Source organism: Pan paniscus, chromosome 12, assembly GCF_029289425.2.
Source record: "Pan paniscus chromosome 12, NHGRI_mPanPan1-v2.0_pri, whole genome shotgun sequence".
Lineage (NCBI taxonomy): Eukaryota > Metazoa > Chordata > Mammalia > Primates > Hominidae > Pan > Pan paniscus.
The window spans coordinates 89,079,240-89,151,328 of record NC_073261.2 but is presented as its reverse complement, the minus strand read 5'-3'; the positions used below and the strand labels follow the sequence as shown (position 1 = coordinate 89,151,328).

Sequence of the window (72,089 nt, the reverse complement as noted above, 5' to 3'; positions counted from 1 at the left end):
TCGTTTTTAATGTAACTTTCTGTATTCCATATAACTCCTCTCTTTCCTTTATTTGCACTTATATTTAGCTTTATATAATTTTACACTCGGTTATATTACTATGTTCATATATCTGCATATATATTTCCTATATTTCCAGTCTTAGTGCATAGTGCCACCATCTAGTCATTCAAGACAGAAACTACTTGGTCAGCCTAAACTCCTTTCCCTTGTTCTCCAAATCTAATTGGTGATCAAGTCCCATCAATTTCATACCATCATGTTTCTTGCATGGTATCTGTAAATATATGTCTGTATATATATTTACAACATAGTATGTAATCAAAGAGAGGTGTGATAAGGATGGCTTGACTAAAAAGATTAGGAAAATCTGGTAACTAAAGGGAGTGGTTACTGCATATGTTTCACCTAGGATTTTATATGCAGTTCTTAAAAGTTTATATTCAGGCAAGGTGTGGTGGCTTATGCCTATAATTCCAGCACTTTGGGAGGCCAAGGTGGGCAGATCACTTGAGGTCAGGAGTTCAAGAGCAGCCTGGCCAACATGGCAAACCCTGTCTCTACTAAAAATACAAAAAAAAAAAAAAAAAAAAAAATTAGCTGGACGTTGTGGCACGCGCCTGTAATCCCAGCTACTCCGGAGTCTGAGGTGGGAGGATCAGGAGGATTGCTTGAACCCGGGAGGCAGAGGTTGCAATGAGCTAAGATTGTGCCACTAGGCGACAGAGCGAGACCCTGTTGCAAAAACAAAAATGAATATTCAGATAATTTGTGGTAAAAAACCAATTACCTTAACCACTTCCAATAATGTATGTTTATCTTTGTGACTGCAAAATAAGTTTCTCCAGGAAAGAGTAGGTAATACATAAATGTGCTCATCGATTTTAAAATGGAATTAACATTAATTTCCCTTGAGTTATGGATTATTGCTTTTATTCCAGATTTTATTCAACTGAGTATTAATTTTAAAGGTCTCTTTTATACAAAAATTAGTTGGATGCGGGCTGGGCGCGGTGGCTGACGCCTGTAATCCCAGCACTTTGGGAGGCCAAGGCGGGTGGACCACCTGAGGTCAGGATTTCGAGACCAGCCTGTTCAACATGGCGAAACCCTGTCTCTACTAAAAATACAAAAAACCAGCCGGGCGTGGTGGCGAGCGCCTGTAATTCCAGCTACTCGGAAGGCTGAGGCAGGAGAATCGCTTGAACCCTGGAGGCGGAGGTTGCAGTCAGCAGAGATCGCGCCATTGCACTCCAGCCTGGGCAACAAGAGTGAGACACCGTCTCAAAAAAATAATAAAAATAAAAATAAAACATTAGCTGGATGCGGTAGCACGCTCCTGTAGTCCCAGCTACTGAGGAGGCTGAGATAGAAGAATCGCTTGAATCCGGGAGGCGGAGGTTGCAGTGAGCCGAGATCATGCCACTGCACTCCAGCCTGGGCAACAGAGCAAGACTCTTTCTCAAACAACAACAACAACAACAAAAACAAACAAACAAACTCTTAAAATACTGTAAATTGGTTATAACATTTTTAAAAAGCCAACAGAGGAAGAGAACAAAGATGCTACAGACCTGAATAGGAAGCCAGTATTAAAGTTAATTATCCAGCCAGGCGTGGCGACTCACGCCTGGAATCCCAGCACTTTGGGAGACTGAGGTGGGCGCATCCCTTGAGCCCAGGGGTCTTGAGCCTAAGAGTTCGAGACCAGCCTGGCCAACGTGGTGAAACCCTGTATCTACTAGAAATACAAAAATTAGCCGGGCATGGTGGCCCGCGCCTGTAATCTCAGCTACTCAGGAGGCTGAGGCAGGAGAATTGCTTGAATTTGGGAGGCGGAGGTTGCAGTAAGCTGGGATCGCGTCTCTACACTCCAGCCTGGGCGACAGAGGGAGACCCTGTCTCAAAACAAACAAACAAATAAACAAACAAAAAAACTCTTACCAGGACTGACCAAAACAGAGGAGTTGGGACTCCCTTCCTGGAGCGTGCAAACTACACCAGCCCAGAGGAATCAGTTAGAAGAAAAGGGTTGGGATGTGATTTCAAAGACAGAGTACAATCTGGGCTCTACCATTTAGTAGTTTCGAGCTACTTAATCTCACTAAAAATTCATTCCCTTACATGTAAAATGAGGGGGGAATAATTACCTCACAGTGCTGTTGTGAGAAATAAATAAATGAATAAATAAATAAATGTAATGTTATTATGCACATAATATCATCTGCCTGGTTATACACCAGGATTCCACCATTTAACAAGCTGTGTGACCAGGGGCAAATTAGCCTCTATGTGCTTCAGTCTCTTTGTCGTCAGTTAACTACGATGATAATAATTCTTCTTCCATGAATTATTATAAGGATTAAATGAGATAATACATGAAAAACACTTTTTAAAAAGCCTGGCATACAGAGAATGGTCAATAAGGGTTAACTATTAATATTGTTATTCATGCTAAAGAATTAGAGCTTTTCACATCTCTGTATCTCCTCCTGTCCTTTGGCAGCACAGAGAAAGAAAAGTTGCTAAGCTTGATTCTATGGAGGGAAATTTAGAAAGATAATAAAGAACTGAAAAGGAACAGGAATTTCTATGGTCATAGAATGAGTTCCTCTTTACATCATCAAAGGAAGATCTTACTGCACAGGTCCTCAAGTGACCAGAAGCTGTCACTATGGCATTTTCTGTACTAACAGCTTGAAGTATTCTATAGTAAGGGTAAAATCACTAAATAGATTTATATTTGTTTATTTTTAATATAGTTAGTCAGAATATAATGACCTGAACATTTTACTATTATTTGTACTCTTATCATGACACCTCAAATTTCAAAACCTTAAGTATTTCCAGAAAGAATTCTGACCATATTCCCCTAGATTTTAAACTGTTTCCTTTAATGTTCTTTAAATGATGATGGCTAATTTAGCTAAAGGTGAATTGATTTTAATTAGGTTGCTTGGTTTTTTTCCTAGACTCCCCTCGAGATTTTATAGTCCTTGATGCATTGATTCACTAAACATTTTTGAGAGGCTACCATGTACAAGACATTTGATAGGATCTATAGGTAAAACACCTCCTGTTCTCAGGAATCTGAAATTTATTAGCTAAGCTATGTGAAAATCTATAATACGGAGAAGAGAGTTAAAAAAGAAAAAAAAGCAGGAAACAAAATAAAGGGTTAGAAGATGTCAGGGAAGTACAAGATAAATCCCTGACCTGGGGAAGACTGAATGAACGGAAAAGGAGGACTTTTGCTGGGCCTGGAAGAAAGAATAGGATTAGGAAACATGGGGGAGAGGAGTGGGAGAAAAGAGAAATTCGAAACTCTAAGCGGAAGCAATAGAGCAAGCAAAGGCACACAGATGTGAAGACATTGGGCATACTTGTGGACCAAATACTTCAGTTGGGCTGAGCCATAGCGTATGTATTTTTTCTCACACAATTGTTACAAATGGAGACATAAATAAAAAACTATACAATTCACCTTTTATTTATTATTTATTATTTTATTTTTTATAATTTTAATATGGAACACTTCACAAATTTGCATGTCATCCTTGCACAGGGGCCAGGCTAGTCTTCTCTATATCATTCCAATTGTAATATATGTGCTGTCGAAGTAAGCACTAAAATTCACCTTCTAAAAGTGTAGAATTGGCTGGGTTTTTAGTGTATTCACAAAGTTGTGCCACATCTCCACTATGTAATTTCAGAACATCTTCATCACCTCCAAAAAGAAATCTATTAGCAGACACTCCCTGTTAACACCATTAGTCTCGGAGTTGGCAGGCCCACCCAGTGGGTTCTGCCGGGAGCCCTCAGGCAAAGACTCCCAGATGCTTGCTGTTGGAAGCCCCTGAAAGGGCATGCATGGGAATGGTGAGTATGGAGGGATACTGGCAGGGCACCTAATGCATCTGCTACATAGGGCTTCGATGTCTGTCTTACAGATCTGCATCTCTATCCTTGATCTTTCTATAAGCACCTGAGTGTCCCACAGAAAGACCACAAATTCCAAGTATCCCTAATTGAACTCATCTTTTCCTTGTAACCTCTTCCTCTTCCTATATTTCCAATCTTAGTGCATGGTACCACCGTCTATTTATCCAAGACAGAACCTACTAAGTCAGCCTAAACTCTTTTCCCTTGTTCTCTAGATCTAACTGGTGACCAAGTCCCATCAATTTCATACCATTATGTTTCTTGTATGGTATCTCTTTTCTTCTTTTCCACTGTCTCCTAGTTCAGGCCTTAACTAGCCCTCACCTGGTCCACTGAAATGATGTTCTAAGGTTTCCTACCTCAAATATTCTCTTCTGTTAATTTTAAGAATTGATACATGTGGTGATAACTGTCTCCCCTCTGCTACCTGCTAAGTACTTCCAATATTCATTCACTTCAAGTTTCTCCTCTGTAAGACCTTCCCTGTCCACTCCAGGTCATATGGGAATCATTATTCCTTTCTTTGTGCTCCTGGCATGTTCCTTCATCGCACCTGTGACACTGTATTGCGCAACTATTTATCTTACTAAACCACATGCTTCTGGAGCGCCGAAGCCATAGTTAATTTATCCATATATCCATTGCAGAGTGCCTTGAACAGTATTAATGCTCCACTGACATGGTTGAGTGTTAGAGGTTTGGGAATCATTGCATAGGGTAGAGAATGAAACTATGGGAAGGGATGAAATTTCCCTTAGGGAAGTCCAGGAGCAGGAATTACATTTGTTGAGATCCTACTCCGCTGAAGGAAGCGGGACTTTAGGTTTGGCCCCAGAGACTCTGCACTTTCCACTAATTACATACAGACTGAAGAAGGTCCGTTCTATTTGGCAATTACAAGTTAGTTTGTTAATTCTGATGAGAGAAGTCAGGAGAAGATTGAGGGCCAAAGCCAGACTGCAGTGAATTTATGGGGTAATTTTTAGATGAGAAGAGGACATAGAGAGTACGCTGGTGATTTTCAGATTTTCAGATATCAATAACCTATAAATTTGTTTAAAAATGGAGACTAAGCAAGTTGCCAACTTCTTGTTTTACCAATTAAGAACACTGAAGCAAAGCAACACTTCAGCATCACTAATCATTAGGGAAATGCAAATCAAAACCATAGTGAGATATCTCCTCACATTCATAAGGATAGCTACTGTGAAAAAAAGACAGAAAACAACAGGTGTTAGCAAAGATGTAGGGAGATTGAAACTCTTAGGCACTGTTGGTGGGAATGTGAAATGGTGCAGCTGCTATGGTGATTCCTCAAAAAATTCAAAGTAAGGTTACCATATGATTCGGCAATTCTACTTCTGGGTGTATATCTAAAAGAATCGAAGGCAGGGTCTTGAAGAGATATTTATACACAAATCTCCATAGAAGCATTATTAGGAATAGCCAAAAGGTGGAAGCAACCCAAGTGTCCATCAACAGATGGGTGGATAAGCAAAATGTGGTATACACATAAAACAGAATATTATTCAGCCTTAAAAAGGAAGGAAATTCTGAGACATGCTATACCATGGGTGAACCTTCAAGACATTATGTTAAGTGAAATAAGACAGTTTCAGAAAGACAAATACTGTATAATTCCACTTATGTGAGGTATGTCCTTAGAATAGTCAAATTCACAGAGACAGAAAGAAGAATGGTGGTTGCTAGAGGCTGGGGGGAAGAGAGAATGTAGAGGTATTGTTTAATGGGTGCAGTTTCAGTTTTGCAACATGAAAATAATTCTAGAGGTGGATTGTAGTGATGGTTGCAGAAAAATGTAAATGTGTTTAATGAACTGAATGTATTTAATGTTAAGATGGCAAATTTCATGTTGTATGTATTTTACCACAATGAAACAACAAGAGAGCAAGACAATAAAAGACAAACCCAAGAACCTACAACTGATTATTCCCAAATATGGAGGAAGAATGTAAGATCAAAGATCAGACTTTGATTAAATATAATTGCCTTATTAACAACATTTTAAAAAATGTTCTCCTTTTGCAACAAACTGAGCAAGCATAATCATGGACAGGCATTAATATGGAACTGGCATTTGGGAACTAATGGTGTAGATTACATTAAAAAATGGAAGTGAAGGGAAAGAGTAATAATTAAAGGAGATATCAGGGTCAAGGGAAGATCATTGTCTGCTTGTCGTTAGCCTGCTGGTTAGGCTGTACATTACATACTGTAATGAATCAAATATTTCTCCATATTTGTGGCAGGCACTAGGTTTTATAATCATAAGGTATGTGTTTTTAGACACAACATTTTTCAAGAACTTACTATACTACCAGGTGCCTGCCATTTAAGGATTATATTATCATAATTTTTTTACACCTGCAAAGGATATGCTAAAGATGTGTGCATGTGTGTACTATAAAATAATAGTATTCTGTAGCTATCTGCATAATTGAATAAAGATTAACATGTAATTGTAGCACACAGAGAAGTTTTATAATTAGGCTATTGTCTATCCACTTTACCAGGTTTCCCTCATATTTTCAGTCTCTAAAAATCACGAATAGGCCAGGCACAGTGGCTCACACCTATAATCCCAGCACTTTGGGAGGCCGAGACAGAGGATCATCTGAGGTCAGGAGTTCGAGACTAGCCTGACCAACATGGAGAAACCCCATCTCTACTAAAAATACAAAATTAGCTGGGTGTGGTGGTGCATGCCTGTAATCCTAGCTACTCGGGAGGCTGAGGCAGAAGAATCGCTGGAACCTGGGAGGCGGAGGTTGTGGTGAGCTGAGATCGTGCCATTGTACTCCAGCCTGGGCAACAAGAGCGAAACTCCGTCTTAAAAAAAAAAAAAAATCCTGAATAATAATTGTTACTGCATTCTTTATCTATGGCTCAATCTTTTTTTTTTTTTTTTTTTGAGATGGAGTCTCGCTCTGTAGCCCAGGCTAGAATTCAGTGGCACGATCTTGGCTCACTACAGCCTCCGTCTCCCAGGTTCAAATGATTCTCCTGCCTCAGCCTCCTGAGTAGCTGGGATTATAGGCATGCGCCATTACACCCGGCTAATTTTTATATTTTTGGTAGAGACGGGGGTCTCACCATTTTAGCCACGCTGGTCTTGAACTCCTGACCTCAAATGATCCGCCTGCCTCGGTTTCCCAAAGTGCTGGGATTACAGGTGTAAGCCACCATGCCTGGCCTATGGCTTTGTCTTTAATGTCATTTATTTCCTGTCTGAGGCATTAGTTTGTTTCTCTAATTGATGGTCATTTTCTCTAATCAAAGAATAGAATCAAAAGAAGACCATTTTTCCTCAGAGTGGAATGAAGATGTACAGTTCTCTTATGGCCCTTCCTTTTTGCTTATGAAATTTCCTTTTGGTCCCCTTTCTAAAATTACTACTATGCTTCTTCCTGATTGTAATACAGATCTAACACTGTTAGAAGGAAATTTTTTGGAGGACTAAACAAAGATATTATAAAAGGCAATTAATCTCTTTTCCTTTCTCACAGAGCTCTAAATTCAAACTTTAGTGTTCTGCATAATAGGTATGTGATTTACTGAGGGAGGACCATAAAATATCAAGGTTTGGGCAGTAACAGAAGGGGATTAGTCTTACTAAAATTCTATGCTAAGTAATTTAAGCTTCTTTTTTAGGGAAATTTAGATATACTCTTGGCCTGGTGCTACTAATTGTGAGCTCTGTTGAAATGCTTTCCCAAACATTAAAATTGAAGATGGATTAGTTCATCTAATTTATTATAATCTGAACAATAGCATATATGTGAACCGTAGTGTTGAAAGGATTTTTTATGATCACAATCTGTACTAAGTATTACTAAAACATTCAAAATACTTTGTGAATGTTTTCACGTATAAAAATAAAATGAACAGCATAAATTCATTCTAAATTTAAGCAAAAGTTAGATATTTATAGGAGCATATGTGGTTTTAGGGCCGAATTTGAGTTATGGTGTTATGTTGCAACTTTCTACTGTTATTATTGTTAATAGCTATGTGTGGCATAGCCAACTTGTTTTTTAAATAACTGTTGCTATTTTCTGTGAATGTGTCATTTTTATTTGCTTAATTAATGTTCTATTTTGGACCCTGTGGAAAGAGGTTTTAGAGCCTTTCTTCCTCTTACTTGACACTGATGGGCCTAACCTGAGTCTTAAAAGCAAACTTTTTCGTGTTGTTTGTTTGGTAAGACTTGAAAATTACTCTTAGAATGACTGTTCTTTCATGAAAAGCCAGAAAGAGACTAATTAACAAGCACAATTAACATTATAAGATTGAGAGAAAGGATGCTTTTTCAGTTGTCTGATAACAGTCTGTGTAGCCTGATCAGTAGGAAAATATCACAATTTCATATCTTTAAAACATGGATAAGTAGAATATAACACCGCAGAAAATCCACAAATGACCCCAAAGCAAAAGACAACTGAGTGGCTTCGTCTTGACTTTAGGTTATATTAGTTTACATTTTGGCATTTAATTTTTTTGAAAAAAATTTCCCTTTCCCCCTTCTACTAATAGATATGATATTAGATATATGATTAAAGGAGACAAAAAATACAAAAATGAATATTGTACTTAAAATCTACAGATAAAATACTTTCAATGGTATCTGATTTTAACTTCAGTAAAAGCTTTCCTCAGCTTATTGAAAGTTAGATTTTAATAGCTACTTAAATTTTCTCCTCTGAAACTATAAAAGCCTGTAGGGTAGAGTAAAAGTACACTGCCTGCAACTGAATCAGCTTTGCATGGCTTTGAACAGATGACTTAACCTTGTACCTTAACTTTTTTATCATTAACAATGAGGATAATAACAATAATAATATCTCTCATCATACTTATTTATAGAATTGGGTCTTAAAAACACATTATTGACACACTTAACAACTCTGATCATATTTTTAACTTACACCATAAAAATTTAGTAACTCTGAATGAAAAATTCTTGAACTAACAGCTTTTTACCTTTCATGTTCTATCATTAATATGTTGCAGAAGGCCGGGTGCGGTGGCTCATACCTGTAATTTCAGCACTTTGGGAGGCCAAGGTGGGTGGATTGCTTGAAGTTAGGAGATCGAGATCAGCCTGGCTAACATGGTGAAACCCTGTCTCTACTAAAAATACAAAAATTAGCTTGGTGTGGTGTTGCACGCACACCTGTAGTCCCAGCTGCTCAAGAGGCTAATGTGTGAGAATCACTTGAATCCTGGAGGCGGAGGTTGCACTGAGCCAAGATTGTGTAGCAGTCTGGGTGCTGGGCGTAGCACTATGCTACAGCCTGGGTGACAGAGCAAGAAACTGTCTCAAAAAAAAAAAAAAAAAAAATATATATATATATATATGAAATTGGTGCTTTATCTTATTTGATCCCACAAGATGGAAAAATTAAACATAGATGAAATTTTTTGAATAAAATGTCAACATGTATGCCTCTATAAATATACAGACTTAAACATTATATGCATAGATGCTTCCTGTAACAATCAGTTGTTTGTAACTTCACATCATAGGCAGTTTAGGTACTGTGTAGATCAGTGCTGTCTATTCTGTGAGCTGTAAAGAATGAATTTTGTGTGTCAGTCTTTGTCTTTTGCTGGGCTAGGTGCCAGAGCTCCAGCATTGGAAGGTGGTTGACTTGCAGATTGGTGAGAAGAATTTACTGACAACAGTATAGGTTTGAAAAGGAAAGTTTTACTAGATAGAAAGAAAGCTGCAAAAGAATGCAGCAGGGCACCTCAGCAAGGGACGAATTGTGGTGGATTTTCCCTTAGGCGTATTTATGAACCTTAAAGCGGGAGTTTAATGGTAATTTGGACCCTATTAGCCACGTAGGTCATGATAAATGGTTAAATTTGTAGGCATTTTGGTGCCTTGATGTCAGCAAGTGTTGCACAATGAGTTTCAACATACATACATTCTGGAGATGTATGGAAATTCTAGTTACTTATAAATTTTTGAGAAAGAAGCCTGGAACCAGATGCCCGCTTTAGATAACAGGGAAGTCTAATTACTTCTAAATTCCTCAGACGAGGAGTTTTTTCCTCTGGATGGCTGGCTTGATGGTCACCAGGTGACCTCCACTCTCTTCATCTTTGATTCTACTTCTCATCTCCTTGAGTGCACTGAAATTCTTACTAGAGATTCATTTCTTTGGACCTTGAACACTTTTGGTTTTCAGAGCTCTCAGAGAAAAACTGATCAAAAGTATGATAAATTATTAAATGGATAAAAGGAATTTTGTTTGAGGGGCATAATTAGTGTTTGTGAAAGGAACCAGGGTTTATGGGGACTGTTCCTCTGTCCTTCTTCAAGAGGACAGCGCATGTTATTTAATAGGACTGGGAAGTGAGAGGGCCAGAAAACCAGAGAAGAGGAACGTTTTTTTTCTCCTAGCTTTTATTGCCACCTTGACCCGACCTCTGATCTGGTGAAAGAAGTTGGGAATATTTACAGGAAATCTGGATTCCTGAGATTTCTAAGGAACACTAAAAATCTGACACTGGACTGCAGAGGCAAATATTTTAATTTTTCACTCTGCTATCGAAAGAGGTGGCGGACAGATTCAAACAAGAATATAATGTAGGACTCTTTACATTCTGTGACTATTAAAGGAATGAAAGGCAGGGTGCTTCAGTACTAGACTTGCATGGGGCCGGAAAGTTGGGGGGTTTGAATTTAAGCTGCCTACTTCATAATTTGTCTAAGGCTGGGCCACTTTCCCAATCTTTTTTCCTATTATCCGCAGGGCCTTATGAAATAACTACAATGCAACATGACTATTAATGTTATAGTTAATCTGATTATATGATTTTTGCTGATGTATTTCTCAAAGTGTGTGACTTAATGCAATGATTCTCAGCCGTGGCTGCACGTTAGAATCACCTGGGGAGCTTTTAAGCGATCTGATGCCCAGACCACACACCAGGCTAATCATATCAGAATCTCTGGGGGTGGAAGTCAGACATCACCATTTTCTAAAAAAGGCTTTCTAGATAATTTCCATGTGTAGCTACAGTTGTCAGCATTGGTTTAATGTATAATCATCTGTCTCTCTCAAGTAGAATGGTTTTAACATAGTGATTCTCAAATGTTTTGGTCTCAGAACTCCTTGCATTAGTAACAGTAATTGAGGACCACAAATAGCTTTCATTTATGTGGACCATGTCTATCAATATTTATTGTATTGAAAATTAGAACAGGCATTTTACAAATACTTAATTATGGATTTATTTTAAAAGAATAAAGTCATTGCATCTAAAGACACATGTTTTATGAAAAAATACATTTTCCAAAGTACAAAGAGTTTAGTGAGAAGATTGGCATTTAAAAAAATCTCTTTAATTTCTGACTTTTTAGATGACAACTGGATTCCCATATTTGCTTATGCATTCCATCTGTTGTGATATATTAATTTGGTTGAAGTACATGAAGAAAATTTGACCCCACACGGACATGTAGTAGGAAAAAGGAAGAGTATTTTAATAGCCTCTTCAGATAACTGTGGATAATCTTCTTCATTATTAAATCAAAACATAACAAATGATAGTGTCATAAAAGGTACAACTTAAAATCTGCTTCTAAACACATGTTTTTATTCCATTACATTAAAATCCACTGGGTGTCTGTTATACTTTGAGTGGAACTTTTCTTTGTGACTTTGTAACATGATGAATTGAACATTTGGAAAATATTGCTTCACTGAGTTATGCAGATATTCCAAATGTTGAGCATTTCATTATATATAATAAATAATCACATTTGTTAAAATCACCAATTTTGTCATAAAAGTTGTTGCATATCAGGAAACTGTCAAGCTTATGGTAGCAGATACAAGTTATCCAAAAATCCAATTTTTACTGCAAAGATCGAATTTTATCACTGGCAACAAACAGTGTCAGTTATTTTCCTTCAAGGGATAGGTGCACTTTATTCATCTTCAAATGTCTGCCAAATATCCAAGTCTGAATAATCATAATTTATCAGTCATTGTTCTTTCAATTAAATTGGAATTTCATGAAAAAAGTAGCAAGTTCACTATGCTTCTCTCTCTCTCTCTTTTTCTTTTTTTTGAGACTGTCTCTCTCTGTCACACAGGCTGGAGTGCAGTGGTGTGATCTCTGCTCACTGCAAACTCTGTTTCCCAGGTTCAAGTGATTCTCCTTCCTCAGTCTCTGGAGTAGCTGTGACTACAGGCACCTGCCACCATGCCCAGCTAATTTTTGTATTTTTAGTAGAGATGGGGGTTTTATCCTGTTGGCCAGGCTGGTCTCGAACTCCTAACCTCAAGTGATCCACCTGCTTTGTCCTCCCAAAATGTTGGGATTACAGGTGTGAGCCACTGCGGCCCACTATACTTCTGAAACAACGGTACAAATACTTTTCTTTGAGACAATTGCCCTTTGGTGTGCAGCAGAAGTGTTTGATTTCTACCTCCTATTTTCCCATGTGAGTATAAAGAGCTGCATACTCTCAATTTGTGCTTCCAGTTAAGATGGAACTGGATTTGTCATCCCACCTAAAATATATTAAAAATGATATTCACAATGGATTGGATAAAGAAAACGTCACACACACACACACACACACACACACACACACGCACACACACACACACACACCCTGGAATACTACCAGCAATTAAAAATAACAAAATTTTGTCTTTTGTAACAACATGGATGGAACTGGAGGCCATTATCTTTAGTGAAACAGCTCAACTAGCACATGTTCTCACTTATAAGTGGAAGCTAAATAATGTGTACACAATGACATGAAGAGCTGAATAATAGACATTGGAGACTTGGAAGGGTGGGAGGGTAGGAGGGATGAGAAATTACCTGATGGGTAAATGTATACTATGTTTTCAGGTGATGCTTACACTGAAAGCCCAGACTTCCCCACTATGCAGTATATCCATGTACCAAAACTGCTCCTGTACTCTCTAAGTGTATAAAAATTTTTAAAATGATGTTTAAATATTGGAAAAGAGGTATCACAGGAAAGTGGTGAGAAAAGGGAAAATGAAATGAGATGAGCGTGATGTTTTCTCCAGCTTACTGCTTTGAGAATTTCCAGGATGCAGTGCAGGTAGGAGGAGTCCACACAGAGCTGGTGGTCTCCATGAGATGAAAACGCAGACTTGAGGAGCTCTCTCTCCTCCTGTACTCTGTCCTGCTAGATTTAAAATCTAGCTTCATGGAGAGACAGCTTCAGAAGGCAGTAAAACAACAATTTTATTACTTCATCAATGACATTCTTAAGTGAAACTGGCTCTTTTTCTTTTCTTTTATCTTCCTCTTCTTTTTTTTTTTCTTTATGCGTGGCAGTGAAAAATACTAAGATGGCTGGGTATGGTGGCTTACGTCTGTAATCCCAGCACTTTGGGAGGCCGAGGCAGGTAGATCACCTGAGGTCAGGAGTTCGAGACCAGTCTGACCAACATGGTGAAACCCTGTCTCTATTAAAAATACAAAAATTAGCAGGGTATGGTGGTGCATGCCTGTAATCCCATCTACTCAGGAGGCTGAGATAGGAGAATCGCTTGAACCTGGGAGGCAGAGGTTGTAGTGAGCCGAGATCGCACCATGGCACTCTAGCCTGGGAAATAAGAGTGAAACTCCTTCCAAAAAAAAAGAAAGAAAGAAAAATACAATGACTACAAGTATAGATTTTCCTCCTCAATAGTACAGTTTTGTGTCCTGTCTTGATAGTTGCTAAGGTGCCAGCATTTTTACCCATCATTGCTTTTGCAACATCAGTGCAAAGTCTATACAGTAGAAAAAAATGAATCTTGTTTTGGTATTATTATAAAAGTTGATTTGACTTTGGAGACAGCCAAGAGGGTCTTGGGGAATCCCCAGTATCCATGGACCACACTTTTGAAAACTATTGTTTTAATAGAACCTTCTGGTCATTACTACTTTGGTCTAATGGCGTCACTTTAAAGGTGGGACTGGGTGTAGGAACATCCTGCCATGGCAGCTTCATGGAGAAGATCTGTTTTGGCAACTGGGTCCTTCATTTCCTTCACATCACAGTATGGAATCTATACTATAATGGAGGTAAAAATTTCTCCACTTGAGAACAGTGTTATCACTGTATATACAACACATTTTTTCCATGATGAAAAACAGGGTCTGAAACTTTAATTAAAATTGAAAAGTCATTAGTTATCTTCCATGGGAAGAGTTTGAAGAAAGGAAAAGTTGAAGTAGGGCAAAAATAGCAGATATAAGGGATTTCTAAACGTTTCCCAAATCAAGGAACAGAGAAAAGAATGAGCGAAGGAAAGGAAAAGGGTATTTAGTGTGTAAGACACTAGAAAAGATATGCATAAGGAATGAAGTGATACATATATAGTGGTGTTGGATTTGTAGATTCGTGGAAAGTTGGCAGAAAAGCTTACATGTAAAAAAAAACCAATGTATTGAAATCAGTCTCACTAGCTATGTGGAATGTTTTAGATTTGTACCAGATACAATACATGGATACGTTTGTGGTGGATACAGGAGATGCGCTGCCCAGATCTGCCCCCAGGGAAGGACCCTGCTCCAGCTGTTGGAGGCCGGCTGGCCCACAGCCTTTAGCAGTTAAGCTCTTTTGGCTGGAAAGCTGCTTATAGGAAATCACTCCATGGAGGTGCAGAGATAAGGCCCCAGCCATTATGGTCCAGTGTGGAACAACTTTGACGGTCTTTTTCAGCTTCAGGACTCCCATGGAGTTGGGCGAGGTTGTTGGGCCCGCTTTGCTGCTAACTTCTCCCTCTGTGCTCTCCTGTTCCCCTTCTTCCTCCCACAGGGGTTTGTCCCAAGGGCACTCCCTAATACACATCCTGCATGTTAAACTCTTGTCTCAGAGTCTGCTTCCTGTAGATACCAAACTGTAAGAACATCTTATTGACTTAAATATAACCAAAATTGGAGAAACTTAGGAAACAAAATCATCATTACGTTATGTGCTGACATTTTAGCTTATTTCTATATTTCTTGTTTTGAATTGCTCATACTTAGCATGATAGTACCTCTCACATTTTGTTTCATTTAGGTTTGCTATTTCCACGTTCTCTTTCTTATAGGAACCATATTGTGAAAAGACATAAAGGTAATAGGGTAAAAAAAAAAAAAGCAAATAGGCGCTTTACTACCCAGCCACTCAGGAAATGCACTATTTCAAGGTTGACCCAGGCAGCAAGAGAGGAACTATATTGGGGAATGTGACAGTGGTTTAGTTCTGAAACTGGAGCCAGTAGAAAGTTCTGAAGGGGGTCCAATGATCAGAACTGTCTGTGGGTTTAATAAAGGTGTATTTAATTTTATTTAAGCCTGGAGATTTAAATTGTCACTCAAAACTCTCAGACATGAATAGGGTTAGCAAATCTGTACACCAGGAAAGGAGTTATTTACATCCTGTCTTCTCCTACAGCTCCAGAGGAGGGCAGAACAGTGTATTTCCAGGCAAGCCCTCTCTTTAAAAACTCATAGCCAAGACTGGGAAGACAGAGTGAGTGGGTGGGCCTTCTGGCAGCTTCCTTACCTTCAAATCTTTGCTCTCTGTGAAATGGTTCTGCTTCAGTATCCTTGTTCTGATTTTTCTGGGAACTAGATGTTACTGGGAGATGACTCAGAGCAGGCCAAGCCCTGATCCTCACTGTGGAAGCAAAAGAGGCTGGTGAAAGTCACTGTCCTGACAACTTGGACCAGAAACCTACAGACAAAACTGAAATGTTTTCCTGCCCTAGGATTATCTGGATAACAATGACCTTTGATGTTACAAAGTAAATAGAATTGTGTTTGGCTTTTCCTTTTGGGGCCATGCCTTGGAGAAGACGACTCCTTCAGAGCCGCTGTGAATATTTTAGATCTCATTATTTCAGATAATTACTTTGACCATCCTTTTCAATTTGAGAGTATGATGTGAGGCAAGGCAACCATTTGTGAGAAAAAAGAGAAAAGGCAAAGATCCACTGTCATACTTTTGCTTGTGGGTTCCAGTCCAGGCTTTCTATGGGGGGTGGGGGGGGGGTGTCTCAGTCTCCCCGTCTGTAAAATGGGATTAGTGGATTAAATCCGGGAAGGTTGGACAAGCACCTAGGACGGTGCCTGGTGCCGTGTTCAGCAGACGTCGATTCCCTGTCCACCCCTTCTTTAGGAGCTGTGGGAAACACTTCATAACTCCCCAGGGTCTGGTGAACCCTTCCTCCCTTTTCTGTTCCCTGTTTTGGCATTGGAGATCATTAAAGGCTCTTCCATGTCTCTTCCTTCCTTCCTTCCTTTCATCTTCTCCAAGAGAAGGAAGTGGCCGCCTTTGTTAGCTTGGGTTCAGAAGCTTGTGTCTGTCACCCAGGGCCGCCCAGCCCCGGGGTTTGCGAAGGTCCGGGGTAGGAGGGCTGCAGCCTGCGCGACGCGGCGGGAGGCTACCCGGAGGCGATGGGAAGGCGGGCGCAGTCGACCCAAGGGTGGAGAAGAGGGAAGGCGAAGGACGCGCGTTCCCGGGCTCGTGACCGCCAGCGGCCCGGGGAACCCGCTCCCAGACAGCCTCGGAGAGATGGCAGGCGGAAGACACCGGCGCGTCGTGGGCACCCTCCACCTGCTGCTGCTGGTGGCTGCCCTGCCCTGGGCATCCAGGGGGGTCAGTCCGAGTGCCTCAGCCTGGCCAGAGGAGAAGGTGAGGGGCTGTTTCGGCGTAGTCGTACTTGAGCGGCTCTGGTCCGATGCGGGGACCCCTGGCCGGGTCAGCCCTACCTAGGCAGAGCGGGAGGCGGGGCAGGGCCGCGGTCCTCAGCCCAGGCACCGGCGCCCCACCCGGCGCCCGGAGGAGTCGGGGCTCTGCGTACTCGCCGGGGTGCCTCGGCCGGTCCGGGGCTGTTCTGGAGACGCCAGGGGGGCTGGGTGATGTCACTGGCCTCTCCTGGGCTGCGGTCTGATGGGGGTGCTGATAGGCACAGGAAATGTGTCTCGCCGGCGGCTGCTGAGCCGGGAGGCGAGGGCGCATCGCGGCGCCACCCCCAACTCGGGACCCGCGAGGACAACGGGGCCGGCGCTCCTGGGCCGCCAGGGTGCGGGGTGCGCCTGGGGGTGTGCCCACAGCCCCCCCGCTGCTTCATCCAAGGATGCTGCTGGGGAGCTGAAGTGTCCCTACAGTCTCAGGACGGATGTGTGTTGTTTGTTTTAGATTTTTAAAAGGAGCAACTCGGCAGGAAGGACCTTTACTGGAGACCTGCTTACTTTAAAAGCCTTTTTCCCCCACTTAAAAGAGGGTACCTGCTATTTTCAGAGAAAATGGATCTAGTTGTAGGTAGAAATCGCATATAAGGAACTTAGGATAAAAGTGATTTGCAAGTTCCCTCTGTAAGAAGTATATGGGTTCGGCTGGGCGGGGTGGCTCACGCCTGTAATCCCAGCACTTTGGGAGGCCGAGGCGGGTGGATCACGAGGTCAGGAGATCGAGACCATCAGGGCTAATATGGTGAAACCCTGTCTCTACTAAAAAATACAAAAAATTAGCTGGGCGTGGTGGCACGCACCTGTAATCCCAGCTACTCGGGAGGCTGAGGCAGGAGAATGGCGTGAACCCGGGAGGCGGAGCTTGCAGTAAGCCGAGATCGCGCCACTGCGCTCCAGCCTGGGCGACACAGCGAGACTCCGTCTCAAAAAAAAAAAAAAAAAAAAAAAAAAAAAAAAAAAAAAAAAAAAAGAAAAGAAAAAAGAAAAGAAAAAAAGAAAAAAAAAAGAAGTATATGGGTTCACAATTACATGGGTTCACAATTACTTCCTTTTCTTGTGTAACAGTTTTGAAATCATGAAATTGCTAAGGGATTGTGCAAATATTAATGATGTCAGCATAAAATAGTATGTTATAGAGATATTAAGAAAAGCAGCAAAGTGAAGCGATATAAACTTTGGCAGTGTTATTGAGCAGACCTTTTACACACTTAGAGTATGCCTGTATTTACTCAAATGTTTGAAATACAGGGCACACTGGTGAATGCCCACTCCCACCCAGCTACATGCATATATATACGAATAGCCCATTTCAATTCTTCGGATCTAATGTAATCACCACTCAGGGGTCACAGCAGGCCCCACTTACACATGGAGACCACAGGCCGCAGGGAACCTGGTGGCAGTGAGGGAAGTCTGTAACATAAGAATAACTTTATTATAAGGAAAACAACTTCCCATGGGGGCCCATGAAGAAGAACGTGGAATGACACAAAAAAAAATCCTCTCCTTCTCTTCACTGAGAATACCCTTCTGGTCAGAAATTGGGAAGAGAACATTACAGACTAGAATATGGAGCCACACCAAATGTATCTTTGTGATACATCTAAATGGAAGGGAATAAGTGAGATGGAAACTGAACAAACCACTCTGAAAAGATCATTTGTAGGTGTGTGTAGGCACGGGGTATTTATGGGTGGGAAAAGGTGCTGTGATTCTTAAAATATTTTAAACCAATGAGAATTTAACTTTTGAGAAACGTCTTTTAAAGCATGAATCCCTTTTATATTTATTTTAAGAAGCTTCTGATCACTGTTCCATTGAGAAACTGAATGTTTTCAAATCATTAAAAGCAAATGACAATCAGCCATCACATTTCCCAGTTTCTAGCTTCCTCCCCTTATTCTGTAGACCTTCATAAAGTCTTGCAGCCTGGGTGATGAATCGGTCCACACTAAAATATGTGCCTTCCTACTTTTTATGGTGTTCGACTATTTTAATCATATGACGTATGTCTTTGGTACACTGGTCTGCTAACAGGTGAGGTGTGGTAAAGAAAGCATTGATTCTGAAATCCATTTCCTTCGTTTTGAAATAAAGATGTTTCTCTTTCAGTGGCTTTGAATATGTAAAAGCAGATCAACTCTAGTTTATGGTGGCATTCAGAGGCCATGATTTGATTATATATTTGAAACCTGGAAACAATTTTTCCATAGTAACAATATTATAAATTGTTAAACTCCCAGGTGGGCACACACCTGTGTATTTAGAGGCATTGGCATCTGGGTATGGGGTGTTTTTTATATATATATAACATATATATATATATATCCACCTCACTTGAACTTCACAGCAACCCCCATGAGGAAGGTACATTCATCCTCAATTTATGGTTGAGGAAACTTGACAACTATTGCACTAGCGAACTGAAGAGCTAGGGTTTGGCTTAAGCCCTGATCTCTCCTTTCTTCTTCTGTGCTTTTCTAATGGTAGATGAGTCCTGGCTGATGTACCCGGAACAGTGCCCAGGTAGTGAAAAAGTGTGGGGCTAGCAGGGAAGTTGGAGGGCCAGATGAAGAGCTTACTCTCTCTTTCTGGGTCAGGGTGGACCCTAAATGGCATTCCAAAACAGGTAGTTTGGTTTTGGTACCTTCTCTTCTGACACCCCCTATTTTCTCCTTTCCTTGATCTCCTTCATGCAGCTTAAAGGTCATCATTAGTCTGAGTGTTAATCCATATTCCAGAGTTACTTCTTCTGAATCTTCCCCAGGCCTTTTGGTCACCAGTCTTATTCCTTTAGTACAGGCCCATTCCTTTAGTACAACATTGTCAACTAGCTATTAAACAGAATCTCATTAAATCATTCTTCCTTAGGTGCGAATGACTGATGGCTTTTGAGGGCTTTATATGTTCTTTAAAAAATATTAGTTCCGATAAACTAAAAAGTCTGGCTTCTATTGAAGTCTTCTAATTATAAAGTTGACATGTGCTCATTTTAGAAAACTTGGAAAATACAGAAAAATACACTAAAAAAAAACTAATGTCACCCATAATCCCACTATTCAGAGATAATGGCTATTAACCATTTTGGTGTTTTTATTTCTATCTCTCTCTCTCTCTCTGCGCGTGCGTGTGTGTGTGTGTGTGTGTGTGTGTGTTATTGTTGTTGTTGCATTCTAATGGAAGCAACGACGGAGACTCTCAGGCAGTGACGTGGAAGTCAGTCGGGGGCTGGGTGTTGGTAGGGACAGAAAGACAAAATGTCATTTTGGAGCCTTACCATCTAGTTGGTAAGTACCATGAGATCCATTTTACAGATATGGACTCTTTCCTAGTCACAGCTAATAAACGAGGGAGCTGAGATTTCACCCTAAGCTGTTGTGGTTAAAGCCCGCACGGCTCTGCTTTTAAGTAGAGGGCTGCTTGCATTTTAGAAAAGACAGATGTTGTCTTGTTCAGTTCCTAACTATTCTCCCACTGAATTTTTAATATCAGTGGCATCCGACACACAGAAGGAGTTCAGTAACTGCTGATTGAGCTGAATTTGCAGACAGACAGAGGTGTTAATCTGAGAATTGCCCGGGAGACACTCATATAGAATAGAAACTGGACTTGCATTGGCTGCATTTCTGTAATGATCTCCCTTTAATTCAGTCTTTTGGAACCTCAAAACCCTTTGCAAGCTGGGCCAACTCTATCAATTATGTAATTAAAACCCTCTTTAAAACCACATGATTAGCCTAGAAGAGATGCTTCAGGATATCTGGTTCACACTTTTGGCTGAAAGATTCTTGCACTCAGAGCAGACTTATTGTCCTTTCTGTCTGGATGAAAAGACAAGGCAGGGGCTGTAACAGAGCCTCATTCCTCTGAGAACACCTGCACCAATAGAAAATTGTCTAAGTGTCTTTTAACTGAGATAAACCTACAATAAGTTGGGGTTTGCATTTACCATTGGGCTCAACTTTGTTTTTGCCTGAGTTACTTTCCCCCTGCTGAGCTCGCTCTTTCCTTCCAGCTTTTTCCTCTTACTCATTCATCTCATCTCCACCTAAATTTGTATATCTATTGAGTTCTGAGAATAAGACCCCTCAAACATTGAATGCATGCTATTTAGGTTGGGAAAGTCAAATGCTTTTCCACACAGGGCTTTAATGAATAGAAGGCTTAAGTAGTTGACTGAGTGTAGTTGGTTGTTTCCTCTTCTCTGTCCTTCAGTTACTGGGAAGCTTTTAGCTCTGGGATTTTACAGGGGCATCTTTGCCCCCAGAGGGGCAAGGAGAGTCAGGGCTCTTTACTGAAGTATGTTAATTAAATGGTTGAGCCCAGGAGGTTGAGGAGCAAACACATGTAAGTCTCTAGATTCATAAGCATCAATAGGCCTGGCCTGTCTGCTGGATTTACCCTTTAATTATCCATTAAGCATTTTTTGGTGCTATTTGCCAATTTGGTTTCATCTACAGTATCTCTTGTAGTTAGAGATGCTTGGGGGAGGGGGCATTTATTTTGTTCCTGTTTTTTCTTAAATATCTTAAGAGCTCTTTCAAGCCTCTAGAAACCAGCTATTTAAACACAAGTGATTTCGCTTCACTCTGGACATGGAGTGAAAGCTTCTATCCACAGTGACCAGATGGGCTTTGGGATAGAGTATTGGACAGTAAACAGACAAGGAGCCACTGGTAAACAGCTTTTGACACAATAGTTTTGGTTGTCATAGTGACTGCTTGGGTCAACCCAGCTCTTCATCATCAGAAGCATCGAATGTCAGAAATTCAAAAAGAGCAAAGCCCAATAACATTGAACCACAGCACTTCCTGGCCATTGCAGCAGGTAGCCACCTGTCTCTTCTGTCTTTATGCTTGCTTGTGCATTCAGCTGATTTATTATTTGCAATGGCAGAAAAATGCCCATGTTACTTTATTATTATATAAATACAGTCTTAGCAAAGATAATTTTAGAAAGATAGTTCATCTGTTGATTGCTTTTTTGATTAATTTGCCCAATATTTATCAAATGCTCAAGATGAACCAGGCCCTGTGTGGCCTGTGTGGGAGAGAGAGGTAAACAACAGAGAGAGAGGGAGTTCCAGGCCTTATGGAGCTGATGTCTTGTATGAAAGACAGACATTAAACAAGTAAACACACAAAGAAGTGGCCTCCAAGCTGCAAGCTGAAGTGAGCAGGAGTTAGCCAGGTGAAGAGGAAGGGAAACAGCTTGTAAGGCAGAAAGCACCGCAGATGCCAAAGCCTCATGGGGGCAGAACCTCAGAGCATTTGGGGCCTGGCCAAATGCCAGAGTGACCGAAGCATGGTGAGCAAGGGTGAAGGGGGAGACCAGACAGGCTTCTGTTGGCAGGGTTGAGTAATAATTAACCATGGAAGTCTTCTGACCTCTTGCCTCCATATTCTTCTTATCCCTTCGCACATTTCTATTGCTTTGTCTTTCAGCTTCAGCTTTCTTTTCCAACTGTTGTTTGGGAGCTGGCATGAGGACTTAGATCCTGGAGGTACCAAGGGATTTAAAGCCTGCACTGACAAGTTTATCAAGGAAATGTATTTAAAAATGTCCTACCAATAAACAAAGACAAATCTTCTGATGTTCAGGCACAGCATCAATATTCAGGAATAAACTGGAAGTGCATAAATGAGACAGCGAGGCAGAGTAAAACTAGCATGGGATTGGAAATCCCCAGACAGCGGATCTTTTTGTGGATTTACCTGTAACTCTCCTTCAACCTCAGGAAGTCAGCTGGTTTCTATGAATCTCAATTTCCACTAATATAAATGAAGGAGGTTGGAGACTAGAACATCTCTAAGTGGCTTTTCCAACTTTAAAATTCATTCTATGGCTCTTTAGTGTTTGATAGAAGGAAATAGTAACTAACACATTGAATATTTACTATGGCAGTTTACATATGTTAGTTCACTTAATTCTAGTTACCCTAGGATTCAGGTATTACTACCTCTGTTTTACAGATGAGGAAATTGAGCCTTAATGAGGTTTAGTAACCTGGAAAGAGTTACAGCTAGTAGGTGGTGGGGTGCTGAGTTGAGAGGCTGAGTTGAGAGGGTCTGTCTGATCCTATAGCCCATGCTCTTTGCATGGTAAGTACTGGAAAGTAAACAGCCATCTCAGAGTATAGATGAGTGTAAATAATTAGGCAATAAGCATTCTTTGAAGTCCAGTTTCACACCAGTCCCATGCAGTCGATCACATGGAATGAAAATACTTGCAGGACTATTTAAGCGTATCCAGCTAACACTGGTCCTGAAAGGAACTATAAAATAGGCCTCTCCTAATTTCTGTTTTGCCTTCCAAATAATTCAATATTCTTATGTCATCCTCATCCTTCCCCTTAGGGAAGAAGTCATCTGATCAATTGTTCTCTTCCTGTTGAGGAGGAGTAACACATTCCATTATTAGGTGCCTGATAAACATGTAATGAATGAATGGTTCATCATTACCAGTATCATAAGAATATACAGTATGTGTGAAGTCATCCAAAATACAAATTTGAATGTTATGTGAACTTTAATGGAATTTAAAAATAATTTTAATTGAAGTTAAAAAGTCTACTATTTAGTTGGCTATAGATTCACCAAGCTCAGGCTGAAAGGAATTGCAACAATCATCTGAGTTGGCACTGTCTAATAGAAATAATGACTCAGGGCTGGGTGCGGTGGCTCACACCTGTAATCCCAGCACTTTGGGAAGCCGAGGCGGGTGGATCACCTGAGGTTGGGAGTTTGAGACCAGCCTGACCAATATGATGAAACCCCGTCTCTACTAAAAATACAAAAATTAGCTGGGCATGGTGGCATGCACCTGTAATCCCAGCTACTCGGGAGGCTAAGACAGGAGAATTGCTTGAACCCGGGAGGCAGAGGTTGCAGTGAGCCAAGATCATGCCATTGTACTCCAGCCTGGGCAACAACAGTGAAACTCCATCTAAAATAATAATAATAAAAAAGAAATAATGACTCAGCTACTCAGGAGACTGAGGTGGGAGGATTGCTTGAGCCCGGGAGGTGGAGGTTGCAGTGAGCCAGATTGCACCACTGCACTCCAGCCTGGGTGACAGAGAGAAACCCCAACTTCAAAAAAAAAAAAAAAAAAGATTATGAAAGAAACATGTGTAATTTTAATTTTTCTAGTAGCTACATTAAAAAAGTGAAAAAGGGGTAAAATTAATTTTAATAATATACTTCATTTAACCTAATATGTCAAAAAATTACCATTTCAACATGTAATCATTATAAAATTTTGAATTAGGCTTGCTATTAAAATCCTATTAAAATTCGAGGACCCCTTAATTTGTGGCTCATCTATAAAGTCTTCCCTGACTACTCTCCCTCTATACTGTGTAAGATTTACTTAGGCTAACAGTTGGGTTTTTAAATTATTTTTAAAATTTTTACTGAGACAGGATCTCCTTCTGTTGCCCAGCTGGAGGGCTCAGTAACACAGCTCACTGCAACCTTGACCTCCTGGGCTCAAGCAATCCTCCCACCTCAGCCTCCTAAGTAGCTAGAACAACGGGCATGCACCAATGCGTCACCACGCCCATCTAATTTTTTCATTTTTTGTGGAGATAAGGTCTCATTATGTTGCCAGGGCTGGTCTCAAATTCCTGGGCTCAAGCAGTCCTCTTGCCTCAGCCTCCCAAAGTGCTGGGATTACAGGCTTGAGCCACCGTGCCCAGCCCTAACAGCCCAATTTTAAAGTTGAGTAGTTTAATTTACCTCATTTGACATAAAGTTCTCCCTTATTTTGAAGTTTTAAGCAATTAATTGAAAACATGTCAGAGTCTTAAACATGTTATGAAAGGATAGCTAGTTAAATGATTTCATTCAATCCTCAGAATTATCACCAGCCAGCCATTTTGAATTCATCGGCTCTTCGGCAAATTGCAGAAGGCACCAGTATCTCTGAAATGTGGCAAAATGACTTACAGCCATTGCTGATAGAGCGATACCCGGGATCCCCTGGAAGCTATGCTGCTCGTCAGGTGAGAACATGGGACACAAACCTCAAGCTTGTGTGAATACTGTGCTTTCTCATGAGGGATAATGTTATGGCTGAAGTTCTGAGGTGTCTAATATTCAGATCTGTCATCTCCTCATTCACCAAATAGTCAACCAAGAAAAATCAAATGACTGAGAGTACATGTCTGTTCTGAATTAAGTGGTACATGTTAATGTCAATAGTTTATGTGTGAAATCTCTATTTGGGGTACAACATTACACAGTCCTTCACTCTTGACCATTCAATAGCACACCCCGAGGCTCCCAATTAAGTTTTCTTGAATCCTAAACAATGAACAGCAACAGGCTTAGGGAGTCCTTGCTTGAAGGTTCTAGGTCAAGAGTATCATTGTACTGTCAGGCCATCACTCGCCTTAGGGAAATTGTATTTTCCCTGGAGGGAGAGTTAAGGCTGGTGATAAGCTAGCTGCATTTCTCCAGGGCAGTGCTTCTCAAACTTCTGACTCTGACACAAAGTAAAAAAAAAATGAATTTTACATTTTATACACACAAACGTACTGGCATATTTAACTGTAACAAAACATCCACAAAAAATATTCTTACTGCATTTTACTGCAATATGGTCAGTTCTATTTTATTGGTTCTTAAAAAATGCTGGTCATAACCCACTAAACTGATTTCAAGACCCATTGATTTTACCACTGTTGTGGAGGGTAGAACAAGCTGGGCCAGACCTTGAATGCCTCTTTGCCTCCCTGATGTCAGTCTTCCTAAGCAATCTGAAACCTCACCTCTGAATATCTGTTTTTTTCAAACTAGCCCCATTTTAAGGGGCCGCTTGGGAAGGAATGGGACTGGCCCTTCACATCCTCTTCTGAAACTCCTCAGGCAAAAGACCTTGGCACCCACTGCTGTGCCTAGATTGAGAACTGCATGGCGCAGGTGCCCAGCTCTTGAGCTCTTCCTTTCGATTTCAGAGTCTCGCTCTGTCACCCAGGCTGGAGTGCAGTGGCGTGATCTCGGTTCCCTGCAACCTCCACCTCCTGGGTTCACACTATTCTGCCTCAGCCTCCCAAGTAGCTGGGACTACAGGCGCACGCCACCATGCCCGGCTAATTTTTGTATCTTTAGTAGAGACGGGGTTTCACCACGTTGGCCAGGATGGTCTCTATCTCCTGACCTCGTGATCCGCCCGCCTCGGCCTCCCGAAGTGCTGGGATTACAGGCGTCAGCCACCGCGTCCGGCTGAGCTCTTCCTTTCTGCCCAGTGTACAGCCTCTGCCTCTCAGGCTAGCCTAGGTATCCATATGTCTGTCTCCCCATTAGCCTTTTGTCTTCCATCTGAATAGCTCTGGCTTCTCCCAAGGAATTAGATGGTAGACACCCTGCAGGCACCTTAGTTCTGTCTAACCTTTAGGCAGAGTGAAGAATAATAGCAATGATGGCTGACTTTCACTGAGCAGTTTTTCTGGGTCAGGCACTTTACTGAGTTCTTTGCATAGATCATCTCATTCAGCCTTCAGAACAGTGTGTGGATGCTATTATTATCTCAGTGTTAGGAATTTAAAAAGATCTGAGGTTGAGGTATATGAATTAACTTGCTCAAGGTTATACTTGTACCAGTGTTGAGGCCAGAATCCACTTGAGATCTCTATCCTGTCACTGGAGAGCTGGGAGGAATCAGCTCTGCTTCGTGCACTCAAATGTCTCCAGCTCTCGATCTTCTCAAGCCCAAGTTGGAGAGTGAGGCACATACCATTCACTTTAACAACATTCCCTGGGCCTTATCTCTCAAGCATTTTCTTAAAAGAAGGCCAGGGCATTTAATTGGCATTTTCCAAAAGCCTCAGTTCCTTGTTAGAAAAAAATCTAGGTCTGTGATGCTTACTCTTCCCATTCAACTCAACCTTTTTTATTTTCCCATACCATTTGCCCAGAGCGCTGTATATAACCAGAAATGATATGCATACTTCAGGCCTGAGGTTCCTTGCCTGCAGGCTCTGGAAATCCATGAACACAATAAACTTTGCTAGTTGATCTTTAGCTTCAACAGAATACAGTATATAGGATAAATAATATACATAGATATTGTTGTAGTTAAAAAGATACATATTCATTTAAAAGTGTTACTGAAGTTTCAGTAACATTCTCCACTATCATATGGGGGTGGAGGCAAATGAGATATTTATGGACAGTATTTTAGAATGTGTTGGGAACTACTGCTGTGGTGCCTATGCATGGGCTGGTTGATGGCTATGTTAGATATCTCACTTAGGTTCCATTTTAGAATTTTTTGAGAAGAAAATTACCATTAATTTTTAGAGACCTATCTTCTAAGCTGTGGAAGACAAAGGAATTCTCATTTTGAAAGTGAGGTACATGACAGAGTAATTATGAGGGAACTACACTAATGGCCTTAATTTGACTAAGATTAGATCCTTTCATGTAGAACTGAATTGAAACAAAAATGATTGAACCTTTTTTTTTTTCTCCTGAGGGCTTTTTGAACACTAGATGAGATGTTTTATAATTTAGAGTTTCAAGGTTGTAACTAGAGAAGATCCTCAAATATTAAAAAAGGGCAAACTTGATATAAAATTTGTTTGTGAATTAACTTTTGTAGTTACCAGTAAAGATGTGCATTACTGTGGATTCTCTTTTACAGAAAGAGAATATTTTGGGGGAACCCTGTCCCACATTATGCGTTTTCCTGGTCTCTGATCAATGACCCCAAAGCTGCCTATTGGATTATTAGGATATTTTTATTTTGAGGAGATAAGTTATTTGTAAAACAAATAATTTGAAGATAATACATTTGGGGCTATTTCATTGATTTATAAGATAGAAATAAAAAAATTTAAAAATTAGGATGATAAAGGCTCACAAATGGGCAAGCAATATCCTTTGTCTAAAAGAGGCAAACTAGAAACTTCAGGGGGTAAAATCCCCCACAGGTGCACAGTGCATCTGAGCCACCGAAACTGAATGTCATCAGGTACATAGATCCCAGGTGCACCCTCAGTCCAGCCCCCTAAGAGGAGGAGCCCGAGGGACTCATATATGGTGCACTCAAGAGTAAAGAGGTACCCGAGTCTTCAGGTGGCAGATGTCCACATCCTGACGACGATGTGTTTGCAGACTTAACGCAAATACTGGAAAATCGGCTTCCTCCAAGCAAATCTGGTCTACTGATGTCATTGTTTCTCAGAACCTGGAAACTAGAATTTATGTTTAATTAAATGAAACCCAGGATCATTCACTAGTGTTAACCTAGAATAAATCCCCCTACCACTCTTTGGAAGTAGACTATCTTGTAACAGCCTCTCTCTCGTGCTCATGTCTTCATCTTTGTATTTTTTTTCTTTCTCTACTCAGTCTCCAACTATCTCTGCTTTATCCCTATCTCCATCTCTCTCACTTTTTCTCTTTCTCCCTTTTTCTCTCCTCTCCATTTTAAAACATAGATGTATAGCAACCCAAAGTGTGATCTATATTCTAAATTGCCTTTCGGCACTCCTGGAGGGCCCAGCCCTTTGCTGCTTTGGTATTGGGGAAGGCAGCTGCTTTAGAGTCCCTGCCACAGCCACGCACTCCCTGCTTAGGGGTATTTGAATGATAGTAGTGGTCGTTTGGGGAGTTCCCCTAGAGACTTCTGGTGGGGACTTGTAGACTAAGTCTGAAAGCCAAAAACAAAACAAGGGATATTGGTGAACTAATTAGATTATGCAGCCAATTTGATGGTTTATAAAGACGATTTATCTTAGCTGCTAAGATAAACAAAAAATAGTTACACTGAACAAAAAAGTTGCGGGGCTGGGTGCAGTGGCTCATGCCTGTATTCCCAGCACTTTGGGAGGCTGAGGCAGGCAGATCACAAGGTCAGGAGATCGAGACCATCCCGGCCAACATGGTGAAACTTTGTCTCTACCAAAAATACAAAAATTAGCTAGGCGTGGTGGCATGTGCCTGTGGTCCCAGCTTTTCGGGAGGCTAAGGCAGGAGAATTTGCTTGAACCAGGGAGTTGGAGGTTGCAGTGAGCCAAGATTGTGCCACTGCACTCCAGCCTGGCGACAGAGTGAGACTCCGTCTCAAAAAAAAAAAAAAAAAACAGTTGCTTCAGGAAAAACTCTTTTGAGGATATATGCTGATTCTCTTATGGATTTTAGTGTCAACAAGGTCATCAGAAATTATGATCAAGACCTGGTAACAAGTTGAGAAATAAGTTTGTGTGTGACTTCTGAGTATTGCTAACAGATATATTTTTTAAAATTCCAATTCATTTTGTGAGCTTGTAATCTGCAATTGGTGTTGAAGAAGCCATTTTATGGAGCATTTTATCATCTGGATACCAGATGTTCTGGAGTATATGCTTTTTTTTTTTTTTTAAATGACCCATTTTGTGGAATTTTTTTTTTTTTTTACAGTCTAGGGATAACTCATTTTCATAGTCTGCAGAAAAACTCATGTTAGGTGCATAGTGATTTCTCTCTATTCAAACTATTAATGCTTTGTATCATATAGTTTTATATATTCTCATTAAATCAATTCATATTTACTGTTAGAATGAACCCATATTTACTGATAGCCTACTGTGAGCAAAGCACAGTACTACAAATTGTGGAGAGTTATGAATGCTGATTTCAAAAAAGGTTATAAACATTTCTTTTGATGATGTGATAAGACAGCATGTAAATTTGCAATAGAAAAGTTAAGGTACTGCATGCACAATGCTATTTAGGACAAAGTCCACCCACTATAAAAAGCAAGGAGTCTCTAGCTGGGGAATCATTTGTTTAGTTGGCTTTTGCAGGACTGACTGTAGGATCAGTGTCCTCCCACTATTTAAATTCCCCTTTCCTTGGAAGCTTCCTGCCGCAGTTGTTTTGAGTCTCTTGCCTACGTGTCATGTCGCATTAGTGAGCGCAGGCCACATGGGACTTGGCTAGGATAGAAAATCCTGTATTTCTTAGGAGGAAAAAAAAAATAAAAGCCCTCACATTCATTTCCAGTTATTCATTTTTCATTTTAAGGTCCATCCCAGATCTAAACTGTCTAGATCTGAACTGTTAGATCTGAAATGTTGGTTTTTGGTTAGATGTTAATTGAAGGACAAATTGTCAGTTATTTTGATGTTAGTTTGTCGTTTGACTTTTTATAAAAATAATTTAAGGCAATTTACAATGATGTATATGATACTTGAAAAAAAAAAAAAAAAAGGAACAGCCTGGGCATGGTGGTTCACACCTGTAATGCCAGCTCTTTGGGAGGCTGAGGCGGATGGATCACTTGAGCCCAGGAGTTTGAGACCAGCCCGGGCAATATGGCAAAACTCCATCTCTACAAAAAACCAAAAAAACAAAAAAAAAAACCCCACAAAAGTTAGTCAGGCATGGTGGCATGTGTCTGTCATTCCAGCTACTCAGGATGTTGAGGCAGGAGAATTGCTTGAACCGAGGAGGCGGAGGTTGCAGTGAGCTGAGATTGCACCATTGCACTTCAGCCTGGGTGACTGAGTGAAGCCCTGTTAAACAACAAAACAAAACAAACAAACAAACAAACAAACAAAAAACCAAGGAACATAGGAAAGTGAAGCCAAGATAAAATAGGGATGGGAAAAGGCAAATGAATCAGCAATGAACTCACCTATAACTTCTCACATCGTGAAGTCTATAATATGTTCTTTAAAAAAATACTTCTAGTTCCTGAAGTGATGCTACTTTCTCCACCTGTTGCTTTCTTCTGTCAGTCACTGTGTTGCCTTATAAGGCTCAAGGTGGCCAGCAGAGATGGGGAAAGAGATTCTCTTTTATATTTGCCAGCATTTGCAGTGCGTCTCAACCTGCCTTGGGTGCAGAGGGAAAGCTGCTTGATATGTTATTATGGTTCAGGGTTGCTTATTAATTCTTACAGTGAGCGGAGGTCTGAAATAACCCGAACCACCCCCTAGCTATGGGAGCTTTCTACATTATCCTTAACAGGTGAGCATCTGTATCTTTTATTAGTGTTCATTACATGTAAAGCATTTGCTGGACTTGGACACATGTTATGCACTTGGGACAGAAAGAGCTACCATTTGCAGTTCTTGTCCTTGAAGAGCTTAGAGATAGAGACCTGTAGGTTGCTGGTTTACTTAATTTTTTAAATATGCCTTTGTAGCCTCCTAGAAATATTAAAAGTGTACTTTACTATTACCGAACTGCATCTCTGTCTCCTGACTTGTAGACATGTCCATAATATATTGTTAAAGGAGAAAAGCAAGGGGAGAGTAATATAGAAAGTAGGATTCTTTTCCTACAAAAACATATGCCCCTCTGCCAAATATATGTGTTTGTATGCTACTGTAGGTTTGCATAAGCAAGGAGAAGATATGTCGAAAGATCTGCATCAAACTATTAACACTGGTTAATATTAACAATTGGTTGAGATTGATTAGTAAGGGGAAGTTTAAGGGAGAGGCAAGAGGATTAGCTTCTCCTTTAAACAGGACAAATGCTATTAATTACAATAAATACAAAGCAATTATTAATTGCAATAATATTGCTATTAATACACTAAGTGTGTATTGCAATTTTAATTTGAAAGGCACTACTTAAAGTTTCAGAATCACAGTTAACAAATGAAAGCCGTTTCTTTAGATCTAAATTTTTTGTTTTTTTGTTTTGATCAGCACATCATGCAGCGAATTCAGAGGCTTCAGGCTGACTGGGTCTTGGAAATAGACACCTTCTTGAGTCAGACGCCCTATGGGTACCGGTCTTTCTCAAATATCATCAGCACCCTCAATCCCACTGCTAAACGACATTTGGTCCTCGCCTGCCACTATGACTCCAAGTATTTTTCCCACTGGAACAACAGAGTGTTTGTAGGAGCCACTGATTCAGCCGTGCCATGTGCAATGATGTTGGAACTTGCTCGTGCCTTAGACAAGAAACTCCTTTCCTTAAAGGTATCTGTTTTCCGCTTATTGATTCCTAGGATAAAGTACATTAACAGTAACTCAGAGTGAATTCTAGAATCCTTGGAGGAATGAGAAGGCCATTTAGAAATGGAGACTTTTGGTACATTTTTATTATGAATATTAATTGTAAGATTGCATGATTGGGAATATCAACCATGGGCAATAAACCTAAGATACGTGGCAATGCATTCATTAATTGGCACCTGATTTCTCAGCCTTGAATGCACATTAAATTAAATGCAACATTTCTTTGTGAAAAATGAAGGAGGAAGTTTGTTTCAGGTATAGTATGAGAATTGTGTTTTATAATGAACTATGTTTATTTCTTCTTCTTTCTATGGCCATGAAACATCACAACCTTCTGATCTGAGAGATGGTGGCTCTTGGGTTGGAGGAGGGAGTTGCAGCAAAGTGGTTCTGAAGTGGAGAGTGGGTAATTCAGACCTATCAAGATGAAAAGCATGAAGCAGAAATGCATTATTGTTATTATCTGTGAATCTCAGCTCCATTTTATGTAGCATAGCAGAGCTTTTGTTATGCTCTCAGCTCAAAATACTTCTGGGACTCTCAGATGTTATTTCAGTCTTGGTGTTCTTAAGGGTATATTGGAAAAAAGTGCTAAACTAGATGAAGATATTTTGTTCTGATATCACTCATAACCAAGTAAACACAACAAAGCAAAAACAAAAAACTTTGTTCGCAGGCAACAAATGCTTTGTTCCCCACGCAGAGCTTTATGAAGGGTCCAGCCTTTGATACAATGGGGGTAAAGAAGTAAAAAGTTTATCTTGTAATGGAAGTAGTAGAGATATTTGGTTCTATTTTTGCTGGATATGCTGAAATTGAAGAAAGCAAGACTTGTTTATACCCTCTCAGTCTCCTTTTCACTTCTTTTTTTTGGTTTGTTTTGTTTTCTGAGCCTTCTACAATCCCTTTGTCCCATGCTTTGCCCTGCTTTTAACTAGTTTCCTTCCCCAGCAATTGGATGAAGGAGTTCAAAAGCTGATGCAAAAGTCTAATTTTTCATATTTGCACTTCTAGTATAAGGACACAAAATGAAGTATGACTTGAAGACATTGTTCTGTGTAATGGATGTATTTTCTCTGAGTGAACTCCTTTGCTTTTTCCCATATAGCTCATATCTGCTTTTGGTGACCAGAAATATTAATAGAAAGGTCTGAATGAGTTATTGGATTGGGGTCATCATTAAAAAAATTCGAATCAACATATACATTCTCATAGTAATCCTTTCTGTTAGAGATAAATGGTGAGGTGGGGGATTTTTTTTAAGAGGCTGTTTTTGAATGCAGACTTTGAGAGTATCAGATTTATTCTTCCAGTTATATGTTTTAACTAAATTGGTATTGAGAAGTTAAGTCCTTCAGCTGTCATAGATTGGGTAGACGGTGGTGGAAAGTGACCTGAAAGAGTGCTTGATAAGTAGACTGGATTATTCCCAACTCTTCATAGCTCCACTTCTCTCCAGTAATAGGACTGTCATTACACATCCACATCCTTTGCCTGGTAACTTTGCTGTGCCCTCCCACTGTAGCCAGTTGTACTTCCTCATCCCTTCACTCTGGACTTCATTATTTGACTTGCCTTAGCCAATGGGATGTTAGCAGAGGTGACAAACAGGGGCTGGAAGTGTGCTTGTGCCATTGGGCTTGCTCTTCTGTGTCTTTGCCATAACCATGAGAATGGCATGCCCTGGCTAGCCTGCCAGTCCCAGCAGAAGGATGAGACACCTGGAGCAGAACCAACCTTGCTGACTGCACAGTGAAGCAGAGCTGCCCCAGCCAAACCCATTCTAGATCAGCTGCTCCCTAGCTGACCAGCAGAGGTTATGTATCCCAAGAAGATACATAATGGTATTTTAAGCCACTGTGTTGATGGGGTGTTATTCTATTCTATTATTGCAACATTAGCTAACTGATACAGGCTTGAATGGGGAAGGACTGCAGATAACCCACTGACTATGTGAACTCTGGTAATTAGGCATTTGTAGTGTTACCATGAAGACCTTCATACATCAGGCCAGTCAGATTCTCCTAGCTCCAAGGTACTAGGCTGAGTTACTAGCAACGAAGGCCATGGCTATTTTTCTGCCATTCCTGAAATGAAGCAAAAAGAGCAGGTTGCCTCATGGGACTCAGGATGAATGTCCACAACAGTTTATTGCTGGCTAAATGAATGGATATTAGGCGAACAGAATGAAAGCAAATCGTTGTACTGATCACTGGAGTCACCCAGCTGTTGAAGTTTCACTGAGGTACTTGAACTGTCAAGCCTGCAAGAGATAAAAACTATTTCCGTTTGCCTATGCCCTGGGCATGAGCAGAATGCCTCTTGTCCCAACCGGTCCCGTTCTGCCCTCTTGTTCTGCGATTATGTTGTCTGATTTGAAGCTAGAACTTTCAAGGCCCTTTAAACAACTGGAAGCTTAGAATGTCTCTACTGAAGTAAGCACCTTACAATTTTTGCCAATGAGAAAATCTGTTTAATTATTTAATGCTTATTAAACCCTGAGTGCATTTATATTGCACAAACACATCCTCTGCTTAATGCTCTCCAGGAGTTATGGAGGATTCAAATCAAATTACACTGTCCTTTCCTCACGGTATAATTAAGGAGCAATATGAAATGATTAGCGTACAAAATTAAGTTAGTTTTCAGATGATAAAGACAATTTTCTTCTCGTTTGAAATCACCGTTAAAACAATCAGGGAAACTCCATTTTTTGAAGAAACTAGAGAACATCTGTGAATAGGAACCACAATATGAAGACAGAAGTTGGATGGAGAAATGGCAGATGACATATCAGAGTGGAGAGAAGTCACACCGTCCTGGAGAGGGAAGAAATGGAAGAAGCCAGTGGTTTCCTTGATAGAATCCTAAAAAGGCTCAGGGATTAGAGATGTGATAAGCTGAGGAAGGCAGAGGTGAGGAAGGGGCTGGTGTGGAGAGTGTTTGTAAGTCTGTCTAAGGAATATGTGGATGTAGAGATTCCCACCCCAAACCAGGCAGGTAAGTGAGTGCCCCCTTGTGCCTTTGCCACAGATGAGAAAATATTTTTCTGGAGAAATTGAACCAGGGAGGTTATGGAATTGAGAATAGCAAGTATACAGGAGGGTGACAGTGGGGCACCCCATGGAAATCGGGGAGATTAGGCGAAAGCCTACACATTGAACAGTGAGATCTATAGTTTCTCTCCCATTTTCAGCACCAGAAAGCCATCAGATAGGAAACTGGAGGATTCTTCTTCAGACCATGTGAACCACCCCGCAGAAAAGTCCCAGATGGTGACATTCAGTAATCCTCAGTGAAAACACTGGCTGGGCACCAGATTGCCTTGCAGTGAAGCCAACCAATCTGTGTCTCCAACCAGCATTTTAATATCTTATTCTTTAACATGAATGAACACAAAGGATGACCAGACATTTGAGGACAGACTCCAGCATGAAAGAAAGGGCCTGGAGCAGTGGCTCATGTCTGTAATCTTAGCACTTTGGGAGGCCGAGGTGGGAGGATTGCTTGAGGCCAGAAGTTTGAGACCAGCCTGGGCAACATAATGAGGCTCCCTCTCTACAAAAAAAAAAAAAAAAAAAAAAAAAAAAAAAAAAATTAGCTGGTTATGGTGGTACACACCTGTAGTCCTAGCTACTTGGGAGGCTGAGGCAGGAGGATTGCTTGAGCCCAGGAGTTCAAGGCTGCAATGCACTATAATTGAGCCACTGCACTCCAGCCTGGGCAACAGAGTGAGACCCTGTCTCTTAAATAAATAAATACTTTTTTAAAATGTAAAAAAAAAAAAAAAAAGAAAGCAAAACAAATCATACAAATTTAAAATGAAGTGGGAGGAAATGGAGCAGAAAATGACTTAAAGGACACTGTTCTAATATTCTTACAGAGATAAGAGGAGACATTATATCTATGAAACAAAACCAGAATGCTGCAATAACAGAACAATTGGTCAATAAGGAGGAGCTTTTGGAAATTAAAATTTCTATTTTCAAAATAAATAAATCAATAAAACAGTTGGATCCTAAAGCAGAAGAAGTATCTTTTTTTAGAAGAGGAATGACAAAAAGGAGATGATTATGACTTTTGGAGAATAATTGTAACAATTCCAGTTAGGTCATATAAAAAGTATTGGGAATGAGAATGGCACTGGACTTCTCAATAGAAACTTTGGGAGCTAGAAAACAATGAAATTATGCCTTAAATATTTTAAATAAAAATAATTTGCAACCCAGAATCTTCAGACCCAGAAAAATTAAATAGGAAAATAGAATGAAGACATTTTCAGAGGTAAATCTCAACAATTTTCACTCCCATGTACTGTATTTTTGCCCTAGAAGTTGCTTAAAGCTGTGCTCTAGAAAAATCAAGAAAGAAATCAAGGATGAGGGAGTCATGGAGTTCAGCTCACTGGGGGTCCCATATAGGAGAGGCAGAAATCTGCAGGTTGATGGTGAGGGGAGCCCCAAGGTAACAAACAGATAGGCAGCAGGCCTAGTGGTCGGTCCAGGCTGGAGCAGGCAGCAGAAGGCTCCGGAAGGGCCCATTCTTAAAAAACAAAACCAGACAGACATGAGAAATAAAGGTGTGATAGTGTCTGGAACGCTTGACCACATAATGGTGAAGACATATTAGGCTCAAAGAAAACGAAGCAAATGAAAGAGAGGCCTGTGGTGAGGAATGGTGGGAAACAGGTTTGCAGAGGCAGGACGAACTGGATTGCGATGTTTGTGTACATGGAAAAGGACAGAAAGAGACAGATCCCCACTGGTTTTTGGTCTGAGTAACTGCAAGGGGGGTTTTGCCATCCATTTGGTTGAAGAGACTGTTGGTAATACAGATTTCCGGGGGAACCTCAGGAGATGAGTTTTGACACTTTGTTCGAGGTGTCTATTAACGTGGGAATGAAGATCTATGTGGAGATCTTCATTTGGCAACTGAATATGTAGTCTGGAGATCGGCAGTGAAGTCAGGGCTGGAGATATATTTTTTGGAATTGATATTTACATGTATGTGTGTGTTGTGTTGTGTGTGTGTATTATTATAATATAATACAATATAATATAACATATAATATGTATATATAGAGAGACCAGCCTGGGCAACATACTAAGGCTCTGCCTCTACAATATTATTATTATTATTATTATTATTTTAAAATAATTATATTAAAAATTTTATATATATAACAATACACACACAACACAGCACACACACACACACACACACACACACACAAGAAAACACACACATACCCACACATATATGATTTAAAGCCTCAAGAAGAGATATCAAGACAGTGAGTGAGTGTGGACAGAGAAGAGAAGAGAACCATGGAGCAAGCCCCTGAGGCTCTCTAGTGTGAAGAGGGAAGGGAGATGAAGGGAGCCATTAGTGCTAAGGCAGGAGGAATATGGTATCTTAGGAACCAAATGAAGCAAGTGTAGCCAGGAGGGAGTAATTAACTGTGTTGAATGCTGACAATAAGTCAAGAGAGATGAAGACTGAGAGTTGACCACTGGATGTAGCCATGTAGAGTCATTGGTGTCTTGACAAGAGCAGTTTCAGTACACGGTGGAGATAAAACCCAACTGGGCTAAGTTTAAGAAGTGGGATTGGAGACAGTGTGAATAGACAACTCCTTCAAGGGGTTTTGCTATAAATGGGATTACAAAATTGGGCAGTAGATGGTGGAGATAGTGAGGTCAAATATTTTAAGATGAGAAAAGCAACAGCATGTTTGTTGGCCGATGGGAATTATCCAGCAGAGATAGAAAAATTGATGATGTAGGAGAGAAATGGTATTTGCTAGAGCAATGTCCTTGAGCAGATGACAGAGGATAGGATTTTGTGCATAAGCAGGGAGACTGGCATCTGATATGAGCATGACAGAAAGAAATCAAGGTCATCGGTTGGGAATGAAGATGGGTGAGGTGGCAGGGAGAGGAGGAATGTGAAATCCTAGAAGAGTGCCAGAGTGACTGAACTAAGAAAATACAAATGACTTGCCAGTCAACATGAAAGGCCAATGTGAGGTTTGTGGTCATGAACTTTAAGCAAGGCCAGACAGTGTGGTTATATATTTTTTTCTCTGGTGAGGTTTAGCTGCACGAGTGCTGGCACAAAGTAGGTAGAGTATGTTTTTGCCGTGAAAGTTTGACAAAGGCAGAAAGGGGCAAGGGAGTTGAGGGTGTATGCTAGTGAGTGATTGGCATGATTGACTGGAATTTAAGCCAAATATAGAGTGAAGTGAGGACATTATGGGGGTGAAGGACCATGAAAAGGTGAAACATTCAGTAGATTAGGGGTTCCAGTGGGATTGAAGAACTTTGGAGTTTAGAGTACCAGGACCAATCTGAAAGACAGGGGTTATTGTCAGACGGAGGAAAGTGTAAAATCAGTTAGAATCCTAGTCACTCTTTTTAGTTCCATTCAAATACTGTCTTTTTCATAAAGCCCTCCTTGACACCCCCAGGATTTTGCTTCTCATTCTATCCAATTTCTAGAGGACTTTAATGTTACATTTGTGGCTGGTGGCACATTTTGCCATGCTTATGTATTTGTTTTATCTCTCCCCAACCCAACTAAAGTATAGGCTATTTCAAGGGGAGGGCTATAATTATTATTCTTCGTGTCTGTAGCATTCCTAGGGCAGACTCTTGAAGCTAGACTCAGTACAAAATTGAAGATGTAAATAAGGTGAGAAGCAAGAAAGATTTACAGTTGTTTCAGGTTGGATTCCCCAAGAAGCGCCCTCTGACATGGAGTTTAGCATTCAGGTCACTTATTAGGGAGTGGCCTTGGATCAACACAGGTATCAGGGAGGGGAAAGAAATGGTGTTGGACGGAGGAAGAAGTCGAGCTGCAGTGCAGGTTCAACAACGGCCTCAGCCAACCCCTGGGGAGCTCTGGAGATATGATGGCTCTTTAGAGAGACCCCTGTACCCGTGTAGGTCAGCACTGGATGTGGGACGCTCCCAGGAGGTGCAGCTGAGGCAATTCCTAAAGTGACTGACGGCTCTTCCAGCAGCCGAGGCAACACACCCTCCTGTATGGGAAGTGGGTGGTGTATCACACGATTCATCACAGCACTTTCATTGTTTCAAAATTCTGTGAGGAGTAAGAAAAAATATAAAAGACTTCTATTTTCAGAGGGAATGGAAGAAGGTGGTTTATATGGGTGAAGACTGTGGGAGGTGTGATGACTTTTGAAGAGGAAGTGGTGTGGAATAAATTTTGCCATAGTTTCACTTGCTTTGGTATCTTCCTTTCTTTATGGCACATCTATCTTTTTGCCCAATTAATAGAAAATCATGCTATTTTTCATCATCACAGTATTTTTTTGCTATGTTTTTATTGTTGTTTTTACCAGACTGTTTCAGACTCCAAGCCAGATTTGTCACTCCAGCTGATCTTCTTTGATGGTGAAGAGGCTTTTCTTCACTGGTCTCCTCAAGATTCTCTCTATGGGTCTCGACACTTAGCTGCAAAGATGGCATCGACCCCGCACCCACCTGGAGCGAGAGGCACCAGCCAACTGCATGGCATGGTTAGTCTGGGCAATTTCCCTAGCACTGTAGCTGTAGGCTCCGCTTCCAAGGAAAAGGTGGCAAAAGCCAAGTAAAGACCTAAAAATGCCACAGCATCCTTGGAGCACAGTGTTTATGATAGAACATTCCTTGGCAGGCATTGGGTTTTTGAGGAATCCCAGAGCTAAAAAGAATGATTCTGAGCTGGCACTGTGGCTCATACCTGTAATCCCAGCATTTTGGGAGGTTGAGGTGGGAGGATCACTTGAGCCCAGGAGTTCGAGACCAGACTGGGCAACATAAGGGGACTTCGTCTCTACAACAAATAAAATAATTAGCTGGGTGTTGTGTATGCCTGTAATCTTAGCTAATCAAGAGGCTAAGGCAGGAGGATTGTTTGAGCCCAGGAGTTCGAGGCTGCAGTGAGCTATGATTGCTCCATTGCACTCCAGCCTGGGTGACAGAGGGAGACTCTGTTAAAAAAGAAAGAAAGAAAGAAAAATTGCTGGTTAGAAGCCATGTTTGACTGAGCTTAATTAAAATGATAAAATCATGTAAAAAATTGGATTACAGGAACTTCAGATTCAGTTGGGCCCAATGGGAGCACATTCCCCCAGTACTGTATGGAGGTGGAGAGAGCAAACCCCTTCTTTCAGGCCTTTATAAGTCTAAAGAACATGGGGCTTTGGGAAATGGAATAAAAGAGGGGTGAGGATGAAGAATTTCCTTGGTGGCTTCAAAGTATTACTGTGACTCCAGTGTGACTATGACAGTTTGATGTGTTGGTTTTGATGTGGCATTTTTGACATGGGGGTGGGGATATTTTGATGCTGCCTTAAAACCCTGCTATTATTACTAAGTAATGGGTGCAACACACAGCCTCATTTTCATCCCCATTCCTGGGCCCACACTCCATCCCTAATCCCTCCCCCGACCCCTGCATCTTCTCCTGACTCTGACTCATTTCCCATATTTGATCTTCTTTCTGTCCCCACGTCTTCACTAACCCCAGCTTGGAACCTCATGCTACCCTTGAGACTTCACTAGCCCCGGTGCCTTCATCCCTCCCTGACGCTCACCCCATCTGTGAACTGATAGCTTATTCCCAGCATCCCCACTTATTCCTATCCATTGCCCTATCACTGACCTTTGCCCTATAAAAGTCCAAATGGTCACATTCTGTGTCCTCTGTGACCCTAACCCACCTCCTGTTGGCATTTGCTCCCTCCTGTTATCCATTGGCAGCTCCTAATGGGCCAGGGGAATGTGGTCAGCATATCATTCATTCACTTGTGCCCAAGTGCCCAAAAAGCATTCAGAACATATTCACAAGAGGAGACGCCTGGTTGATCAGTAGTAGAACAAAGTTATTTATTTATCAGTCCAAATATATGAAGCCACAGTGATTCATATATTTGGACTGATAAATAAATTTGTTGAATGAAGATCATTTTTTTCCAGAAACAAACCCTTAATAGATTATCCAACCTTGTGAATATGTTCCTATTTCAAAGAAGCCTATTTTTTCCTACAATGAATATATTGAATTTTCATTTATGAATTTATTCATACTATGTCTTTAGGATCACACACTCTGAAGATATTTATCTAATATGTGTTAGGATGTGTGCTAAATATTTATCCACACATTATTTTACTTAGATAAATGAGGAGGTCTTAATCTAGTGAGTAGTCTTCAGAGAGTCCTCGTGATGAGAAGATAGAGAGCTATAACCAGAAGGAAACTTTAGAGATCAGCTAGTTTGAGCTTCTTATTTGATACACAAGGAAATGGAGATCCAGAGACACAATGTTATATAGCTCCTGTACAAGGAATTTTTCTTAGATACTACTTGATCGATAAATAGTTACTGTCCAAGTGCCTTCCTTTGAGAGTTTTATCATTACAGATTAAGGATAAAATGGCTAAACAGAGTGGATTAGAAGATCAGATAGGCTTGGACTCCTTTCTGAAAATAAATGTATGCTTTTAACGTTCACAAAATATTCATCCAAATGTCTTCTTCCTAATTTATCCTTAGTGATATCCTTTTGGAGTTACATACACAAATAATCAATACTTTGCTATTTGTCCACATTACATAAGCAAGATTTAAAGAGTTCTCCAAAATAATTAGCATAAAATGTTAGTAAATCTTTGGTTCATTCATATAGCTTGCCATATTATTCTCAATTACTGAAATGCAGTTAATTTTGACTGATTGTATTTCCCTGTTGATGAATATAAAACACGTTTTGGTGATGGTGATTAAACATTACTTTTTCTCCCTCAGGATTTATTGGTCTTATTGGATTTGATTGGAGCTCCAAACCCAACGTTTCCCAATTTTTTTCCAAACTCAGCCAGATGGTTCGAAAGACTTCAAGCAATTGGTAAGCACCACTGTTATTAATGAATAAAACTTCATTTCTTGCTACTGACAGATACTATATTTTAACATTTAAAATTTATAATTTGGCTGGGCGCAGTGGCTCACACCTGTAATCCTAGCACTTTGGGAGGCCAAGGCAGGCAGATCAGCTAGGGTCAGGAGTTTGAGACCAGCCTGGCCAACATGAAACAGGGCTTTCATGTTTAGTAGAGACGGGGTTTCACTAAACAAATACAAAATAAATACAAAAATTAGCTGGGTGTGGTGGCGGGCACCTGTAATCCCAGCTACTTGATAGGCTGAGGCATGAGAATCACCTGAACCTGGGAAGCAGAAGTTGCAGTGAGCCAAGATGGTGCCATTGCACTCCAGCCTGGGTGACAGGGTGAGGCGCCATCTCAAAAAAGAAAAAAAATTATAATTTAAGTATATGATTTAAATGTGTAATATACTTTATTGGCTTTTTTTCTTGCTTAATTGATTAGTTTATTATTCTTTTCATCTTTGCAGTAAGCCCAGTTTATTTTCCTGCATGAAACTATATTTTGAAATGGAAACATAAAATACTACATTTCATGTTTGCACATCCTTAAAAATGGTTCGAAAATATTTGAAAATATTTTCCCAGAGTCCTGTTTGAAGCAGGTAGAATGCGTTTCGAGAGAAAAGTTTACTCAACAAAGCATGCTGGCTAATGATGAATATGATGTCCTTATAATGATACCAAAAGATATTCTTCAGTTTTTCTTTTCCATCTCTGTCTTTGCCATCTTTTATTTTCTACCTTATCCAGATATTATTTTCCTTTAAATCTAGTGCAATCTCTGCCAATTTTCCAAAGAAGCAAGAGATCAGGATGAAGAGAAAGCCAGATCCTTTGAGATTTAGAGTCAAATAAATGGGAGTTGACTAGGCCAGACCAGGTCAGGCCAGGCCAGCCCAAGAAACATATGTATCTATGGCTGAAGAGGGGAGCTTGGGGCTTGGAGAAAGAAAAGGAGAATAACTTTGTACTACTACCCTACCCAAAACAAAACAAAACAAAACAAAACAAAACAAAACAAAACAAGCAAACTCTTCAGGCATCAGGGAAAGATGAAAATGAGATTGATCTTTATTGTAGAATCCAGGCCAGGGGGCTGCTTTGAAGGCAAGAATTTCATGCTAGAAATTCCTTATTAGCCACACAAACTTCTTGGAGCAAGATAGACTTGTATTACTTCTAACAGTGGGAAAAACACTGCCATCATAACTCACACTTTTGCCATGAGTAAAGAATTTGTCTAGAATCTTAGAGAAACTTCTGCTTGAACTTTAGGTGCACGTCATTGACAAAGTTCATTTCCTAGTTTGAAAGAATTACTCCAATGGTGTTATTAATATAAACTTCTTGGGCTTCTTCCTTGCAGCATATGTTCCTTACTTTGATGGTAGCCTTGAGAAACTGAGTTTGGCTTTCTTTCAAGGATTTTGTGCACTTTTATTATGTCCTGTACCAGAATGAACTTATGCCAATAACTTGCACCTTCATTCAATTTTAACCCATTATGCCCCTCCTATTGGTATTTACATTTCAAACCATATCTCTAGTTGTATAAGAAAAAGTTGTGTCTCATGGTAAAGGAATTATAAGGCTCAATAAACAAACAAGAATATTGTTTTTGGTGGTAGTTAGGGCTTTCTCAATGTTTCTAGAATCATATTACATATGATTGATTACTAGTTGGTTTAGTTTTACCTTAGCTAGTTCCTAGCTATCCTAGGAAGTTTCATTTGGTTGTCTTATAATATTCATGCAATCTCTTGTCATCTTGTAACATACAATACATGACTTATGTAGGCCAGTGGTTCTCAAACTTTAAAGTGCATCAGAATCACCTGGAGGGCTTCTTCCACACAGATTGCTGGACTCCAGCCCTAGAATTTCTGTAAGTCTGAGGTGGGACCAGATAATTTGCATTTCTGACACGTTCCTAGGTGTTGCTGATGTTGCTGGTCAGACATCACACTTTGAGAACCACTGATGTAGGTCACACTAGGTATCTCTTTCCCATAGAGTGGCCACTTGATATACTTCATCTCTACTCTGTTTGAGTATTCCCCTTTTAAGCCCCATATCTCATCTAAGGCATTCTTCATGCAGCATCTTGGACCTGTAAGCATCTACACCTGCACCTGTGTTGTCCCCTTCCACCCACCTGTCCTCTGTTTTTTTCATTCTCTATCTCTCCACTGTTTTGTGGAGTTTCTACCTCTAAGGAGGTTCTCACCTGTAAGTTTAGAGCCACATTTGACTCTTCTCTCTTCCTGCTCCAAAGTGTACACATCCCTGTTCAACCCAGATGTTTATTGTCATGGGTGTGGCCATGCTTGCTGTTGCATAATCTTTTACAAATTACGGACACATGTGCTAAGATTTCAAACTCCTTAAATAAGGATACATTATGAGTCTTGATCAGATAAAAATAGTTGTTCATTTACTGTATAATTGTCATCTACAGAACATGAACTTCATGAATTGGGTTTGCTCAAGGATCACTCTTTGGAGGGGCGGTATTTCCAGAATTACAGTTATGGAGGTGTGATTCAGGATGACCATATTCCATTTTTAAGAAGAGGTAATGTGTGTGTGTGTGTGTGTGTGTGTGTTTGTGTGTGTGTGCGTGCGCAGCCTGATTTTGGAGTACAACGGTGGGATATGAGAAAGTACACAGATGATGATGAATTATCAGCTGTCTTTATGTGGTACAGAGCTCCCTCTGCTTGAAGAATGACCCTTTCTAGTTTACTCACTGGAGTAATGCACATTGTTACAAGTTGGCTCTTTTTTAATAGGTGTTCCAGTTCTGCATCTGATACCGTCTCCTTTCCCTGAAGTCTGGCACACCATGGATGATAATGAAGAAAATTTGGATGAATCAACCATTGACAATCTAAACAAAATCCTACAAGTCTTTGTGTTGGAATATCTTCATTTGTAATACTCTGATTTAGTTTATGATAATTGGTTCTAGAATTGAATTCAAAAGTCAAGGCATCATTTAAAATAATCTGATTTCAGACAAATGCTGTGTGGAAACATCTATCCTATAGATCATCCTATTCTTATGTGTCTTTGGTTATCAGATCAATTACAGAATAATTGTGTTGTGATATTGTGTCCTAAATTACTCATTAATTTTTATTTACAGATTGAAAAAGAGGGACCGTGTAAAGAAAATGGAAAATAAATATCTTTCAAAGACTCTTTTAGATAAACACGATGAGGCAAAATCAGGTTCATTCATTCAACGATAGTTTCTAAACAGTACTTAAATAGCGGTTGGAAAACGTAGCCTTCATTTTATGATTTTTTCATATGTGGAAATCTATTACATGTAATACAAAACAAACATGTAGTTTGAAGGCGGTCAGATTTCTTTGAGAAATCTTTGTAGGGTTAATTTTATGGAAATTAAAATCAGAATTAAATGCTATGTTGTGATATCTTTTTTATATATAAAAATAGTGATATAATTTAATGCATAGTCCAATTTTTATAGGGTTTTGCAAATTTAACGCTCTCATTGTAAAAATAATAGTCAATAACAAAAATTTTGGAAAATGGAGAAAAGCAGAAAACTATAATCCCATTATATTAACAGAATCACCATTAGTTCACTTTTTAGTTTTTCCTCACTTTTTCTTTTTTTTTTTTGAGACAGGGTCTCACTCTGTTGCTCAGGCTGGAGTGCAGTGGCATGATCATGGCTCACTGCAGTCTTGACCTCCTGGGCTCAAGCGATCCTCTCACCTCCACCCTATGAGTGATTGGGACTACAGGCATGCACTACCTAGCTAATTTTTTTGCCTGGCTAATTTTTTTGGTATTTTTGTATGGGTGTGGTTTCTCCATTTTGCCCAAGCTGGTCTTGAACTCCTGGGCTCAAGCAATGTTCCTGTCTTGGCCTCCCAAAGTGCTGGGATTATAGGCATGAGCCACTGCATCCAGCCTCCTCACATTTCTTAAATGCAGATTTTTCTTATAAAGTTATAATCAAACTGTATTACAATTTTTTGGCCTGTTTTTTCCTGTTAAACTATATGATTACCAGGCATATATTTGCTGTTTTGGTTTTGGATTGAGGTGAGGACAGAAAAAGACTGCTGAATGTGAACTCTAGAGTCAACATTAAGGTAACCCAGTAGTACTGTAGTACTGCAGTAGTTGTGACAATTTTTGTGTAGGTAGATTATATGGTATTTGTTTGGTTAGTTACTTAGAGCATTTTTTTCTGGAAATACATAGGCATTCATAAGTTGTCTTTAGCTATAGGAAACAATTATCTAGAAATACAAACTTGATCAATTAAATAATTAGGAAATCGTTCCTGGCATACAGATGAAGTTAGTTGGGGCCACTGTCTTCTGTGTGTTCCCTGTTCGGACAAGACATTTAGTAAATACTCAGTGAATTAATGTGCCGAATGACAATGGAAGTCATTGGGAAAGTAATTTACTTGCTAAAACATAGTTTTCAGGTAAGAAAAGGATAAAAATAATTTCATCTATTTGACTACGTAAATTATATAGAAGAATATAGCCAGAATTATATATGTATACTTAGATATATTCTATGCTATATATAACATTTATAGATAAATATATATTACATTTATATATACTTATATATAACATTACCTGTCTATAATTTCATGTTGGTAAATTTTACAGAATTAGATTTTTCTAGGATTCTTTTTTATTTTCTAAATGTCCTTCCAAAGTCATGCATGTCCTTCCAAAGTCATGTAAATGAAAGTCGTGTGTTTGTGAATTAATGATATTAAGAGCTAACACTTACTGAGTGCTAACTCTGTGCCAGACAGAGTCACATGTGCTTTATATGTTTTACTAACTTAATCCCCACAACAATTGTGTGAGGTAGGTGTTAGTAAGCTTACTTTATGATGCTCAGAGTAGTTAAGTGTATCCTCCAATATTACATAACTAGTAAGTGGTAATAGTGGGAGTTGTACCCAAGAAGTCTAGCTCTAAAGCTTATACTTGGGAACCACTCTAGAATATTGCCCATTTACATGAAAAGAACTATACAGAATATTCCCGATGCCAAATGCAAAGCAATAGTTGTATCTTGAAATTTTTATAGGTCATTTCAAACTGGGGATGCATTCTTAGGTCATTGCTGCCACGATTCACCTGACAACATAGGCTTTAGAGACACATAATTTCTATGCAGAATGATTACTCTGCCATAGTGAAGGCTATTTTTGCGTAAGTGTGGGTATATACAAATCAACACGAGTGGTTCCGGGCTAAAGTATCTAAGCCACAAAGCAGGATTAAAGGGAGCTGAGTTTTCTGGATTTTTTGGATGAGAGAAAACATATGGAAAGAGTTCAGGGAAAACACATATTTTTTAACATGAGAAAATAAATGGTCTAACAGACTGATGATATTAAAACAGAATGAAATGAAGTTTTAATGAGGAACCTAAACATTAGTCGACAGTACTGCATACATAATTATAAGCCTAAATGATAAGCTCCTTTGGAGGCAAAATGAAATTAATAAGAGATCTACTATAATCTGTTGAGTTCACATTAGTTGAATTATTTTTAGAGGAGGTTGGTGGATATGTTGAAATGGGATAAAAGAAAAAATAAAACCATAAGCAGCTTAATTCAGTGAAGGTTTTCTTCCTTTGAAAAGACATATCCTCAAATTCTACTCACTAAGAGTTTGCACTGATATAGGAAAAGCAGCCATGATGTCATAAACGGAGACATTTTAAGGCATTAACCTGATATTAGTCTCTGAAATATGCTCTGTATAATTCATGTCAGTCAGAAATATTACTTTCTAAAAATTATAGCTGCAAAGGCAGTGCTCCATAAACATCAGGTTGCATTTGGAATTTTTCTATGTGCATTTTGGAGCATTTTCCTGCCCCTAAGAGAACAATTTGTACGTTTTGTCTGTTATTGTCAATCCTGCAATATGTAGGGCTATTTTTCTTCTTCAAGAGAAATGAGTTCAAAGGAAAATATTCATAAAAGAGTATTCATAACCTTGGCATCTAAAAAAATCATGAGCCTGTTATTGTAGCTCGAGGGTTGTGGCTGGAAGAGAAAAGACAGATCCTTCAAAAAGGAGAAATGTTTTAGATGGCAAAGCAGTTGTCATTAAGAACAAAGCAGCCCATGTTTTCAGCTCCAACTTCAAATCCTTAAGCAGTTTATTTCATGAAGCTTCTTTCTTCCATCAAAGAAATACATTCATTATGGTGCTGCAGCAAAATCATGTGAAAACTGAACGTTTCCTCAATCAACTTGGCCCAGCTGGAGGTGATTACTTTGTGTAAAGGAGGGACGATGGACACGATTCAAGACGCTTCCATTTCTTTAACGTACAGGCAGCCCTGCAGGAGGCTTGGTCACAGCATATTCTGCGGAAAATCAAGGCTCAGTTTCTGTGCAAGACCTGAATCTGAGGAACGAATGTGGGAGGGTGGAATAGAAGAAATAAACAGAAGATGAGGGAGACTATTCAGGGCAGCTGCAGTAATTTAAAGCAAAGCTAAAGTAGAAAATTTGGGGGAAATTATTTAAATTTGCTATTCATCTTAAGTCATGAGGCTGTGCTTTCAGAGCCAGCCTCCCGCTAACTTTTGGCTTCAAAGATGAATGAACAAAAGATTGAGGTTTCACTCTCAGTTTCAGGGCCACTTTTTACGTAGCCTGAAATTCTAAAAGTAGTTTTGAAGTGGTTTAACTGCCTCACCTTACTTCCCTTTTGTCTATCGCCTCTGTGTCTTTTATGGTACATCTTTTCCATCCCTCAAATAGTGAAATTACTGCTTTGTTGCAAGGGGCAGATAGCATTGTGTAAAGCTACTGCTGTGTTCCAAGGGGCTGAGGTGGAGAGAAAAGGTTGTTAGGTGATTGAGCCAGTAGGGTGGCATAGGATACCCCTCAAATGCTCCTACACATGAACATTGGCCCCAGGCTCCTGGCAAGACATCCAGCAGCAATAATTTATGACAGTTTTATAGAGAGCTGGGATGAAAGGACTGTCTTGTGTCATGGCTGTATTCCTCAGCCGGAATTTGTTTGGCGTACGCACGCAATGTGAAGTCATCTTATTGTGCTCATATTTCAAAGGCAACACATGGAACAGCGCCCACTCTCCTGACATATCTGAATTTGCCAGTGAAGAGTTTAGACCGTTTGTTTGAGCATTAACATTAAGAGCACAAAATTGCCAAGAAGGGAAAACAGCATGGCTTAAAGCAAACAAAACAAAACAAAACAAAACAAAAAAACCCCAAATTCACAAAGGTTACAAAGGTAATATGAAAATAGATTTAAAAACTCATAAATTATAAACAGCACTGGAAACTTTATTCTCTTACACTTACTGAGCACTGTGTGGTACAGGAGGTCCTTGGCACTCATGGACTTAACATTTGTGGTTTTGGTTAACAAAGAATGACATGTAGTAAGTGACACGAGCTAAGAGATTGGCGTGGAGAAGTAAACGAGCATAGCTGACTACCAGCCATCAGTTTCACTGTTGTTCTCTAGTCATCCTTGCAGTAACACTTAGGAAGTGATAAACCCCATTTCTGTGTAAAAATGAACCCCTCCTCCAAGCCAGCTGCTCTTTCTGGAGATGTTATTGAGAGGTCTAGAAAAATGCTGGCTACAGTGAGTAGCTTTATAAGTGATTTTAATCCTTTACAAATAGATAAATTAATGCTAGGAAAAGATAACTTTAAAACTTCAGTTTTAAAACTTTATTTAATGAGGAAAATTATAAGCAACAATGGTATTCAAAAGCACTCAGGATATTTTCCTCGAGAATGTTAAAGCTCCATTTTAGGTTATGTTAGAATGATTCCGTATCAAGTAACTGATTGTGATCATCCTTTCATAGGTTTACCCATAGAGCTGTATATTAGCGTCCTTATTTTACAAATAAGTGAACACAGAGTTTAAATTATTCTCAGTTGATGCTAAGACTAGACTCCAGGGAACTTAATTTCTGATACATGACATGGCTGATTTCAGCTCGATTAGAGGGGACCTCAGAGATTTTCTACTTCACTGGCTTACTGGTTTTCAGCTACACCCAGGGGGCATTTAAAAATATGTGTTGTGTGTGTGTGTGTGTGTATGCCTTTCTGTGTTTATGTAGTGGAACGGGTGGTGAATGTTTGTCATGAAGACTGAGGGGTGCTTCTGGAATTTAGTGGTCGGGGCAAAAATGAATGTTCAGGACTGTTTGCACACTAGAGAATTGTCTCACCCCAAAAGCCAATGGTGCCTCCACAGCAGTGAGTAGTTTTCAACATTCTCATTTTAAAGGTTTAGCTATCAAGATCCAGAGAGGATGGATCACTTAAGATTCCATTGGTTTGCAAGTGACAGAAAATTCAAACTTACCTGAGCAAAAAACGAAATTTATTTCATGTCTCTGACTTCAGACACAGTTGACCCCAGAACCCTGTCTCTTGTCTATCTGCTCTGCCCTCCTCGGGGTAGGCATTAAACTTAGGGAAGTACTTCCTTCTGGGGCAAGATGGCTGTTAGTAGCCCCAGGTTCATACACCCATAACTCCAGTTTCACTGCAAGGAGAGTACCTGTCCTCTGAGCAACAGTTCCACAAAGTCCTTGGCCTGACTGCCATTGGCCCAAGTGGGGCTCTGGGACCTTTGCTGATTCAGTCTCTGGGCTGGTGGATGGAATGCACTGATTGACTTTGGCCTGTGGCTCATGCCCCTCCCTATAGCTGGGAGAAGTGTCAGCTTCACCAAACCACAGGAATGAAGGCAGGGAGGAGGCGGTTGTCCAAAGGAAGATCTAGAAAAAGAGTGCCGTACAAGCAAGAGCAACAAACGTCCATTATGGTAGGTAAGCGAGTTGGGTGACGTATGTACGATCCTAAGGCATGGTACCACATTGCCTTTCTTTTTTTCTTTTTATTTTTTTTTGAGATGGAGTCTCGCTCTGTTGTCCAGGCTGGAGTGCAGTGGCATGATCTTGGCTCACTGCAACCTCTGCCTCCCAGGTTCAAGTGATTCTCCTGCCTCAGCCTCCCAAGTAGCTGGAATTACAGGCATGTGCCACCATCACCTGGCTAATTTTTATATTTTTAGTAGAGATGGGGTTTCACCATTTTGGCCAGGCTGGTCTTCAACTCCTGGCCTCAAGTGATCCACCCACTTTGGCTTCTGAAAGTGCTGGAATTACAGGTGTGAGCCACTGTGACCGGCCTGCTTTTCTTTTATTTATATATTGTGTGGACATTATAATGTGCTGTTAGAATGGAGATGTACTTGGTCCTTCATCGCAGTTCATAAACTACAGGGTAAAGGTTTTGGAAGAAGAGCATAGGAGTTATAAGGTAGACTATGCTTCCTGCTTAAAAATATGAATTAGGCTGGGAATGGTGGCTTATGTCTATAATTCCAGCACTTTGGGAAGCTAAGGTGGGAGGATTGTTTAGGCCAGGAGTTGGAGACCAGCCTGGGCAACATAGCAAGATCCCATCTTTACAAAAATAAAAAAAAGTAGCTAGGCATGGTGACTGTTGCCTGTAGTCCCAGCTACTTGGGAGGCTGAGGTGGGAGGATCACTTGAGACCAGGAGTTCGAGGCTGCAGTGAGCTATAATCACACTATTGCACTCCAGCCTGGGCCACAGGACAAGACTTTGTCTCAAAAACAAAAATAAAAAAATCAGAATTAGAAGATTTGTAAATTCAGCTGTTCATGCTTCATTTCCTTGCAGTTGGATTCTGGTGTTGGAAATGGGAGTTTGTCAAAGGAAAACAAAGTTGCTTCACATAAGCTCAGGTTTTCTTCAGGATCATTGTATTTCTCCAGACCTATAAACAAGTGATAGAGCTTAGAAAGTTTCATCCAAGGAAGGAAGAGCATCGCTGGATATTTAAACTTGTTAACATTTCACCTTGATAGAAGGCAGGGGGATTACAGTCTGTAGGAAACCAAGAAAAACATAGGTTACTTAGGAATTGACCAGGACAAGTAAGCTTCTCTGCTACCAGAGGCTGGCAGTCATGGATAAGACCTTGTCCAGACACGGCCTGGGGCCAGGCCGACCTTGAAGCGGATGAAGATGAGGTTGGCAGAAGGAAGGAAGGGTTTGTTGACTCACTGTGAATGTTTCAGTCCAGCAGTTCTCTTCAAAGTCAGAGTTCAAGGCAGCACTTTGATCAAATATAAGCTTCTTACACCACTCCTCAGAGGCCGATAAATGTTATCAGGCCAATGTGTGAGGACCAGCCATGTCATTGGTCCTCATCAAGGTCATTATCAGACCACACCGTGGGGTGGAGTCTGAACTGAGATGGTTGTTCAGCGGCTGGGACCAAGAGAGTAGAATCCAAGCACTTTGAGGTTAAAACAGGCCTTATAAACCACCTACTCCAGGGAAGTCCAATCTTTTGGCTTCCCTGGGCCACAGTGGAAGATGAAGAGTTGTCTTGGGCCACACCTAAAAACACTAATGCTAGTGATAGCTGGTGAACTTAAAGGATTTGCAAAAATGTCCCATGATGTGTGTGTTTGTGTGTGTGTTTTTTTTAGATGTGGTCTTCCTCTGTTGCCTGTTGCTCAGGCAGGAGTGCAGTGGCACAATCTCAGCACACTGCAAACTGTGCTTCCCCAGTTCAAGTGATTCTCTTGCCTCAGCCTCCAGAGTAGCTGGGATTACAGGCGCGCACCACCACACCCAGCTAATATATATATATATATATATTTGTGTGTGTGTGTGTGTGGAATATATGTATTTTATTTTTGCTTAAGTTTTATATTTCAGGAATTTATTTTTAAAGTTTTCCTAAGGACATCTTGCCTTGAATAGTGTTGGCACAGATTTTATTATACTAACATTTCTGCTACTAACAATCATAAATGTCAAACAAGACATATAAAATAGTTATTTGAAAGCATAGGATAGTGACAAGCAGGCAGATACTCGAGGGAATAAAATGATTGAAAAAAAGGAAATATACTCGTTGCAATCCATATTTACATGTTATCCCCCCACTCTCAACAATGGCTGGGAATTGAAAAAGGAATCCAGAAAAAGAGGAAGTCCACAGAAGGTAGAAACTCCAAAATCTGCATACATATTCTCTGCATACATCAAATCTTTCATGCGCGTCCATGTGAAGAGACCACCAAACCTTTGTGTGAGCAACAAGGCTGCTTATTTCACCTAGGTACAGATGGGCTGAGTCCGAAAAGAGAGTCAGCGAAGGGAGACGGGGTGGGGCTGTTTTATAAGATTTGGGTAGGTAAAGGAAAATTACAGTCAAAGGGGTGTTGTTCTCTGGCGGGCAGGAGTGTGGGGTTCACAAGGTGCTCAGTAGGGGAGCTTTTGAGCCAGGATGAGCCAGAAGGAATTTCACAAGATAATGTCATCAGTTAAGGCAGAACAGGCCATTTTCACTTCTTTTGTGGTGGAATGTCATCAGTTAAGGCAGGAACCGGCCATCTGGATGTGTACGTGCAGGTCACAGGGGATATGATGGCTTAGCTTGGGCTCAGAGGCCTGACATTCCTGTCTTATGTTAATAAGAAAAATAAAACGAAATAGTGGTAAAGTGTTGGGATGGTGAAAATTTTCGGGGGTGGTATGGAGAGATAATGGGCGATGTTTCTCAGGGCTGCTTCGAATGGGATTAGGGGCGGCGTGGGAACCTAGAGTGGGAGAGATTAAGCTGAAGGAAGATTTTGTGGTAAGGGGTGGTATTGTGGGGTTGTTAGAAGAAACATTTGTCGTGTAGAATTATTGGTGATGGCCTGGATACGGTTTTGTATGAATTGAAAAACTAAATGGAATAACTTCTAAACAGGTATTAAAGGACTAGGAATTGGGAGGACCTAGGACATCTAATTAGAGAGTGCCTAAGGAGGTTCAGCATAGCCTTGCCAGCAAAGATTATTTATTTTAAGAGTTAAGAGTGGCGGTTTGGGGATAGCACCAGGAAATATCAGCTGTGATGGCTTGGAGAAATCGGCAGTGTAAAAAAAGCAGGGCATTTATGAGTAGTTGAGAACGGTGAATAGGAGCATGACTAGACAGAAGATAGTAGGGATGACAAGTTTTTTGGGGCACAGTCTAAGTTGGTCTGGTGTCTGGAATGAGACTGGGGCTTAATAAAAAGGAGCATCTATACAGGAGCTTAAATGGGCTGTACCTTGTAGCATTCCGAGGACAGGCCTGAATTCTGAGAAGGGCAAGAGGTAAAAGTACTGTCTAATCTTTTTTAAGTTGGAGGCTGAGCTTGGTGAGATGTGTCTTTAAAGACCATTGGTCTGTTCTACCTTTCCTGAAGATTGAGGACGGTAAGGGATATGAAGGTTCTACTGAATACTAAGAGCCTGAGAAACTGCTTGGGTGATTTGACTAGTACAGGCTGGTCTGTTATCAGACTGTATAGAGGTGGGAAGGCTAAAACGAGGAATTATGTCTCACAGAAGGGAAGAAATGACCGTGGTGGCCTTCTCAGACCCTGTAGGAAAGGCCTCTACCTATCCAGTGAAAGCGTCTACCTAGACTAAGGTATTTTTGTTTACTGACTCGGGGCATGTGAGTAAAGTCGATTTGCCAGTCCTGGGCGGGGGCAAATCCTTGAACTTGATGTGCAGGGAAGGTGGAACTGCCATCAATAAACTAAATGTGATCAGGGTGAGGAACAGGGAAGAAGCAAATATGGGGAAATGGGGTGAATGTCAGGTGGATCAGAGAGATACAGTCATGAGGGTCAGGTGTGGTATCCGGAATAATGTGGGAGGCCGGATTGAAGTCCCGGCCAGGAACAATAGTAATTGTGAGAGACTCAACAAAGAGTGAGTACAGCTGAAGGAGCCAGGAAGCAGAAAGTATATGCCTCAGGTGTGAGGAAGAAAATAGATTTTGGAAGTTATGAGAGCTGCAGAGAGTGAGTTGAGCATAGTTTGTGATTTTGAGGGCCTCTAAAACTATTAGGGCGGTGGCAGCCGCTGCACGGAGACATGATGGCCAGCCTAAAACAGTAAGGTCAAGTTGTTTGGACAAAAAGGCTACAGGACGTGATCCTGGTCCTCGTGTAAGAATTCTGACTGCACAGCCCTGCACTTCAGCTGTGGGTAATGAAAAGGGTTGGGATGAGTCAGGGAGACCTAGGGTGGGGGCAGTCTTTAAAGCTGTCTTCAAGGAATGGAAAGAGGAGTGGGGAAAGGATTTAGGATCTAGGGGGTCAGTAGGTTTCCTTTTGTGAATTTATATAATGGTTTTGTTAGGATGGCAAAACCAGGTATCTAAAGTTAAAAGTATCAACCATGCCTAGGAAGGAAAGGAGTTGTTGTTTTGTAGAAGGTGCTGGGGTTTGAGAGATCAGTCGGACACAATCAGCATGGAGAGCACGTGTGTTTTTATGAGAATTATGCCGAGATAGGTAACAGATGAGGATGAAATTTGGACTTGACTGAAGTAATGGGGGCTGTCTGTGAAGCTTTGCGGCAGTACAGCCCAGGTAATTTGCTGAGCCTGATGGGAGTCAGGGTCAGTCCAAGTGAAAGCAAAGAGAGGCTGGGATGAAGGGTGTAAAGGAATAGTAAAGAAAGCATGTTTGAGATCCAGAACAGAATTATGGGTTGTGGAGGGAGGTATTGAGGATAGGAGAGTATATGGGTTTGGCACCACGGGGTGGGTAGGCGAAACAATTTGGTTGATAAGGCGCAGATCCTGAACTAACCTGTAAGCCTTGTCTGGTTTTAGGACAGGTGAAATGGGGGAATTGTAAGGGGAGTTTTTAAGTTTTAAAAGGCCATGCTGTAGCAGGCGAGTGATAACAGGCTTTAATCCTTTTAAAGCGTGCTGTGGGATGGGATATTGGTGTTGAGCGGGGTAAACGTGATTAGGTTTTAATGAGATGGTAAGGGGTGCATGATCCGTCGCCAAGGAGGGAGTAGAGGTATCTTATACTAGTGGGCTAAGGTGGGGAGATACAAGGGAAGGATGTGAAGGAGGCTTTGAACTGGGGGAAAAAGCGGCATGTAGCCCAGGAATAGTCAGGGAAGCAGATAATTTAAAGTGTCTCGGCCTAATAAGGGAACTGGGCAGGTGGGGATAACTAAAAAGGAGTGCTTAAAAGAGTATTGTCTAAGTTGGCACCAGAGTTGGGGAGTTTTAAGAGGTTTAGAAGCCTGGCCATCAATACCAACAATAGTTATGGAGGCAAGGGAAACAGGCCCTTGAAAAGAAGGTAATGTGGAGTGGGTTGCCTCCATATTGATTAAGAAGGGGACGGACTTACCTTCCACTGTGAGTTACCCAGAGAGTCTGTGATGGTCCTGTAGGCTTTTGAGGCAATTGGGCAGTCTCAGTCTTCAGCTGCTAAGCCGAGAAGATCTGGGAAGGAGTCAGAGAGCCTTGGGCCAGAGCTCCAGGGCCTCCGGGAGTGGCTGCTAGGTGAGTTGAACAGTCCGATTTTCAGTGGCACAGATGGGACATGGCTTGGGAGGAATCCTGGGCTGTGGGCATTCCTTGACCCAGTGGCCAGATTTCTGGCACTTGTAGCAAGCTCTTGGGGGAGGAGGTTCTGGAGGAACCCCTTACAGCTGCCGTCAGGCGTTTGGAAGTTCTCGTGTGCTGGAGATGTGGCTGGGGTTTGTCTCACAGTGGAGGCAAGGAATTGCAACACAGAAATATATTGCTACTTGGCTGCTGCTACTCTATTATTGTACACCTTGAAAGTGAGGTTAATTAAGTCCTGTTGTGGGGTTTGAGGGCTGGAATTTAATTTTTGGAGATTTATTTAATGTCGGGAGCAGATTGGGTAAAAAATAAAATGTATATTGAGAATAAGATGGCCTTTTGACCTTTTAGGGTCTAGGGCTGTAAAGCGTCTCAGGGTTGCTGCTAAAGGGGCCATGAACTGGGCTGGGTTTTTTATATTTGATGAAAAAGAGTCTAAACGCTAACTGATTTGGGACAGGTCTGATAAAGAAAAAGGAGCATTAACCTTGACTATGCCTTTAGCTCCAGCCACCTTTTTAAGAGGAAATTGCTGGGCAGGTGGGAGAGGGCTAGTTGCGGAATGAAACTGTAAGCTGGACTGGGTGTGAGGAGGGGAGGTGATAAAAGGATTATAGGGTGGAGGAGCCGAGGCTGAGGAAGAATTGGGACCTAGCTCGGCCTGGCGAGGAGGGGAGAGGTCAGATGGGTCTGTAGAAAAGGAAGATTAGAAAGACCCAGCAATGCTTGGGGTTGGGACTGAGGGGACAGGCGGAAGGGAAAGAAGGAAGATTTGGGATGAGTTGCATTGGGAACAGAGGGGAGGGACTGATATGTAAAAGAATGCCTGGACGTTAGGCACCTCAGACCATTTGCCCATTTTACGACAAGAATTATCTACATCTTGTAGGATGGAAAAATTGAAAGTGCCGTTTTCTGGCTATTTAGAGCCATTGTCAAGTTTGTATTGGGGCTAAGCGGTGTTGCAGAAGAAAATAAGATGCTTAGATTTTAGGTCAGGCGAGAGTTGAAGAGGTTTTAAGTTCTTAAGAACACAGGCTAAGGGAGCAGAAGGAGGAATGGAGGGTGGAAGCTTGCCTATAGTGAAGGAGGCAAGGTTAAGAAAAAGGTAGAGACAAGGAGAAGGGGGTGGGGAGCAGCCCTGGGCTGCAATGTGGGTGAGCAACAAGGCTTTGTGTGAGCAACAAGGCTGTTGATTTCAATTGGGTGCAGGCGGGCTGAGTCCGAAAAGAGTCAGCCATTTTTGTATTTTTAGTAGAGATAGGATTTCGCCATATTGGCCAGGCTGGTCTCAAAATCCTGACCTCAGGTGATCCACCCACCTCAGCCTTCCAAAGTACTGGGATTACAGATGTGAGCCACTGCAGCCAGCCCATTATGTTTTAAGAAAGTTTATGGTTTTGTATTGGGCCACATTCAAAGCCATCCTGGGTCGCATGCCACCGGTGGGCTGCGGGTTGGACAAACTTGATTTACTCTATGGTTTTCACCCTCAGCTTTAGATTCTCCTTGGGGCTGCACTGCATGGACGGTCCCTGTCCATGTTTTTGCCTCTTTCCCAGTGGTAGAATGTACTCCAACAGTTTTCAAAGTTTTTGTATTTTAAGTAGTAAAGTCCTTTCTTTGAAGGATATCTCACACGAAAACCCCAAAGATAAAAGCAGTGCAGATCTGGTTGAAGGTAGGAGAGTGGCCTAGAACTTTATTGGTGAAACCTTATCCAAACCCCCCAGCACACTCACCCTGACCCACTGCAGCCGGGACTCTTCAGCACCTCCCTGTAAGCTGGTGCTCTGCAGACCTTAGCTTGGAGCTCCGATCTAATCTCCAGTCTCTTTTTACTCAGTTCTCAGAGGCAATGACTTGGTGGATCAGTCAATCCTTGGGTTCTAGGTTACCACTTTCACCTGGTTCTCCTACCTTTCCAGTCTCTCCTTCTGTCTCCCTTGCTGTGTCTTTTTTTGTCTTTCTGACTCTTAAAAATCAGAATATTCTGGAGCTTAGTTCTTGGACCTCTTCTCCAGCTATACTCACTCCCCAGCTGATCACATCTAGCCCCATGGTTCGAAGATTATGTGTAGATAACTTCCAAATTAGTATCTCCAGTCTCAATCTCTCCCAAAACTCCAAACATCTCCACTGGGGTGTCCCAAAGACACTTCAAATGAGGCAATGCAAAACTGAACTCACAGTTCCGTGCATCCTCCCAAATCTTCTTCTTCCTACATTAGTACATGGACACTTTTTAAGCCAGGTACTGACTCTTCTTTCTCAGCTCTGGACATTATCAAGTTCTATAGGCTCTCCTTTGTACCCCAAATCTGTCCCCTTTGAGCAGTGCTCCCCCTCTGGGTCAAGTCACCATCATCTCTTCCTGGGTCCCCCTGCTCCACCTTGCTTCTGTAGTCTCCTATCACAGGGACTAGAACGATCCTTTTAAATTGGAATCAGGGGCTGGGTGTGGTGGCTCATGTCTGTAATCCCAGCACTTTGGGATGCATAGGTGGGCTGATCACCTGAGGTCAGGAGTTCGAGACCAGCCTGGCCAACATGGCAAAACCCTGTCTCTACTAAAAATATAAAAATTAGCTGGGCATGGTTGTGCCACCTGTAATTCCAGCTACTCAGGAGGCTGAGGCAGGAGAATTACTTGAACCCAGAAGGCAGAGGTTGCAGTGAGCTGAGATCACACCACTGCACTTCAGCCTGGGCAACACAGTGAGATTCTGTCTCAAAAAAAAAAAATTGCAATCAGGTCATATTACAGCTCTGAAATGGCTTTTCCTTTCTCTCAGAATAGGATCCAGTGTCATTTCTATGGCTGACAAGGTTCCATATGACCAGGCGCCTCCATCTTTCTGGTCCCTCCTCCTATGGCTCTCTTCCTACATCACCTCTCCTGGCCACACTGGCCTCCTGGCTTTTCCCAAACAAGCTGAGCACAGTCCTGAATCACTGCCTTTCTATGTGCTGCTCCTCTGCCTGGAATGCTTTCCCCTAGATATTTGCGTCGGATGTGCCCACATTTCATCTGAGGCTTTGCTCAACTAATACTTAATTGGAGGGGCCTTCCCTGATCCCCTTCATCCTGTCCCCTGGACTTGCCTATTTTCCATCCTGGAGAGGTCTTAGTGACAACTTACGCTGTAAAGCCACCACCATCAATCACTTCATCCCCTAACGCTACAGATTGCTGCTTCTTCCCCCAGAGATGAGGGTTAGACTTATCTTTGGTAGGAGCTGCAGCAGCTGCAACACTGAGGTCTGACTCAACTGAATCCAGGGAAGCTCTGGCTTCCCCAGCAGCTGCCCTGGGGGCCAGTGACACAACCCAGAAATACATACAGTTAATGTCCTGCACAGTAGACAAATCAATGGAAAGCAGGAGATAGGAAGAGACCGAGGGTTAATTGCTTACCCTTCCTCCCTCCAGTGGATTGTTTTGACATGCAGTGATTTTATTTGACCTCTCTGGAAGAGATGGAGATGGAGAAACAAGCTGTATTTGTGGCAAAGCTGGCCATCTTGGTAACACATCCCTTGTATTTGCAATTCTTCCTTTCCTGTCTCACTTCCTACTTTCCTTCACTTTTACTCCCCCTAAATTGCACCTTCTCTCATAAAGTCCAAGCCATGAGCTTTTGTTTCAGGCTCTGATTTCTAGGGGACTGTTATCTGTTTATTTGTGTGTTATCTCTCTCTCCTCTCTAGAATGTGAGCCCAGAAGAAGAGTAGGGAGTTTGTTTCGTTTTCTGCTGTATCCTCAATGACCGGCCTAGTACTTGGAACATGGTAGATGCATGTTAAATACTTGTTGAATGAACTTCATGATGAGGAAACTTGTCTTTCCTAATCCTGGACCTTAAGCCAGGATGATTCACTGAAGCCAGGATGGTTCACTTGTAAGTCACCTGGTAAGTCCCTCTCATCTGTGGCAATCCTTTGATACCTCTTGCTTTGAATCTGCTCTTGATCTTGCTTCTGCTTCCTCCTCTCTCACCTGTGATATGCAACAGCCTCCCAATTGGACTCCCTGCAGCATTCCACCCTGCTTCATTCTAGACTTCATGCAACAGTCAGAGAAATGTTTTAAACACATTAATCAGGTCTCATTGCTATGCTGCATAAAACCCTGTGATGGTTTTTCACTGCACTGAGAATTAATATGAACTCCTTAACTATGGCTTACTATGGCCTACAAGGCCCTCCCCACTCAGAAACTCAACAATCTTTTTTTTTTTTTTTGAGACAGAGTCTCATTCTGTTGCCCAGGCTGGAGTGCAGTGGTGCAATCTCGGCTCACTTCAACCTCCACCACCTGGGTTCAAGCAATTCTCCTGTCACAGCCTCCTGAATAGCTGGGATTACAGGCGCCCAACATCATGCCCGGCTAATTTTTTTTTTTTGTATTTTTTGTAGAGGCAGGGTTTCACCATGTTGGGCAGGCTGGTCTCAAACTCCTGACCTCAGGTGATCCACCTGCTTCAGCCTCCCAGAGTGCTGGGATTCTAGGCGTGAGCCACCACGCCTGGCCCAGAAACTCAACATTCTACCACTCTTTCCCTCCCTCTCTGGCCTAAAACGCCATGGCCCTCTTTTGTTCCTTGAACTTACTAAGCAGTCCCCTGCCATAGGGAGGCTTCTGGACATCCTTATCCTCCACATGGGATTCTCCTTTAGTCCCGATTTACATTGCTGTCTCTTTCTTGGCCTTCTCACAGAGGCTGTTCCTCACATCCTCTTATCCAGAATAGGTCCTTCCCTGTATATTTCTATCTCAGCACTCTACTCATTTCTTTCTTTATTCTTATCACAACTTGTCATTACAATATTGTTTTACTATGGGTGGGGGGCAGCCTGTTTTCATGATCAAATTGTAGGTTTCATGAGGGCAAGGACTATGTCTATGTTTTTCATCATTGTATTCCCAGCAACTTGGAGATATTTGTGTGTGTCAGAGGTTTAATACATACTTGGTGGTTAAACAAATATTCAAGAACTGATCCAGCTTCTATTTCTCTGGCTTCAGGACTTGCCTCAAATGTCCCTTTATCACAGGCCTTCTCCAACTACCCTATATAAAATATAACAGTGTATCTCCTGGCTTTTACTCTTGATTGTGGTGAGAGATTTGGTATCCTTGGTCTGGGACTTTTGTGTTCTCTAAGAACCTGGTTTGCCCTCTGCCTCTTGGCTCTACTGGCTGCCATGAGCATCTACACCTCCCAGCTCCAGCTCTCAGGGCCCCTGTCCTCATTCAAGGCCTGCCCTGCTTCATCCTGGAGGAGATGGGGCAAACTCAGATACAGAGAGCTTTAGCAACTTGTTCAAGTTTACACAATAATGAAGATTGGGCCAGAAGTCAGGTTTTGGGATTTGCACCCAGTCTCATGCCTTTTCACTCTATTATGCTAATCCTGTATCTCTGTTTCAAATTGAAGTGACTCATTTTGAGTTTTCAGATGAATACTCCAAGTGTTATGGAGTACCTGGTTATTTGAAGTAAAAAAAAAAAAAAAAAAAACAAAAACCAAGAATTGAAGCTTCTAGCTAGACAAACAAAGCTTGAAGCACCAGACAGCTATTGAAGACCAAATCTACCCACAGGGCTGGAATTAGGCACCGAGGGAACAGATGCAGGGAGAGATCCAAGCTCACAGCCAGGAGCCAGATGCTGGGTGTAAGCTGTCTGTGCCTGTCCTCCTTTCCCAAGGCCCGCCAAAGGGAGGCTCTGAGCTTCAGAGTGGGGATCTAGACTTCAGTTGCCAGTAGGTTCTGAAAGTGCTGCCCTCAGGGAAATGGTGACTTAGAAACAGAACTGCAACAAGTTTCAGTTGAAGTCCAGGGAATTCCCTAGGTATGCCTCTTGCCTCCTCCTCATCTCTCTCCTTCAAAAGAAGGACATTTGAGGAAGTCCCAGGGAAGAGAAATGAGAAATATGGATATGAAATAAAGAGAAATGAAGAACCACAGTATGGAGTACTTTTCTGCATTGGGTAGGATTTGTGGGTGAGACAGAGAATTGGGTGGAGGGCAGAAGGCCAGAAGGAGTAGGCGGAGGAAGGAGGGGGTGTTGAACCTCCTTCGGGCATGGAGTGAGAAACCTGACCTCGGAATAGTCACACTTGATCTCCTTTTGGCTTCTGTGTACCAGCAAAGCCTTTAGGTTTAGTCTGTTTCCTCTGTGGCAGAAAAGGAAGCCCAAGACAATTTGCATAGGCAGCTCTCAAGCAAAGCCTCCCTCAAAGAGTTTCTGACTCATCCCCATGACTTCCTCCCCCATCTGTCAACAGGGGAAACTCCAGGTGGGAGGTTACATTTCCTGCCTCCCTATTATGGACTAGTTTCCTTCCTGGGAGGTGAGGCAGAAGTGGAGGGGGCTTTCTCCCTCTTCATCATCCCATGCCTTCTCTCTTCTCCCCGTTCCTGTCTATCAAACTCTATGTTCCCATTTTGAGCTGAGAATAAGGAACAGCAGAGTTTATTAAAAACATTTTAAAATCAAGTGATTAAACTCTGATAATGGCAGAATTTCAAACATGAGTCAGTATGTAAATCCAATTGTAAAGATGAAGCTTTGAAGATATTTCTGTGTTCTCAGAACCTCAGAAGTTAATTCCTAGACATTGCTTCCTCCTAAGGGCAACTTCAGCACATGGTCCACGAGGATACAGGGCAGGATCCTCATAGAGGTAGTGGGCTACATGTCTCAAGTTGTAGGATGCTCTGGGCCCTCAAGTCTATCTATCCTCTTCCTCGAGTTCTGCACATCATCTTCTACATGCTGCTGGGCTCCTGAAAGCAGCACAACACCCTGACGGGGAGCTTGTTTGAGCATTCATTCTTTCTGTGTTTTGATAGTGTTAGGTAGGCCACCATCTGTGGGTTCTGTTTAGATCCACAGTTCTTCCTCTGCACATGGGATGTATCAAAGCAGGAAACAGCCTGCCCATCTGAGCTTTTCATGATGTCGCGGCTGTGGCTGTGGCTGTTATCAGAGCTATACAGGAACCCCAGGGAGAGGGCTTGAAATGGTTGGGCATCAGGTATAAAGAAAAAAGCACTCAGAAGTATGGAATTTGTTTACATTGGTTCAGGGAACCAAAGAAGATTCGAGAATAGAATGTTCTGTCCTGTGTGCCCACTGAAATTAGAATTGTATGGGATTTTCCTCCAACACCCTGGTGGCTATTTTCCAGTGTCTTTTGCTGATTCCTCTTCATCTTCAGACTTGTCAAGTTTGAAAGGCTCTAAGACTCAGTTCTTGTTCCTCTTCATTTCTCCATCTCAGTCCATTGTTGACCTCATCCAGCTTCAAGTCTTTAAATACCATGTATATGTTGGCAACTCCTGGAGCTCTCAAATGTTTTCTAGACTTGTATGTACAACTGCCTACTGAACAGTTCTACTTGAAGGTCAGATTCAGCAAGTTCCCACTGAACTCCTGGTCTCCTCCCCACAAATCTGCTTCAGACATTGTTGGATGGCAGTAGCTCCAACCTTCCTGTAGCCCAAAACATAGGAGTCATTCTTTTTATTGAGACATAATCTCGCTCTGTTGCTCAGGCTGGAGTGCAGTGGCGCGATTACGGCTCACTGCAACCTCCGCTCCCTGGATTCAAGCAATTCTCCTGTCTCAGCCTCCCTAGTAGTTGGGATTACAGGGGTGTGCCACCAAGCTCGGCTAATTTTTGTATGCTTCGTAGAGACAGGGTTTTGCCATGTTGGCGAGGCTGGTATCGAACTTCTGACCTCAAGTGATCCACCCACCTCGGCCTCCCAAAGTCCTGGGATTATAGGTGTGAGCCACCATGCCTGGCCTTGGAGTCATTCTTGACTCTTCTATTTCACATCCCACACCCAGTCAGAAGGTAGCCTGGCCAGGTCTATCTTCCAAATACATCCAGAATCCAATCACCTTTTACCAACCCCATTGTTGCTGCACTGGGTCCAAGCCACCATTATCTCTTACCTTGATTACTTTAACAGCCTCTTATCAAGGCTTCCTGGTTCTACCCTTGCCCCCTTCAGTCTATTCTTCATGCAGCAGGAAGAGCGGTTCTTTAAGGAATTAGGTCCCATCATGTCACTCCTCTACTCAAAGCCCTGCAATAATTCCTTATCTTATTCAGAATAAATGCCCTTACAGTGGTCTGATTGGTCCTCTGTGATCTGTCCTTGAGCACCATTCTGACTTCATTTTTGACTAGTCTCCTCCATTGCTCACTCTTCCTTAGCCACAGTGGCCTACTTGCTGTTTCTTGAACATGTTAGTCTTAATCCTACCTCAGGACCTTTGCACAGGCTGTTCTCTCTGCCTGGAATATTTTCTCCCCACATACCTCCATGGCTATTTTTTAAAAAAATATTATTCCAGTCCTTGCTGAAGTGTAATTTTTCAATGATGTCTTGCTTGATCCCTCCCCTCAGTTTAAAGTTTTAATCTTGAGCTCTTTTACTCTGTTCTACTTATTTCTGTATCACCCTCTAACATATGGTAAAATTTACCTATTTAATATGTTTGCTTTTTGGCTGGGCTTGTTGGCTTATACCTGTCATCTCAGCACTTTGGGAGGCTGAGGTAGGAGGATCACTTGAGCCCAGGAGTTCAAGATCAGCCTGGGCGACATAGTGAGATCTCGTCTCTACTAAAAAAAATAAAATAAAATAAAAAAAAGCCAGGTGTGGTGGTATGTACCTGTAGTCCCAGCTACTCAGGAGGCTGAGCTGAGAGGATTGCTTGAGCCCAGGAGTTCGAGGCTACAGCAAGCTATGATCACGCCACTGCACTCCAGCCTGGGCGTCAGAGTGAGACCCTGTTTCCCCAAAAATGTTTTTTTTATATTATTTGACTTCCCCATTGAAATATAAGTGCCACAAAGGCAGGGATTTTTGTTTTGCTTATTTGAACAGAGGCTGGCAATGGTGAGTTTGTTAAATGAGTGGATAAATAGCAATGGAATCAGGGATAGTCTCAAAAGAGAGGGCAAATGAAAGGTGGGCAAGTGTCCACAGAGCACCAGAGTTTAAGTTGTAGCTAATTATGGTTGAGGACCAGAGAGATTTTAGGTTGTAACTGGAGATAACACTGTAGGCCAGAAAATTGTCAATCCACATGTCCTCTGGGGTCTGTTTCATGGTCATTGAGAATAAGCCAATCTGATTAAAAGAAAAATCAGGCATCCTATTAGTTAGACCCAGTGAACAGGCATGACCTCTAGATTATTCTCTTTTACCTTGCCTTGGTTATTGGGAGGCTACATCATATTTCATGATGCAAAGGGGGATGGATACTTGATTCTGTTTTTCTTCTTTTATGTGGACATAAAAAATGATAGGAAAAGTGAAAGGTTTTAGGGGGAAATGCTTTGTTCATAGAATTGCAGCTGGAGTGAGAAGAGAGCTGGAGTGAGCTAAACAGAGAACTTTTTTTTGTAGTGAATCTTATGTCCATGCATACTCAGTGGATATGCTGACTTTTAAATTGTTTGTGATACTGGCATATACTACAGTCACTGCTATCACTACCTGTGCTAAGGCACAGCACCAGAGAAGTGACAGCTTGGTACTGATGAAAAGCAAATCATCTGACTGTTTCAGGACCACAACCTGAGGGATGCTCAAACCCAGCTTCATCGTTCTGCCTCTGGTCTCATAACCTTTGACTTAGGTTCTGGTACCTCTGTTTCTTGCTAGTTTCTCCTTCAAGATGGTGCTTCTGACAACAGCACCTTATGGAGATGGTGACTGTCATGATCAGTAGCATCCCCTTTCACTCTTAAGAGTTCAAGTTAAGATGATAAAATGTGGGGGGCAACCTATACCTAGGGCTTAGCTTGGCTGGTGACCTTGGACTCCTCCAACTTGTGGGCTCTCTGCCTCCCACCCCTCTGCTCCCTCCCACCCCTCTGCTCCCTCCCATTGGCTTTGGTGATGGCGAAAACTTGATTGTGTGGAAGTTCACTTTCCACAGAAATTCAAAGGTTCACCCAGTGCAATTCAGAATATGTAATTTGGCCATTGAATAACAGGGTGGATTCAAAAGTTTCTGGTTACCAGCAATGGAGAAGTGGTGCTAAATGAGAACAGAAACCCCAGCCCACTCCCTGAGGTTTGAGTGACCAGGAACCACATTGGCTGGAAGACAATGCCATGGATCTTAGTATCTTGTGAAGAGACACTTGTGGTTTCTTGTTAGTTGTAACAGCAAGTCATGTTCCCCTTCTGAGACTTAGTGTCCCCATCTGCTAACTACAGGGACTCAGCCTAATGATTTGTTGGGTCCCTTTGAGCTCTAAGAGTCTGTGGAGCAGTACAGCCTATTATTTAAGAGCCTTACTTTGGAGATAGAACCGAATTCAAATCCTGGCTCTGCGATGTAAAACCTGTTCAATTTTGATCAGGTTATAAGTTCAACTTTCCCACATGTAAAATGGAGATTATATTCATTCATAGGCTTTTTATGATGATTAAATGAAATAATATGTAAGAAAACACCTTGTGAAGTGGCTGGCACCTAATCACTCAGTGAAGGATACTGGCTACTATGACGCTGCATGTGATTCCCACGGGGTTGCTTTCAAAGCATATTATTTCATGTAAAGATTGCAACTGTGGGAGGTCAGTTGGGTGGCTATTGTCATCTTTATTTTTATCAATGAGAAAATTGAAGCTCAGAGAAGTCAAGTGACTTCCCTTTGGTTTCAGAGTTGGTGTGTGATAGAGCCAGGGCCTCTCCCGATACCGTGGGAGAAATAAGAGGTACATCAATCAGACATTCATTGAAGAGACAGAGATTGTTGTATGCACTTATCCAGCAGGGAAGACCTTTTAATCAGTCATTTATGTATGAAAATTCTCTAGAGATAAAAAGAGAGGGTGTTGCAAGAGTCTGATGATTAGGCCAGGAAAAATAAAAAACTTTCTGCCTCTTAGATAATGACGCAGGCTTGTATTTTTGTTCTTTTGTTCCACTGTCCTGCAAAGTGGCCGTATCTGATTCTGCTAACGTCATCGCATAGATCAGACTCTGTTTCTCATCGGCCTCTCTGATCATAGTCCCTGAGATCTGAGTCTTTACTGTTCGCCTCTGATATTCACCACTATTCTATCAGAGTCTGTTTTGGGGCTCTGGTTCTGTCTTAAAATGTCATTGAAATTCTTTTTCTTTATTAAGAATTTATTTTTTATTCTTTTTCTTTATATTCCCTATACACTTCCATTGCAGAAGCATTGAAAAATACTGTCATGTGTAAAGAAGAAAACACTAATCTTACAGATGATCACTTTCTACATTTCATTCTAGATTTCTTTCTACGAGCATATACATACAACAATTTTACTTAATTATTATCCTATTTGTGTTGTTCTATAACCTGCTTTTAGCCCTTATTTTAAGAAATAACGAGTATTTCTTCATGTTATTACAATGATTTAAAAACAAGCTTTTAATGGTTGCTTGTGTACTTCCATTGTATGGATGTACCAAAATTTATTTAACCCGTTTCCTACTGTCGAACACTAAAGATTCTTTCCAATATTTCACTTTGATAAATAATACTTGATGTAAACTTTCTGCCTGTAAAGTTTTGCTACGTCTCTGCTTGTTTCCTTACCGATAGTATTTTGCCTGCGAGGGCAGCGGGATGAGTACTTCGAGGATTAATCCCTGCCAAGGCGGCTGAGCAACAGGAAGGTCTCTGCAGGGCCCTCGCGCTGCCAGTAGGTGTCACCTTCGCCTCATGATTTCTCTTAATTTTTTTTTTTCAGGATCCTTTTTGAAGGCCAAGAACAGAATAAATTTGTGAGTCAATAGATTCAGCTCCAAATATTAAAAGTCTCTTACAAGGGATACAAATTGGCAGTGCCTGAGGGCTGTGGGCCTGGTTATTTTGCTTTTTGTGTTGGGTTGATTTCTTCCAGCCCAGCAGTGTTTGCTGCTGAGCTGATTCTGAGAAAAAGCAGTCAATCTGGACTGCTGGCAAAACTCCATCCTCTCAGGTTCTCTAGGAAACACACACACACACACACACACACACACACACACACACGTAAAAAAAGCTACTGCGTACTGAGGGCTTTCTCAAAGCATCTGGTAATAAAAAATTCACAGCAATTTTAAAAGACAGTTATTATCAACACTCCTTTCTAGATAAGGGGATTAAGGCTCAGAGATGCTCAATGCTAAGGTGCCAATGGCTTAAGGCAGTATTCAGACCTGGGTACATTGATCAGTGAAGCCTGTGATTTTAACAATTTTCCTATGTTTGTTAAAAATGCTGATTCTGGCAGGGCACGGTAGCTAACACCTGTAATCCCAGAACTTTGGAAGGCCGAGGCGGGAGGATTGCTGAGCTCAGGAGTTCCAGACCAGCCTGGACAACATGGTAAACCCCATCTCTACCAAAAATGCAAAAAGTTAGCTGGGCATGATGGCGCATGCCTGTGGTCCCAGCTACTTGGGAGGCTGAGGTGAAAGGATCGCTTGAGCCCGGGAAACAGAGGTTGCAGTGAGCTGTGATTGCACCACTGCACTCCAGCCTGGGTGACAGAGTGAGATCCTCTCTCAATTAAAAAAAAAAACAAAAACCAATTCTGAGGCCCCACCCCAGGCCTGTTGGACCAGAATATCTCAGCATGAGACCCTAGAATTTCCATTTAAATGGTCATCTTGGGAGATTTGTATGTGCACTAAAAAGAGGTACTCATTTCATTTGTTCTGCGACCAGCTGAACCAACCAGAAATCATGAGAGGCTGGGAGAGGCTGGGTAGACCTTGGGTGGTCTGAGTCTTTAAGTCACTTGTCCAGTTTCCATTTTAGGTCAGCAACAAAGGTCTTGAAATAAATTATCTAGAACTGGCTTTGAGAGAGCATGTGATATGCTTTGAAATAAAGGGTTTTGTGGCCTCAGTAACCACTCTTTCTTTGGCTAAAAAAAGATTCTTTGAAACCCTTTTCACTCCTTAGCAGAGCAGCAGTGTGGCTTAGGGAATAGGCCTGTGCTTTAAAGTCAGACAGGCCTGAGTTTGAACTCTAGCTCTGCTACTTACCATCTCTCTCTGATCCTGGCCAGGTTGCCAAAGCTCTAAGGCTCAGTAACTTCCTCTGAAAAATGGGAATAAATACAACCACTTCATAGCGTTGAGGTGAATATAAATAAGATACTAACAGTGAAAATGTAATATCCAGCTCCTCTCTCATGATAAGTGTTCAGGAAATGACAAAAACAATAGTTATTTAAAAAAATTAGTAATAGAAAAAATGCTATTTTAAACCTAGGTAACTGTCTTTTTTCTAGTTACTTAAAAACAGCTTTATTGAGGTCTATTATACATGCATACCATAAAAATCACCCATTGTAAGCGTACAGTTTGATAATTTCTAGTATATTTATTGACTTGTGCAACATCATCACAATCCAGTTTTGGAACATTTCCTTCACACCAGAGGCTTCCTCTTGCCTGTTTGTGGTCAATTATTACTTACTCTTAGCCCCAGGCAGCCACTGATCTGCTTTCTGTCTCTGTAGATGTTCCATTTCTGGACAGTTCATATAAATGGGATCATAAAGCCAGGCAAGGTGGCTCACGCCTGTAATCCCAGCACTTTGGGAGGCCGAGGAGGGCGGATCACGAGGTCAGGAGATCGAGATCATCTTGGCTAACAAGGTGAAATCCCGTCTCTACTAAAAATACAAAAAATTAGCCGGGCGTGGTGGCGGGCACCTGTGGTCCCAGCAACGCGGGAGGCTGAGGCAGGAGAATGGCATGAATTCGGGAGGCGGAGCTTGCAGTGAGTGGAGATCGCGCCACTGCACTCCAGCCTGGGGACGGAGCGAGACTCCGTCTCAAAAAAAAAAAAAAAAGTATCATAAAATATGTAATCTTTAATGTCTGGCTTCTTTCCTTAGCATAATATTTTTGAGGTTCATCCATGTTGTAGCATGCATCAGTAGTTTTTATCTTTTTTGCTAAATAATATTCCATTGTGTGGATACATTGGGAGGTATCCGCACTACATGTTGTTGATTCTTTTACCCGTCGATGGCCATTCGGATTGTTTCTACTTTTTGCCTATTACAAATAATGCTATTATGAACATTCAAGTGCAAGCTCTTTTTTGTTTGTTTTTTTGTTTTTGTTTTTGAGATGAAGTCTCGCTCTGTCACCAGGCTGGAGTGCAGTGGCACTATCTTGGCTTACTGCAACCTCCGCCTCCCAGGTTCAAGCAATTCTCCTGCCTCAGCCTTCTGACTAGCTGGGACTACAGGTGCGCACCAACACGCCCAGCTAATTTTTGTGTTTTTAGTAGAGACGGGGTTTCACCGTGTTGGCCAGGATGGTCTCCATCTCTTGACCTCATGATCCGCCCACCTCGGCCTCCCAAAGTGCTGGGATTACAGCGGTGAGTCACCGCGCCCAGCCTCAAGTACAAGTTTTTATTTGAGTTTATTGTTTCAGTTCTCTTAGGTATATATGTAGGAATAGCATTGCTGGGTAATATAATAACTCTATATAATTTTTTGAGAAATGACCAAACTATTTTCCAAAGCAGCTGTACTATTTTACATTCCTATCAGAAAGGTATCAGAGTTCCAATTTCTCCATATTCTTACAAACACTTTTTAGTGTCTGTCTTTTTGATGATAGCCTCCTAATAGGTGAGAAATAGAATCTCATTGTGGTTTTGATTGGCATTTTACTAATGATTAATGATGTTGAGCATCTTCATATACTTATTGACCATTTATATATAACTTTGAAAAAATGTCCATTCAGCTTTTTGGTCTACTTTTTCATTGCATTATGTGGCTTCTTATTATTGAGTTAACAAGAGATCCTTACATATTCTGAGTACAAGACCTATAACTGATACATGACTTGCAAGCATTTTTCCCCATTTCATGAGTTGTCTTTTCACCTTCTTGATGGTATTCTTTGAAGCAGAAAAGTTCTTAATTTTGATGAAGTTCAATTTATCTATTTTTTCTTTTGTTGCTTGTGAATTTTAGTGTCATATCTAAGAATCTGTTGCCAACCCAAGGTCATGAGGGATATTTCCATATTTTCTTCTAAGAGTTTTACGGTTTTTAGCTCTTACTAAAACATAACTGGATTAAGTGGTCTTTAATCCATTTGGAATTAATTTGTATATGTGGTATGATGTTAGAGGGTCCAGCTTCATTCTTTTACATGTGGATATCAGTTGGTCCAGTACCATTTGTTGAAAAGACTGTTTTTTCTCTGTTGAATTGTTTGGGAACCCTTGTTGAAAATAAACTGACCATGATGTAAGGATTTGTTTTCGGACTTTTAATTCCGACCCATTGCCTATATGTCTCCCTATGCTAGACTACACTCTCTTCGTTACTATAGCTTTCTAATAAAATTTCAAATGAGGAAGTATAAGTTATCTAAGTTTTTTGTTTTTTCAAGATTTCTTTGGCTGTTTTGGATCCCTTAGATTTCCATATAAAGTTTAGGATTAGCTTGTCAATTTCTGTAAAAAGACCTGGTGAGATATTGATTGGGGGTATGTTGAGTCTGTACATCAATTGATGGACTGTGTCCATCTTTACAATATTAAATCTTCCAATCCATGAATGTGGGATATCTTTCTATTTGTTAAGCCTTCTTAATTTCTTTCAGCAATGTCTGGTAGTTTTCAATGTTGTTAAATTTATTCCTAAGCGTTTTATTTTTTTGATGCTATTTCAAATAAAATTGTTTTTAAAATTTTATTTTTAGATTGTTCATTGTTTATGTATGCAATTGACTTTTGTAAATTGATCTTGTATCCTGCAACATTGCCAAATTCGTTTACTAGTTTGCATAGTTTTTTAAGTGAATTCCTTAGGATTTTCTACAAATAAGATAGAGATAGTTTTACTTATTCCTTTCCAATATGGATGTTTTCTATTCTTTTTCTTGTCTAATTGGCTGGACTAGAACCTCCA

General features: G+C 41.2%; 1 protein-coding gene and 1 non-coding gene across 3 annotated transcripts; one reads left to right on the top strand and one right to left on the bottom strand.

The window, feature by feature from the left end:
- Positions 1 to 3,520: 3,520 nt before the first annotated feature.
- Positions 3,521 to 3,627, bottom strand: LOC112439052 (U6 spliceosomal RNA). Its single transcript, XR_003027349.1, has one exon. It is a non-coding gene; the product is annotated as a U6 spliceosomal RNA (small nuclear RNA).
- Positions 3,628 to 16,238: 12,611 nt separating this feature from the next.
- On the top strand, positions 16,239 to 45,058 carry QPCT (glutaminyl-peptide cyclotransferase). 2 transcript variants are annotated; one of them, XM_003817648.6, is made up of 7 exons: positions 16,248 to 16,639; positions 24,557 to 24,703; positions 31,349 to 31,627; positions 39,033 to 39,209; positions 41,484 to 41,583; positions 44,084 to 44,200; positions 44,418 to 45,058. In XM_003817648.6, the coding sequence occupies exons 1-7, from the start codon at positions 16,520 to 16,522 to the stop codon at positions 44,561 to 44,563; spliced, it is 1,086 nt and encodes a 361-aa protein (XP_003817696.3). In that variant the 5' UTR covers positions 16,248 to 16,519; the 3' UTR covers positions 44,564 to 45,058. The 2 variants fall into 2 exon arrangements, with proteins under 2 accessions (XP_008969143.3, XP_003817696.3); XM_008970895.5 differs by lacking the exon at positions 24,557 to 24,703 and having other exon boundaries at positions 16,239 to 16,639.
- Positions 45,059 to 72,089: the final 27,031 nt, after the last annotated feature.

Excerpts from the sequence above, each read along its gene's own strand:
- QPCT (XM_003817648.6), top strand. The coding sequence starts at position 16,520 with ATGGCAGGCGGAAGACACCGGCGCGTCGTGGGCACCCTCCACCTGCTG. Across the intron at positions 41,584-44,083 it reads CGAAAGACTTCAAGCAATTG|AACATGAACTTCATGAATTG; the intron begins GTAAGCACCACT and ends TGTCATCTACAG. Across the intron at positions 44,201-44,417 it reads TATTCCATTTTTAAGAAGAG|GTGTTCCAGTTCTGCATCTG; the intron begins GTAATGTGTGTG and ends CTTTTTTAATAG.